The sequence below is a fragment of the Heterodontus francisci genome, chromosome 31 (assembly GCF_036365525.1).
Source record: "Heterodontus francisci isolate sHetFra1 chromosome 31, sHetFra1.hap1, whole genome shotgun sequence".
NCBI lineage: Eukaryota > Metazoa > Chordata > Chondrichthyes > Heterodontiformes > Heterodontidae > Heterodontus > Heterodontus francisci.
This window is the reverse complement of record NC_090401.1, coordinates 41,325,888-41,397,976: the sequence shown is the minus strand read 5'-3', so window position 1 is coordinate 41,397,976 and position 72,089 is coordinate 41,325,888. Positions and strand designations below refer to the sequence as shown.

The 72,089-nt window shown below is 44.1% G+C and overlaps 1 protein-coding gene across 1 annotated transcript; it reads right to left on the bottom strand.

Annotated features, from left to right (window-relative positions):
* Positions 1 to 22,928: 22,928 nt before the first annotated feature.
* LOC137346978 (amine sulfotransferase-like) lies at positions 22,929 to 48,495 on the bottom strand. The gene is made up of 6 exons (XM_068010952.1): positions 48,327 to 48,495; positions 38,854 to 39,053; positions 31,213 to 31,339; positions 27,160 to 27,254; positions 24,142 to 24,319; positions 22,929 to 23,056 (listed from the first exon to the last, which is right to left on the bottom strand). The coding sequence occupies exons 1-6, from the start codon at positions 48,481 to 48,483 to the stop codon at positions 22,929 to 22,931; spliced, it is 885 nt and encodes a 294-aa protein (XP_067867053.1). The 5' UTR covers positions 48,484 to 48,495.
* Positions 48,496 to 72,089: the final 23,594 nt, after the last annotated feature.

Genomic DNA, 72,089 nt, shown 5'->3' with positions numbered 1-72,089 from the left:
CCAGGCCAGGCGAAGGCAGGATTGCCACCAACTTTTCAGTCAGTGGACAGCTCCCGTCCGACAAAAGTAAAATTCCGGCCATGGGTGTTGGATATTTGGGATGCTAATGTTGTTGAAGTATGTCATGACTCTAACATTCCCACAGGAAGTGTATGGCGAACAGTGCATTATCATAACAACAACATGCATTTATATAGCGCCTTTCTTTTGGGCCTCCTTATCTCGAGAGACAATGGATACGCGCCTGGAGGTGGTCAGTGGTTTGTGAAGCAGCGCCTGGAGTGGCTATAAAGGCCAATTCTGGAGTGACAGGCTCTTCCACAGGTGCTGCAGAGAAATTTGTTTGTTGGGGCTGTTGCACAGTTGGCTCTCCCCTTGCGCCTCTGTCTTTTTTCCTGCCAACTACTAAGTCTCTTCGACTCGCCACAATTTAGCCCTGTCTTTATGGCTGCCCGCCAGCTCTGGCGAATGCTGGCAACTGACTCCCACGACTTGTGATCAATGTCACACGATTTCATGTCGCGTTTGCAGACGTCTTTATAACGGAGACATGGACGGCCGGTGGGTCTGATACCAGTGGCGAGCTCGCTGTACAATGTGTCTTTGGGGATCCTGCCATCTTCCATGCGGCTCACATGGCCAAGCCATCTCAAGCGCCGCTGACTCAGTAGTGTGTATAAGCTGGGGGTGTTGGCCGCTTCAAGGACTTCTGTGTTGGAGATATAGTCCTGCCACCTGATGCCAAGTATTCTCCGAAGGCAGCGAAGATGGAATGAATTGAGACGTGGCTCTTGGCTGGCATACGTTGTCCAGGCCTCGCTGCCATAGAGCAGGACACAGGCCTGATACACTCGGACTTTTGTGTTCCGTGTCAGTGCGCCATTTTCCCACACTCTCTTGGCCAGTCTGGACATAGCAGTGGAAGCCTTACCCATGCGCTTGTTGATTTCTGCATCTAGAGACAGGTTACTGGTGATAGTTGAGCCTAGGTAGGTGAACTCTTGAACCACTTCCAGAGCGTGGTCGCCAATATTGATGGATGGAGCATTTCTGACATCCTGCCCCATGATGTTCGTTTTCTTGAGGCTGATGGTTAGGCCAAATTCATTGCAGGCAGACGCAAACCTGTCGATGAGACTCTGCAGGCATTCTTCAGTGTGAGAAGTTAAAGCAGCATCGTCAGCAAAGAGGAGTTCTCTGATGAGGACTTTCCGTACTTTGGACGTTGCTCTTAGACGGGCAAGGTTGAACAACCTGCCCCCTGATCTTGTGTGGAGGAAAATTCCTTCTTCAGAGGATTTGAACGCATGTGAAAGCAGCAGGGAGAAGAAAATCCCAAAAAGTGTGGGTGCGAGAACACAGCCCTGTTTCACACCACTCAGGATAGGAAAGGGCTCTGATGAGGAGCCACCATGTTGAATTGTGCCTTTCATATTGTCATGGAATGAGGTGATGATACTTAGTAGCTTTGGTGGACATCCGATCTTTTCTAGTAGTCTGAAGAGACCACGTCTGCTGACGAGGTCAAAGGCTTTGGTGAGATCAATGAAAGCAATGTAGAGGGGCATCTGTTGTTCACGACATTTCTCCTGTATCTGACGAAGGGAGAACAGCATGTCAATAGTCGATCTCTCTGCACGAAAGCCACACTGTGCCTCAGGGTAGACGCGCTCGGCCAGCTTCTGGAGCCTGTTCAGAGCGACTCGAGCAAAGACTTTCCCCACTATGCTGAGCAGGGAGATTCCACGGTAGTTGTTGCAGTCACCGCGGTCACCTTTGTTTTTATAGAGGGTGATGATGTTGGCATCGCGCATGTCCTGGGGTACTGCTCCCTCGTCCCAGCACAGGCATAGCAGTTCATGTAGTGCTGAGAGTATAGCAGGCTTGGCACTCTTGATTATTTCAGGGGTAATGCTGTCCTTCCCAGGGGCTTTTCCGCTGGCTAGGGAATCAATGGCATCACTGAGTTCCGATTTGGTTGGCTGTATGTCCAGCTCATCCATGACTGGTAGAGGCTGGGCTGCATTGAGGGCAGTCTCAGTGACAGCATTCTCCCTGGAGTACAGTTCTAGGTAGTGCTCAACCCAGCGGTCCATCTGTTTGCGTTGGTCAGTGATTATGTCCCCCGATTTAGATTTGAGGGGGGTGATCTTCTTGATGGTTGGCCCAAGAGCTCTCTTCATGCCATCATACATTCCTCTGATGTTTCCGGTGTCTGAGGCCAGCTGAATATGACTGCATAGGTGTTGCCAGTAGTCGTTTGCGCAACGCCTAGCTGTTCTTTGTGCAGTACTTCTGGCTGCTTTAAGTGCTGCGGATGTTAAATCGCTGGGGGCTTTCTTGTAGTTCAAAAGTGCAATGTGCTTAGCGGCTATGACAGGTTCCAGCTCTTCATTAGCGCCTATACTGTAGTAAAACACCCCAAGGAGCTTCACAGGAGCGTTATCAGGCAAAATCTGACACCGAGCCAGATAAGGCGATATTGGGCCGATTATCAAGTTTTAAGGAGCCTCGTAAAAGAGGAGAGAGAGGCAGAGAGGCTGAAAGGGTGGGAATTCCAGAGCTTAGGGCCTATGCAGCTGAAGGCACAGCCACCATTGGTGGAGCGAGCAAAAGCAGGGATGCATAACAGACCAGAATTGGAAGAGCACAGAGATTCTGGAGGGTTGGAGGGCTGGCAAAGGTTACAGAGATAGGTACTGGTGAGGCTATGGAGGGATTTGAAACAAGGATGAAAATGTTAAAGTTGAGCATTGCTGGACTTGAAGCCAATTTAGATCAGCAAGCACAGCGGTGATGGATGAACGGGACTTGTACAAGTTAGGATATGGGCTGCAGAGTTTTGGATAAGCTCAAATTTATGAAAAATGTGAAATGGGAGGCTGGCCAGTGCTGTGTTTGAATAGTTGAGTCTAGAGTTAACGAAGGCATGGATTATAGTTTCAACAGTAGATGAGCTGAGGCAGAGGTGGAGTCAGGTGTTTGAGGTGGAAGCAGATATTTCTTTGGTGATGCAGCAGATATGCGGTCAGAAGCTCACCTTGGGGTCAAATGTGACAGCAGGGTTACAAACAGTCTGGTTCAGCCTCAAACAGTGACCAGGGAGAGGGATGGAGTTGGTGGCTAGAGAATAAAGTTTGTGGCAGGGACTGAAGACAATGGCTTTGATCTTCCCAATGTTTAGTTGAAGGAATTTTCTGCTCAACCAGAACTGGACATCAGACAAGCAGTGTGACAAATCAGATTTCGTGAAGGGGTTGACATGCAGTGGTGGGTGGGGGGGGGGGGGGGGGGGGGAGGGGAAGATGAAATCTGTATGTTTACAGCCAAAAGAGCACCAGGAAAGGATAGAATACTATCTAAACTAGTAAAGTATGGAAATCTCCACCAGCTGCCATAACTCCACGACGTCCTCCTCCTCTCCTGGAGAGAAGGTTCAGTCCCACAGGATATGCATGATACAAATGTCACGTTATACAAGAAGAAAGGTGATTGAGGGGATTGCAACAACTAAACAACCACTGGGGCATCACACCGCTCAGCGTCACTGGGAAGGCTTGTGTCAGAGTCATTCTAATGACACTCCATCAACCAGCCAACAGAATATACCAGGAGGCACAATGTGGCTTCTGGGCAGGCAGATCCACGGTAGACATGATCTTCTTCCTATGTCACCTTCAAGTGAAGTGCAGAGAGCAGCAAACACCACTCTACCTTGCTTTTGTGAATCTCTCAAAAGTATTTGACACTGTGAGCAGGACGGGCCTCTACCAGATACTGGAGAAAATCGGCTGCCCTCTCAAGCTTCGCAGTGTCAAAGGTCCTTCCATGAATATATGCACGGCTCCATTCAGTTTGGCAGCTCCACTTCTGACAGTTTTGAGATCAAGAATGGGGTGAAAGAGGGATGCGTATTAGCCCCTACTCTGTTTTCTATATTTTTCTCTGCCCTCCTGATCTATGCTTTCCCTGCCGACATGGAAGGAGTGTATCTCCACACGCAATCAGATGGGAAATTCCTCAACCTATCAAGACTGAAAGCTAAGACAAAAGGTGCAGCATGTCCTGATCAGAGAAGTTCTGTATGCTGATGCACTAGTTGCCCAGACAGAAGACCAACTTCAAAGGCTCATGGATTGTCTGTCCCAAGTCTGTGCCATGTTCTCCCTCACCATCAGTGTCAAGAAAACAGTAGTTACGGGACAGGGTGTTGTGTCTCTGATTGTGATCAGACTCAACAATACACCACTGGAAGCAGTCAGCAAATTCTGCTACTTTGAATCTACAATGACAGATAACCTGTCTCTTGATAAAGAGCTCAGCACAAAGACAGACACCAACTTTGGCCAACTAACAAAATGGGCATGGAAAAGCAACAAACTGACTCACGGGACCAAGATGCTTATCTACAAGGCCTGCATCCTCAGCACATTGCTGTATGGCAGTGAAGCCCGGACAACTTACACCAACCAAGAAAAACGTCTCAATAACTTTCACCTTTGGTGTTGACGACTAATCCTCAGCATTACATGGAAAGACATACTCATCAATGAAGCAGTCCTTTCTAGGGCAACAATGCCAAGCATACTCACGCTAATCAAGCAAAGAAGGCTTCGCTGGCTTGGGCATGTGCACAGAATGGAAGAGGGCCGCATCCCCAAGGATATGCTATATGGAGAGGTCGCCCATGCCAAGAGACCCGCAGGGTGCCCAAAGCTCCAATTCAAGGTTGCTGTCAAAAGAGACATGAAAACCCTCAACATCAATCATAACCAATGGGAAACTCTAGCTGATGGTTGATGTAAATGGCGACACCAGCTGTGGACAGGAATTTGCCACGATGACGACATGTGGTTTCAGAAGCTCCAAAGCAGATGTCAGTCATGGAAACAAGGTGTCAGCAGAGATCATCCCTCACCACTGGCAAGGGACACCTTCATGCGTGGCACTTGTGGCACGCTTTGTCTTTCCAGAATTGGCATGTTCATCCATAAAAGAAGTGCAGCAGATGATCTCACCTGACCTGGGGTTCCCATCATCTCTTGCAGATGGAAGGATGTCAATTAGCCCAATGCAGAACAAATTCTTTTCCAAAGTCCTGTTGTGTACAGGGATGCAGTCTTTACAGGGCTACATTGGGATCATTTTTGTTTTGCTACTGCCCCACGTGCACTTAAAAATGGGGTGGCAGCAGGACTAAAATTGTTTGGGACACAGAACCACTGATTTAGCGCCGGTTTAAATTTTTGTGCGGACCTCAATTTAGACAGCCAGGATCCCGCTAGACAGTGGCAGGGGCCTAATGATGAATATATGCTAATCGAATTCAGATGATGCAGTCAGGGTGGCCAACATTATTGACTGCTAGTTTGTGATCTCACCCACAAACTATAGGTGATACAAATCATGAGGCAGCTGCCAGTTAAAGGTATGTTCAGCTGCGCTCAAGGTGAAATGCTAGAAAGCTTTAGCATACAGTTTGCTTGTTTCATATTATGGCATTTCGCCAACTTTGATCGCATAGTGCATGTAGTGGCTATAGGAGGTTCTGAACACTTTTAAGGGGCTTCTGGCATAGCAGTTTTTCTTCATGGGGATTCTTCTGGTGATTCCAGTCTGGCAAGAGGAGCTGCAGAAGCAAGAAGGAGAAAACAGAGCTACAGCTGGAGGGTGAACAAATAGAAGGAAAAGCACATATAAGAATCCTTTTCCTCCCAACAGAGTTTATAGGCCCAGAACAGTTTTTTGAGCAACAGCACATAAAGAGGTTTCCCTTCTCTCACAGACTTGTAGTCATGTCATGTAACAAGACTTGCATCTAACAGCTGCAGTTAACATCTGACACTGCACGTTGCAGTCAAGATCATAACAGCCCTGAACGTTTTTATCTCCAGTTCCTTCCAGGTTGCTCTCGGTTATATCAGTAACAAAAGAGAGGCTGCAGTTCATGTCTTTGTATTATGCAGGTGACTGATGCCATGTTTCCTTGCTCAGTCTTTTCCTCATGTGCACAGGAATCGGCAACACTTACCTTCGGGAGCGGAGAGCAGTCGGACCTGTGTGGGAAAGCATTGAAAATTTTCCATTGGCTTCTTCTTTCTGACCAGACCGGCTTTAAAAAAAATTGCAATGTTAGTTTCACAGCTGAATTGGAATTTCGAAACTCATATCTTTATCTAAAGCTCACTAACACTCCCTTCCATATTCACAGCTGACAGATGCTAAGAGTGGGAATGGCAGCTACTGAACTTCAAACAGCTTCGGTTTATCCGATGGGTTCCTTTTTTTTAAAGCCTGCCAGAAAACCCCGAAGCAGTCTGAAGTTCAGAGGCCGCTGTTCCCACTCTCAGCAACGGTCGGTGGGGGGAGGGGGCCTGAAAAAGAGAGGGGGGCAGAGAGCAGAGGCACAGAGAGAGTGGGGAACATAGAGAGGGAAAGGGGTTACAAAGAGAGAGGGTGGTCAGAGAGAGAGGGTGGACAATATGGGGGGAATGACACAGAGAAGAGGGAACAACACGGGGTTTGGGGGCGCAGAGAGGGAGGGTGAAAGAGAGAGAGAGAGAGGAGGAAGAGCAATCAAGATCACTCCTGACAGTTGTGTGCATCACCATAATGTGCGGGCAGACATTGACTACATGTGCAAGCAAAACAAAATGTCAAGTATCCCACTTAAATCAGTGTCCAACATAGTGACAAGAAAGTAAGTCAATAAATTAGTCTTCTCATTTAAAGCTTCTTCACAAAAATACACATTTGTTGTTGTTTTGATTAATAGTAAGATAAATTTTTAATGCCTTTATCTTTCCAAAATGCTCTCACCGGCCCCCGGTGTAAGACAAAAATTGTAATGTGGCCCCACCATGTGAAAAGGTTAGACATCCCTGCTCCAAGCCTTTCACCTTGTGTTTTGAAATAACCTAGCAGCTAGTTTATTTTAAAACACAGGTTTAAAGGCTTGTGCTACGTAAACTCATTTTAAAATGGCAAAAGTCACTTAGGGAATGTTTCAATTTCTAGGTGATGGTACGTATTACTCTCACCTAGGATACAAGCTCAGTGACATATCGAAAGTTGCTGGATTTTTACTTCTATATAAATGTCACAATTCTGCTGCTTTCCATTTGGAATCACATTGTTCCATAACTTGTATTGAGGGGAAAACGGGCAAGAAAATCCAAGTAATCTCGAAGTCAGCACTGTGCATTCCTCATGAATACTAGAGTACGGATTAATGGGGCTGAGTGACATTGGCAAAAACAGGATGCTGTTGACTTGTATACAGTAGTTAGTAAATACAATGTAACAGATAGCTTTAATAAACCTTCATCTATGATGAACTGTCCATGATTCCTTAACAAAATCCATGCTACATTTGCGGTTTTAAAAACTGTCAGGGAAGACATAGTAAAAATTTATTGTGTTTCAATGACCATGCTAGAAACTGTCATTATCTGATTTTTTTGCTGCAAATTGGATTAAAGGACAAGTTTTATAAGTATGTCAAAGATCAGTAACTGCAGTGTGTATCATTTACTATCCAGTTTGAGGACAGATTGCCTGAATGGCCGATCTCTTCCTCTCATGTCCTGTAACTTTAACCCTCCTCGCTCATACATTTTTCTCTCTTGTTTTTTTAATAATCGGTCAACCACAGCCTCCTGATCACTAGCTTTTGTGTTCTTTTCCTCAATTTCTTTTCTTAACCTTATCTTCTCACATTCATCATTTTTCTGGTATGCCACAAGCCAAACAACTTTTAGGAAACCAGGGCGCCAGGTAGTACCTTGTATCCATTGTTTTGTTTCACACACCAGGCTATTTCCGCTTAGGATCATTCGAATCCAACTCTCATTTAAAGGTAACTCTGCTGATAGTTACTATTTCATCTATGTTTGCCCCTTTAAATTTGAGTATGTCATTTTATTCTTCTTAATGCAGAGCTCAACAGGGACGCCAATGGAGTGATTGAGAACAACAACTCAAACTTTTAGGTCATTTTGAACCACGCAATACAAGAGAACAAATTGATGACTCACTCAAAAGTTTGTTATGCCTAATAGTTGCAGTTTATTTGTACCCACGATTATAGATTTAAAATGGGCATAGATTTGAAATAATTACAGGAAAATTCAATTGGTTACAGAAAATGAATACAGCTTTGAAAGGCTGAGAAAAGTAAATAATAAAAAGAAGCTGCTTTGTTACTTTACTCCCAGCAAATGAATGCTTCAACAATGTTACTCTACCCCAGCAAGTCAACGTTTCAACAATATCTAGCAATAGAATGCTTAATTATGTTACCAGCTGGTCGGACAATCAACTAAGGTGGCCATTGCTGTTAATTGTAAGTTCTCTTCTTGGTGATCAGCCAAGTTCCTTCTCCTTGAGATCTCAATTTTGTTTTTCAAAAATATACTTTATTCATTAAATGTGTAAAAATACATTACATAACAATTCAAATTGACATTACATAAAGTGCAATGCAAATCAGTTTCTTTCAGTATAGTACATGAGGTGCCTCACTACACTTGCCATTTCAGGTTATATTTACAATGTACATTTACATTTCATACAGCCTGGGGGGGGGGGGGTTTTACACAGTTTCCAGCCCCTCTGTTAACTATGGAGGAGGGCCTTACACAGTGGCCTTTCCCCATTGAGCCTTTGCGGCTGCTGCCCCAAGTTTTAGTGTGTTTTTCAGAGAGACCCAGGAAGATCTAATAGACAGATCCTCTTGGGAGGATCTTAATATACAAATAATTGACATTGCGGTTTGAGAGGAGTCATTACGAGGTTCGAAGAGGGCAAAAATACTCACATTAAGGGGAAGAGATGATCTGACGATGCACACCCTCACATCACAATGAACCCAACCCAAGTGTGTGACCTCGCATATAAAACCTCTCGTGTCGCGCTACGATGTCTGATGCAACTTCACGTATGACAAAAAAATTTTAAATTTTCATATCACAAATTTTATTACAACTTTCTCATTAACAAATCAAATAAATAATTGGAAAGTACCCCAGTGAACCAGATGTGCTGCTTCGGTGATTTCTTCATACATTTGCGAGTGCTCTGGTGTGTGGACGATCCCTCGCCACCAGACTCACCAGAGGCAGGTGGCTGATCGGGCTGTCGCCCTGCTCTTGATGACTGTGGCGGTTGTCCTCTGCCTGCTCGTGGCCGTGCAGGCCCCAGTATATCAGGGTGCTCATGAGAAATATCAGGAACACCCTCTGACGCCCTGGGAGTTTGCAGTTCACATGTCACTGGCAGAGGGAACAAGGAGCTGCAGGATGCATCGGGGCGCCCTGACAGGAGCTCCCATATGCGATCTCCTGCTGCCCCTTTGCCTTCCTGAGGTTCAGCTGGTCCTCCAAGGTGACCTCGGAGGGATGAGCAGCCTGAACCTGTCGCCTGCTGTCTGATGCTCTGGTCCAGGGAGGCCACACTTGCTCTAAGATGACGGATAGCCTACATTACTGGCCCCTCCACTGCAGCCACCAATCTTTCAATGGAGGATGCCTGATGGACAAATGCCTGAGAGTTTCCAGCACTCATACCCTGGATGGATGTTTCCAGAGTATGAGTCATAGCTCGCAGTGTCTCTGGCAATTCCGCCAGATGTCCACTCACCGCATTCTGCACCTGCAACATCTCCCGCCGAATGGATGTTCTCAGAGGCTCGTCATCAGCTTGTAGCTCTGCACTGACCTGGCTTCCCACTCTCCTCCGATTGATGGAGGCATCGGCCAGTACTGCCTCTGGTGGCTGGCCCGGCAACTGTGCTGTGCTTACACCTGTATGTGAACGCGTCTCCGCGGAGACACTAATCCCAATCGTGGTGGAAGTTTCTGTGCTGGTGCTTGGTGAGTGCGAGGATGTGACGGTGGCCCCTCTGAGGCACCCTCCTCATCCTCAGAGGTGGACAGTTGAGCCACTGTGACGCCTCCTGGACACTGCTGTGTTTCACCTGCAGGGAAAATTATATTGATCAGTTTGATCAGCACTCCAGACTTAAGGACATGTTCTTTACTACACTTTGGTCACATTTGTGTGATTCAACTTTTAAGAGCACACTTCAGTGCATGAGACAATCACTACACCACCCCCCTTCCCCCCTCCCCCCCATAAACCCATACACCACATACTGGGTCCCTCACTCTCATGGCCAGGTCCGTCGGCCTCGCCATCTGCCACGGTGTGTCCTCCGTCCTCCCCTGCTAGCATCAAGACATTCTCCTCCATTCTGGTAAGGTATGCCTGATTGGCTAAGCCACCACCGATCCGGGACCTCTCTTGGGCATTATGTGCCCTCTTTTCCTATTTAAGCAAAGACACTTGGTTTAGATATATTGGTTGGTATCTCATGCACTCCCCCATAGGGTTTGTTGTTGCATTTCACTGCTATGCCGATGCAGCGCCAAATTTGAACACCTGTGGATCACCGTGCATCTCAGACTTGCCCATCATGTGACCCAATAGAAAGTAGCAGGCAAGGACTGATCATTGATGGCTTCCACCTTGCAGTGTGAGGACACATAGACCCTTTCCTGACATATTAACGATGAGATTAATGAGAAATGCCCTTTACCCGGGCAGAGCGAAAAAGGTCATTGACCCGCTGTCGTCACTGGAACCATGTCCTTCTTATAACGCCATGGCTGCTGACCTCCTCCGCGACCTCCAGCCAGACCCTCTTGGTCACCTGTGAGGGCCTTCTTCTGCCATCTGCATTGATGAGGACCTCCCGCCTCACTTCTACCGCCTGGAGGAGGACCTGCAGTGATTCCTCCGAGAATCTGGGAGCCTTGCGGAAACCTCTCCCCTCCATTACTGTTGATTGGTTCTGCAGCTTTTTATCTCTTTCTGTCCTGTCCTGCTCCTGGGCATTGCCAGTGCTCCTTCAATCCTTGCATGCACAGAGCTTTGTATAACCTCTAAACTTCCCACAGTAACATGCAAAAGTCTTCATCTGATGTAAGGTCATAAACAACTGGTCCAGTTCATTCCTGCAAGCCTTTTTAAAGGGCTTCGAGCAGCCTTTTCTGGTTGTGGCCCCGCCCCCAAAGTGGCTCAGCTTCCTGCCCACGCATGCCCTTTTGAGTTTCAAATACGCCGTGGGGCTGCTAATTGGCTGCCCTGCCTGTGATTCTGGTAGGCAGGAGGCGTGGAGCAAGATCGGAGTGCTCATCCGCTTCCGCCTCATTTGCCCTGGAGCTGCCGAGAGCGACAACATTCCGGCCTACATGTCCAATTGCCTTTTGAAAGTTTCTATGGAACCTGTTTCCACCACTCTTTCAGGTAGGACCAGATCTTAATAACCCTCTGTGTGAAAAAACTCTCCTCATTTCTCCTCTTCGTCTTTTGCCAATTATTTTAAAACTGTGACCTTTGGTTACTGTTCCACTTGCCCGCGGTAACTGTTTCTCCCTGAGAGTTCAATCAAAATTTTTCATAATGTCCAATACCATTATTAGGTCTGCAGTTAACCTTCTCTGCTCCGAGCAGAATAATCCCATTTTCAGTGATTTGTGAACAGGCACCCCCAGGTTTCTCTTCTTTTGCACCCGCTCTTAATAGTACCATTTGTAGATTATATTGCATCTCCATGTTGTTCCTCCCAAAGTGCAACACCTCTCCCTTACCCACGTTAAACATCTGCCATGTTTCTGCCCATTTCACCAGTATATCTGTGTCATCTTGAGGTCTGCTACTATCCTGTTCACTATTTACTATGTTACCAAATTTTAAGTCATCCACAAACTTCCAAATTGTATTGCCTATATCCAGGTCCAAATCATTTATATATATATATATATATATATATATATATATAACAAGAAAAGAAATGGTCCTAATACAGACCCATGGGGGACTCCATTGCATACTTCAATCCAGTCAGAATAACATTCATTCACCATTACTCCCTGTCTCCTATCCCATAGCCAATTCTGTACCAAAGTTATCACCATCCTTTAATACAATAGAATCATAAAATTATAGAACAGCACAGCACAAAAGGAGGCGATGCAGCCTATGAAGTCTGAGCTGGCTCTTTCGAAGAAGAATACACTTAGTCCCGCTACCCGCTCATTTCACATATATCCTTCCAATTTATTTCCCCTTCAATGGAGGATGCCCTTTTGAAGGTGATGATTGCATGTGTATCCACCACCCTTTTGGGCATTGTATTCTAAATTATAAACATTACATAAAAAGGTTTTTCCTCATGTCCCCTTTGGTTCTTTTGCCAATCACTTGAAATCTGTGCCCTCTAGTTATCAGGTATTGGAAATTGTTTACAAACACACAAAAATACAAATTTGGAGCAGGGGTAGACCACTTAGCCCCTCAAGTCTGCTCCGCCATTCAATAAGATCATGGCTGATCTGATGTAACCACAACTCCACATTTCCGCCTACCCTCGATAACCTCACCCTCTTGCTTATCAAGAATCTATCTACCTCTGCCTTTTAAGGACGAGAGTTCCAAAGACTCATGACCCTCAGAGAAAATATTTTTCCACATCTCTGTCTTAAATCGGTGACCCCTTATTTTTAAACAGTGACCCCTAGTTCTAGATTCTCCAACAAGAGAAACATCCTTTCGACATCCACCCTGTCAAGACCCCTCAGGATCTTATATGTTCAATCAAGTTGCCTCTTACTGTTCTAAACTCCAGCAGATACAAGCCGAGCCTGTCCAACCTTTCCTCAGAAGAAAACTCGCCCATTCCAAGTATTAGTCCAATAAACCTTCTCTGAACAGCTTCCAATGCATTTACATTCTTCCTTAAATAAGGAAACCAATACAGTACACGGTACTCCAGATGTGGACGCACCAGTGCCCTGTATAGCTAAAGCATAACCTCCCTACTTTTGTATTCAATTCCCCCTGCAATAAATGATAACATTCTATTAGCTTTCCTAATTACTTGCTGAACCTGCATACTAACCTTTTGTGATTCATGCACTAGGACACCCAGATTCCTCTTCATCTCAGACCTCTGCAATCGCTCACCATTTAGATAATACGTTTCTTTTTTATTCTTCCTACCAAAATGGACAATTTCACATTTTGCCACATTATACTCCATTTGCCAGGTCTTTGCCCACTCACTTAACCTATCTATATCCCTTTGTAGCCTCCTTATGTCCTCTTCACAACTTAGTTTCCTACCTTTCTTTGTGTCATCAGCAAATTTAGCAAGCATACCTTCAGTGCCTTCATCCAAGTCATTTATAGAATTGCAAAAAGATGAAGCTTCAGCACTGATCCCTGTGGCACACCACTCGTTACATCTTGCCAACCAGAAAATGACCCATTTATGCCTACTCTCTGTTTCCTGTTCGCTAGCCAATCTTCTGTCCATGCCAATATGTTACCCCTTACACCAGAAGTTTTTATTTTCTGCAGTAACCTTCGATGTGGCACCTTATCAAATGCCTCCTGGAAATCAAGTACAGTACATTCACTGACACGGAACACAAAAGTCCGAGTGTATCAGGCCTGTGTCCTCAGTACCTTGCTCTACGGCAGCGAGGCCTGGACAACGTATGCCAGCCAAGAGCGACGTCTCAATTCATTCCATCTTCGCTGCCTTCGGAGAATACTTGGCATCAGGTGGCAGGACTATATCTCCAACACAGAAGTCCTTGAAGCGGCCAACATCCCCAGCTTATACACACTACTGAGTCAGCGGCGCTTGAGATGGCTTGGCCATGTGAGCCGCATGGAAGATGGCAGGATCCCCAAAGACACATTGTACAGTGAGCTCGCCACTGGTATCAGACCCACCGGCCGTCCATGTCTCCGTTATAAAGACGTCTGCAAACGCGACATGAAATCGTGTGACATTGATCACAAGTCGTGGGAGTCAGTTGCCAGCATTCGCCAGAGCTGGCGGGCAGCCATAAAGACAGGGCTAAATTGTGGCGAGTCGAAGAGACTTAGTAGTTGGCAGGAAAAAAGACAGAGGCGCAAGGGGAGAGCCAACTGTGCAACAGCCCCAACAAACAAATTTCTCTGCAGCACCTGTGGAAGAGCCTGTCACTCCAGAATTGGCCTTTATAGCCACTCCAGGCGCTGCTTCACAAACCACTGACCACCTCCAGGCGCGTATCCATTGTCTCTCGAGATAAGGAGGCCCAAAAGAAGAAACATTCACTAGTTCCCCTTTATCCGCAGCACATGTTTCTTCTTGAAAGAACTCCAATAAATTAACAGACTCGGCATCTAACATGTCTAGTCAATGCATATAGCTAGTGGGTTGGTATTGGGCAATGTGTTACCCAGTTTCTGTGGTCTCCTGGAACTTGCCAGATTGCCATCAGAGCTTAGAGAGTAATTTCCCAGAGCAGTTTTCTATATTGAACCAAGTTACTTTTTTTCTTTTTTTTTGCACTTCCCAGGAGATTGCATAGCTGGTGGACAAGTGGCAAAGGAGGATCATGGTGTGCTGAAGTACACAATATTAATATAGGGCAGGCTGAAATGGAAAGTTAGCTGCTGTTTACCTGTCTTTTTTATGTATGTTTGTATGTAAAGCAGCAAAGTAAACAGGATGCTCAATTTGTCTGGAAACAAAGGAATGGTTTCTCTTTATTTACTTTATCTAACCCCGTCAGGATTTTAAACACCTCTGTCAAATCTCCTTTTAGCCTTTTCTGTTCCAAGGAGAAGAACCCCAGCTTCTCTGGTCAATCTATGTAACAGTAATCCCTAATTTCGGGACCCATTCTAATAAATCTCCTCTGTAGCCTCTTTAAAGCTTTCACGTCCTTTTAAAAGTATGATGCCTGGAATTGGACACATTACTCTAACTGGGTCTGAAATAATGTTTTATATAGGCTGAGCATAACTTCCTTGCTTTTGTACTCTGTGCCTCTATTTATAATCCCTAAGATCCCAGTAGCTTTATTTCCTGCTTTGTTAACCTGCCCTGCCACCTTCAAAGATTTGTGCACAAACACCCCAAGTCTTTTTTGCACCCTCTTTAGATTTGTATCATTTAGCTTTTATTGTCTCTCCTCATTCTGCCTACCAAAATATATCACCTCACATTTTAATGCAGTGAATTTCATCTGCCATCTATGCGTCCATTCTACCAGACTTTCTATGTTCTCTTGTGACGTCTTGTGTCTATTTTCCTACCTGCCTACTATCCTTCCGGGTTTTGTGTCATCTGCAAATTTCAAAGTTGTGCCATGTACCTCCAAGTCCAAGTTATTAATAGATATAAAAACAGCAGTGGTCCTAGTAGTAAATCCTGGGGGACACCACTGTATCTCTCCCTCCAGTCCAAAAAAAACTATTCACCACAACTCTGTTTTCTGTCCCTTAGCCAATTTGGATCCATGCTGTTACTGCCCCTATTGTCTGCAGGCTTCAATTTTGCTAACAAGCCTAATATGTGTACTTTATCAAATGCCTTTTGCAAGTACATATGCACAACATCAACTGCACTGCTTGATGAGTATTCATTAAACCAATTGTCAGCATTTTGTCATGAGCAGACTTTAGATTGTACATATTTCCCAGAGTGAAACTCGTTGGATAATGCACAAGAGATTAAGTCATAAGTGGGATGTGATGAATTTCATAAGTGGAGGTATTTTCCTCATTGCATTGCTGGACATGACATCCAATTTTGAATATTTATATTTTCATGAGGAAAGTAAATATTTTAATTCATATTTTATGTGTTTTGTAGACCAAGAAATGGGTTAAAACTGGTTTCTGATGAAAGTTTGACACTTCGTAAAATATGATTATCACCTGTCGTTTACACCACAACCCGTCAGACAGAAGGAGATTTTTGTTTCTCATTTGGATTTTATTGTTAGGTGTCAAAACCTAAGAAGGAACATGTACATATAAATCAATACACATGATGACTGATTGGAAATGATTAAAAGTGAATATACTATTTATTCATAAAATACAGAATATTTCTGCAACACTTGACAATAATGAACTGATTCTTTGTGACGTTCTATGTAATATGAAGAGTTGTAATATTGGATATTCACCTGTGTATTATATAAGAAAGGGAGATTTGTTTGTGGTTAGCATGGCAGAGCAATCTCTCAGCGCACCTCACCAGTGTCTGAGGGTTACTCTCGCCTGTCATCATGTCAAAGAGGTTATAATGAAAAGCTGTTTGATGAATTATATATTGGTCTTGGAAAATAGTGTGCTATTTTTAACTCTGATGGTGGTAAGTATGTATATGTTTGTATATGTGATAAAACATTTAAATCATATTGACTCCGATTTGCAGTCAGTAGCAAAAGAACAGCACTTGCCATTCATTACATTTGCAATTGGTTACAGACTTTCTGTGGGATTTTTCAGTGTGACTTGCGGTTATTATTTGTGTTTATCAATGATGTAGACTTAAATGCGTACATATCAATGATTGAGACTTAGATGAGTATACATCAATGAGTACGTATGAATGATTTAGATGCTTACATATCAAAGATTTAGACTTAGATGCGTACATATTAATGACTTAGATGAGTATATATCAATGAGTATATATCAATGATTTAGACTTAGATGCGTACATATTAATGATTTAGATGAGTATATATCAATGAGTGATTATCAATGATTTAGACATAGATGCGTACATATTAATGACTTAGATGAGTATATATCAATGATTTAGACTTGGATGCGTACATATTAATGACTTAGATGAGTATGTATCAATGATTTAGACATACATGCGTACATATCAATGATTTAGACTTAGATGCGTACATATCAATGATTTAGATGAGTATATATCAATGAGTGATTATCAATGATTTAGACATAGATGCGTACATATTAATGACTTAGATGAGTATATATCAATGATTTAGACTTAGATGTGTACATATCAATGATTTAGATGAGTATATATCAATGATTTAGATGAGTATATATCAATGATTTAGACTTAGATGCGTACATATTAATGACTTAAATGAGTATATATCAATGATTGATTATCAATGATTTAGACTGAGATGCGTACATATTAATGACTTAGATGAGTATATATCAATGAGTGATTATCAATGATTTAGACATGGATGTGTACATATCAATGATTCAGATGAGTATATATCAATGAGTGATTATCAATGATTTAGACATAGATGCATACATGTCAATGATTTAGACTTGCATGTAGGGGGCATGATTAAGAAGTTTGCATATCATACAAAAATTGGCCGTGCAGTTGATAGTGAGGAGGAAAACTCTAGATTGCAGGAGGATATGAATGGGGGGACAGGTCAGATGGGCAGAAAAGTGGCAAATGGAAGATAATGGATTTGGAGAAGGCAAAGAAATACACAAATAAATAGCAGGCCACTGAGAAGTGTAAAGGAACAGAGGGACCCTGGTGTACATTTCCACAGATCCCTGAATGTAGCAGAACAGGTAGATAAGTGGTCAGAAGGCAAATAAGATACTTTCCTTTATTAGTCAAGGCATAAAATGTAAGAGCAAGAAGGTTTTGCTAGAACTGTATAAAATCACTGGTTGGGCCACAGCTAGAGTACTGCATACAGTTCTGGTCACCACATTACAGGTGATTGCACTAGAGAGACTACAGAGGAAATTTACAAGGATGTTGCTAGGACTAGAAAATTTTAGCTATGAGGAAAGATTGGCTCGGATGGGGTTGTTTTCTTTGGAACAGAGGAGGCTGAGGAGATATTTAATTGATGTGTATAAAATTATGAAAGGCTGAGATAGAGTGGATAGGAAGGAGCTTTGCTATTAGCAGAAGGATTAGAGGGGAGCTGAGGAGAAAATCCTCAGAGGGTGGTAGAGGCAGAAAAACCCAATTGTATTGAAAAATTCTTGCATAGGTCCCTGAAGTGCCATAACACACAAGGCTGTGGACCAAGAGCTGGAAAGTGGAATCAGGCTGGATGGCTCTTTTTTGGCTGTCACATACACAAAGGACTGAATGGCCTCCTTATGTGCCATATGTATCTATAATTCCATGATTAGAGCATCAAAACACCCAGTACAAGGGAATCTGTGACCTGTGTGAACAGGACAAGCAACAATATATCTCCTCAATCAATCAGATTGATGAATCCTTATTGAGACGTGCAGAATCAAAACCAGGAAGTGTAAGTTGGAATATTTAATTCAATGCCAAATCATGTACAGAAAGTTAAATAAAGTGAGGAAAAGAAAGATGGGATTAAGTGAGACAGATTAAAGAGACTCAACGAAAACATAAAAAAACTCTATTTTCCTTAAATCTCCAACAATAATTACAATCTAATGGATTGAGACTCCACAATTTTAATGGTTCTTGGAAGTTGGGGTGTGAAATTCATCTTAAGCAACAGCACAAAATGGGCAACAGCGAATCGCATGGAATCTTTGACTCCATAAATAAAATTGTGCAGCGTGGAAAACGGGCTGCTAAATCAGAACCTCGTGTTTTGCACAATAAGACCATAAGAAAGATGAGTAGAAGTAGGCCATTCTGTCCTTCGAGCCTGCTCCACCATTCAATAAGATCATGGATGATCATCAATCTCAACTCCACCTTCTTCCACTATCACCATATCCCTTGATTTCCTTAGCATGCAAAAATCTATTAACCTCTGTCTTGAATATAATCACATCTGAGCATTCACAGCCTCTGGGGTAGAGAATTCCAAACTGAAGCTTAGCAGAAATGGACAGAAAGGTAATGATGTTGAAAGTGTCAGCTTGTGTGAAATAACAGTAACAACACCAAAATCTATGTTGTCAATGTCATAGCAATATTGAAGTCAATATTCATCTCACTAGAAAGGAGTTACCAATAAGTTTAATAGTTTCTGGAGCCTATTTGTTGGACATAAACTTTGTTATTGCAATGAAGGAATCCTCAAACAATGTGCTTAAAGTGAGCAAAATGGAAATATGTAATTCAGAACAGCAAAATCCTGTGCTGAGCTATTTGAATTCCAGCCCATTTGGAAGTCAACACCCCTACACTCAAAAGGAAAATATCAGCCAGGGTTCCCGGGTCTGGGGGGGAATTTTATGCTGTCCCCCAGATTGGTTTTGAAGGCAGGGAGAGCATATAATCGGGCGGGATGGTGGTGGGAGGGGAGCTGGTGAACCCCATCACCTTCTTGCTTCCACCCGAATTAAGTCCGGTGCAGAAAGGCCTGTGAATGGCCTTCCAGCCTCACTGCCAATTGAAGCCCTTAAGTTAGCAATATTACCCAATATAGGGTTTCATCTGGCCACTGGCAGAATTAGGCCATTAGTGGGTGGGCCTGTCACTGCATGGGGAGCACGACAAGCAAACCTGGGGTCGGTGGGGGGTGGGGCGTCCTTGTTAAAAGGCACCTTTAGTGCCTGAACGAGGGACTCGGCATTGGGATTGGGGGGCCCACTGAGAGCCATCCTGCTGCCCTTTCTGCTGACCCCACTGATCATCCCAACTCCGTGACTCTCACTCCATGAAACCCCTTCCACTGAGACTTACGTGTGGCCTGGGTCCAGCACCTCCGGTGAGTCCATTACCGGCAACAGCCACCACATCCGCCATGGTGCTGCTCAGTTAAAGAGCTGCCGGCGTCTGATTCGCCAGCAGCTCTCAGCAGGCAGGACTTCTGCCATCGGGATCCTTGATCCTGGGGAAGGCCCACCGCAGTCCATTTAAGTGCCTAATTGGCACTTGATCCGGTGGGCCTTCCCAGAGGAAGCAACGCGAGGCTCTGGCTGGCGCTTTTGCCGGTAGTCGAGTCCCCCATTGCCCAGATAAAATCCTGGCCCTGATCATTGTCCAGTAATATCCACTTGAAATCTGCCTGTTTCGACCTGAGGTGGGGGTCAAAAATAGTCATTTGGGCCAGATACAAGTAATACAAATGAAATTGTCTTGTGCAAAAGGATCAATTGTTAATTTTAAATCTGAAATAAATAGATTTTCGTTAACCAAAGGGATTAAGGGATATGGGGCAAAGGCAGGGAAATGGAATTAGGTCACAGATCAGCCACAATCTGACTGAATTGTGGAATAAGCTTGAGGAGCAAAATGGCTTCCTCCTGTGCCTGTTCCCATGATGGCTGAAGCTCAATGGATTGTATCCCAATTTGAGTCTACGTTTTCTGATGAGGAAGGGAGAATTTAGTAGGAGAAAACTAGAAATAATGCTTTCTTAAATTTCATGGTAAATTTTACAAAATTAATTAATGAAAACCTTTACAACAACAACAACTTGCATTTGTATCGCACCTTTAACATAATAAACTGTCCCAATGCGCTTCACAGGAGCAAACGACGACAATGATCCTAAAAAAAAAGTAGATATTAGGACAGGTGACCAAAACATTTGGTCAAAGAGATAGGTTTTAAGCAGTGTCTTAAAGTAGGAGAGAGGAGGAGAAGCGATGAGATTTGAAGAGGGAATTACAGAGCTTAGGGCCTAGATAGCCACCAATGGAAAGGTGAAGAAAGTGGAGGAACACAAAGTTCTTGGAGGGCTGTAGGGCTGGAGGGGGTTATAGAGATTTAAAGAGGCATGAGACCATGGAGGGATTTGACAGGAATGAGAATTTGATTTTGATTAGTGGACTGGAAGCCAATATAAGCGATGGAGCACAGGCGTGATGGGTAAACCAGACAGAGTGAATTGAGATACAGGCGGCAAAATTTTGAACAAGAGGTTTATGGAGGCTGGAAGATGGAAGGCTCACCAGGAGAGGATTGGAATAGTTGAATCTGGAAGTTAAAAAAAAAAAGCATAGATGAGAGTTTCAGCAGCAGATGGGCTGAGGCAGGAATAGCAATTTGGCAGTTTTTGTGATGGAGTGAGAATGGGATTGGAAGCTCAGCTCTGGGTCAAATAGAATGCCAAGGTTACAAACAGTGTGGTCAGCCTGAGACAGTGGTCAGGGGAGTGAATGGAATGGAACTGGTGGCCAGAGAACAGAGTTTGTGCTGTGGACCAAAGGCAGTGACTTGAACTTCCAATGTTTACTTGGAAGATATTTTGGAGTGGATGTCAAACAAGCAGTCTGACAAGACATGGGAGCTGAGAGAGGGGGTGATGAGTTGGAGCCTTCACCTTACACGTGGAAAATGACATTGTGCTCTCGGAGGATGTCACCGAGGGACAGCAAGTGAAAATAGGAGGGGGGGGCCAAAGATAGATCCAGAGATAACGGTTTGGGGTGGAAAGAGAGGCTGTTGCAAGAGATTCTCTGGCTATAACTGTCTAGGTAAAAGTGGAACCAAGTAGGCTGTCACTCTCAGCTGGACAGGAGTGGAGTTGGAGGAAGATGGTGTGGTCAAAGACTGCATACAGGTCCAGAGGATGGGGAGGGATCGTGCACAGAGGATGTAATTTGTGACTTTGATTAGGGTGGTTTCAGTGCTGTGGCAGGGGCGCAAAACAGATTGAACTGATCAAACATGTAATTGTGGGAAAGGTAGGCACGAATTTGGAAGGCAACAACATAACGAAGGATTTTGGAGAGCAGTGTGAGGTTGGAGATAGAGCAGTAGTTTGCAAGGATGGGGGGCGGTCAAGGATGGTCTTTTTGAGGAGGGGCTGATGATGGTTATTTTGAAAGGGAGGGGAGAAGTGAATGAGGAGAGGGAACCATAAACAAGAATCTGGACATGGGCTGCTTCAGTATCTGAGGTTGCGAATGGTGCTGAAAATTGTGCAATCATCTCCACTTCTGACCTTTTGATGGCGGGTAGGTCATTGATGAAGCAGCTGAAGATGGTTGGGCTTAGGACACTACCCTGCAGAACTGCTGCAGTGGAGTCCTGGGACTGAGTTAATTGACCTCCAACAACCACAACCATCTTCCTTTGTGCTGGGTATGACTCCAACCAGTAGAGAGTTTTTCCCTGAATCCCATTGACTCCAGTTTTGCTAGGGCTCTTTGATGCCATACTCAGTCAAACGCTGCCTTGATGTCAAGGGCAGTCACTCTCACCTCACCTCTGGAGTTCAGCTCTTTTGTCAATGTTTGGACCAGGGTTGTAATGAGGTTAGGAACTGAGTGGCCCTGGCAGAATCCAAACTGAGTGTCAGTGAGCAGGTTATTGCTGAGCATGTGCCGCTTGATAGCATTGTCAACGACCCCTTCCATCACTTTACTGATGATTGAAATGAGACTGATAGGGCGGTAATTGGCCGGGCTGGATTTGCCCTGCCTTTTGTGGACAGGACATACCTGGGCAAATTTCCACATTGCCGGGTAGATGTTAGCGTTGTAGCTGTACTGGAACAGCTTGGCTAGCGGTGCGGCCAGTTCTGGAGCACAAGTCTTCAGTACTACAGCCGGGATGTTGTCAGGGCCCGTAACCTTGGCAGTATGCAGGAATGGTGGCAGGAGAGCTTTTATGGTCAAGGAGTAGTGAAGAGTTGGGGTAGGGATTTGTGGGAGGAAAGTACTCGTGAAAGGTGAAAGGAAAGTAGGCATGACTGGGTGAAAGGAAAGCGATGAGATGGGAGAGAAGTTCCCAAGAGAGATAAAAAGAAAGAAAAGGCTGATTGAAGTAATGGGCTCAGGTCTGGTGCAGCAACCAAAATGCTTATGCAAATGGACACAGGGAAACCCAGCTTACATAAACATGACACTAATGAGGATAAGTATATCCTGGTAGCAAACAGTAAATAGGCAGGAGACCAGAAGAAAGAGACAAAAATTAAAGTCAGAGGTGCCATGGTGGGATGAAGTTCACTTTTAAGTAGGATTAAGTCAGCTTGGAGCATCAACAAAATGATGGCCAGGTTTGGAGACAGTTGTGGAGGGCAAGCTCAGGGAGCTATTTGAAGGGTACAGTAACAGTGCAAACACTGCTAGAGGTATTTCTGTAGAAAATGGAGAGAATTGGTGGTGCGGAGAATCAAGTAGGAGGCAATTCTTAACTATTAAAATCACTGCTTATTGGTAACAATATCGGATTCAAACTTCAAAGGGAAATCTGCCATCCTCTCCTGGTAGATGGAATCAAACCACTCACTCTGAGCCACCAGGAAGTGATTCTTCCAGTCTCCAGCCACTCCTAAAAAATAAATAATTCCAGATTTAAACATTAAATAAATAACGTAATAGACATATCACAATTATTTAGAATTAGTAACAGGGGAGACGGTGGCGTTGTGTTAATGTCACTGGACTAGTAATCCAGAAACCCATGCTAATTCCCTGAGGACATGCATTCAAATCCCAACAGGGCAGCTGGTGGAATTAAATTCAATTAATGAATAAAAATCTGGAATTGAAAGCTAGACTTAGCAATGGTGTCATGAAACAATCATCAGTTGTCCTAAAAACCCATCTGGTTCACTAATGATCTTTAGGGAAGGAAATCTGTCGTCCAACACGTGACCCACAGCAACGGGGTTGACTCTTAACTGCCCTCTGAAATGGCCTAGCAAGCCTCTTGGTTGTCAAGGGCAATTAGGGATGAGCAATAAATGCTGGCCTTGCCAGTGATGCCCACATCCCAAGAAAGAATAATAAATCCTAATATTAGGCATGGACAATCCTGAACCAGGACCAGAAACATCGGGTGATTCTGTGATCCAACAGTCCTAAGTGGGGCACGTCAGAAGTGCATCTTGGGAAAGCACAGACCATTAAAATGAATGGATCCAAAACCATGGACCATGTTCCAGTGGTTTCCTGAGATGCCCTCCTTATGAGCAACCCCATTGTAGGGAGCATTGGATTGTGAAATCACCCCTAGAGAGTGCAGATAAAAATCCACTTTACAACCATTCCTGCATCACTTGCAGCATCCGACAGTAACACTAACATATTTTTTTTCCATTTAAGCAATGAGCTTTGATGTTGTAAGTAAATCCAATAGTATTTCTTAATGTTAAGCAAAATCTATCCCAATGGAAACTAATTTCAGATGCTCACTGGTAGCTACAAGCATTTTGAAAATCTGACCCAACCATCCCTGAAGACCATTAATGGTGAGACTGTTAATCACAACCAAATTATTTCTACATGCTTCATATTGATTTTATGCTTCTTGTCAGTAAAAATAAAGATTGGAAAAGAAACCAATCTTTTAAACAAACATAAAGCTCCTTTGGCCTTACCTAGTCATTTCCAGTGATCAGTAGCATTACTCACCTTTTCTAAAAAGAGGATCACTAACATTTTTGAACAGCCCTGTTGACATTTGGTAGTTTGTTTCAGGGTTTTCTTTCATATACTTAAAAGTGCATTGATCCAAAATTAACTCCAAGGTTTCTCCGTCCAACTCTTTATTAAGAAAAGACGCAATTTTTTCGATCACACTCCTGAGATCCTTTAACAAATTAAAATTATGCTTAAGTTACTCAATTGTAAATCCAAAATATAATTCCTATTTAATATACATTAACCTGATTAGCATCCTCCTATTATCAAAGTATACACTCATCCAGTAGTAAAGTAGCATACACATTTGAATACAGATCATCAAATTGTCTGTATTCTGCCTCACAATTATTATAAGTCAAAGCTTTTTCAACTTAAGTAGCAATCGATAGCTGTTGTGTCAACCGTGGCTCAGTTGCATTCTCACCTGAGTCAGATAGTTTTGTTTTCAAGACCCACTCCAGACATTGAATACACAGGGCTGAATTTTACGCCACCCCAGCAGGTCGGATGGTGGCGTGAGAGTGGCATAAAATTGAGTGGGAGGCTCCGGGAGGTCTTCCCGCCCAGCCCCTGCAATCGGCCAACTTCATGGCGGTCGGGCGGGGAGGGGAAAAAGACCCGCCCGTCCGAGGTCAATCGAGGTCCTTAAGTGGCCACTTAACCTGCCACTTAAGGGCCCTCACCTGTCTCCACGGGTATTTTACCCGTGGCAAGCAGGTGTGCTGGGGATGTGAAAGGCCGCCCAGCGATAGCTGCCAGCCTTTCTGAGCGCTGGGGGTGCCATGGCCGTCTGGCACAGAGTGCCCAATTGAGGGCCGCCCCCACTTTCCAACCCACCCCCGGGACTCACGATGCCTCCCTCCCCCCAAACGACTACCCTTGCCTCGCCACCACGACCGATCACCACCCCCTCCCCCCCCCGGCAAGGCAAGCCCAACTTACCTGAAGTCCTGGCTCCATGGCGTTGGCTGGGTTGCAGTCCCAGCAGTGGCCACGGCTCCCAGTGTCACTGCTGGTACTAAGAGCTGCCGGACACTGATTGGCCGGCAGCTCACTGAGGCAGAACCTCCTCCCTCAAGCGGGTGGAAGTCCCGCCTAGGGACAATTAAAGCCTGGGGACCAGTAAAATATGGGTCAGATCCCCCGGCTAGGTGGAAGCGTGTTCGCCACCGGCTTTTCCGCCGATGGTAAAATCCAGCCCACAATCTAGGTTGACACTTCAGTGCAGACTGAGGGAGTGCTGCCCAATTGGAAGTGCTGAGTTTGGATGAGCTGTCACACCGAGGCCTTGTCTCTCTCTCTCTTAAGCTGACATAATAGATCCATGGAACTATTTGAAGAAGTGTGGGATTTCTCCTGGTTCTCCACAATGCTGGCAAGAAAAACACAGATTACATTTTTCCTCCATCTCCATAGCCTCCATGCTCCTGTATATAAAATTCAATATTCTACTGGCCCTTTTTACACCAAAATGAAAGTGTCATTGCCCAGCCGATTGTCTCATCATCAGCCTCGGAGGTGAACTGATGGTCTGATGACAGAAAATTGATTGCATGTCAAAAGAATGAGAACATCCACTGCGACCGAACATGCGGAAGGGCTGAATGGTTGGAACATGTCAAGATGCTGCATGTAAGTGTTAGCTAGTGTATCAGCTACAGTGGCGCTGACCACTCCCATAAGCTGCCTGAATGTCTTACATTCAGCTGTGACCCCAGTATCTAGTTATCGCTCAGTAGTTTAAAAATAGGAGCCCCTTGGGATCTGAACTTGATTTCATATCTTCCACATTTGCCATTGTGTGTTCTCCTCCAATTTTTTCAAAGGCAGCTTGGGAAATACTTGGTACGGCGAGGCCAGATACAAATCATTAAGTTATTCATGCCAAAGCAAATGAGCCTGCAGAGTTGGAGTCAAGCAAATTCCACTTACTTAGTTCAATCTCAATTTTCAAAAACGAGAGAAAAAAATAAACCATGTGCCTTGTCCCTTTCTTTCATAAGAACATAATAGGAGCGGCAGTAGGACATGTAACCCTTTGAGTCTACACCAACTCCACTTTCTCACCCTATCCTCAAATCCCTTGATTCTCTTAGTGCCCAAAAATCTACCGATCTCAATTTTGAATATAGTTAACACTGCACATCCATGAGGTTGAGAATTCCAAAGATTCTCAAACCATCTGAGTGAAGAGAGTTCTTTATCTCAGTCCTAAATGGCCAAAACCTTTTTTCCTTGCTCATGGGATATGGGCGTCGCTGGCTTGGCCAACATTTTGCCCCTGAGGGGCAAATCAGCCACAACTTCCCACCAGGCTGAATCAGGTCAGAAACTGGTAGGAAGAACAAAGAGGCCCTCCAGGTCAGTGCAAAATATCAACAAAGTGGGGCCAGGAGGTTAGAGTTCCTCCAGGCCCTGTAAGGAATATCATAGGCCTCTTTTTACCCCCCCCCCGCTCCCCTTCTCCTTCCTCCCAAGAGATGTCCCGATAACTCCCTCCCCACCACTTACCTGTGACTCAGAGAACAACTAAAGGCAACCCAATCTTCATATACTGGCAGCCTCTGTGCACCATCTACCCACCCGAAATGGGTGGGAAGTAAACTGGCAGCATTTAAGTGCGGGTCAGGAGCATTTGGGGGTGAAATTGGTATTTGACGAAAGTGTAAAATGAGCAATAGTGAATTGTCGGCCTGTTTTATATCCTGCCCGATTTTGTTCTTCAATTGACTTCAACACAGTACAAAATCAGGCACGGGGTAAAACAAACTTCTGGTTCAAAATCACCAGTTTTCGACAATCACCCACTTTCAACTTCACCCCCATTAAACATTATTTTAACGCTTAAAGTTTTGGTTTGAAGAACAAAATTAAACATCATTTCGGTTGATACAATACCTAGACACAAATGATTTAACAACATTCTCCCTGCTGTTAAAGTATCAGGTCCACATAATTCATGATTTATTCAAGCATCTTTAGTTATCATATATAAATATCACTTACTTTCTGCATATCTTCATACATCACAATCAAGATGTTGAGTTCATCTTTATGGTTATACCATTCTCTAATGTGGTCAAACCAAGATCCATAAAACACTTAAAAGATAAATAAATGTGGTGAGTTTACAGTGCTACAGAATGCCTTTACTGCAAAGAAACATAATTGCCACATTTTTTCCAATCCATACCCACTTCAAATATTGATGCACCTATTCCTTTAAGAAAATTGTAAGCCTACAAAAGAAAAAATGCGTCTCTATTTGTACATCGTTATTTTTCCTAAACTATTTGCACATAATTGGACAGCACCCTGCATAGATTTGATTTGCATCGTGCCCCACAGCACACCACAAAGATGCTGCAAATTTCTATGACATTTGAAATGTAGGATTCAAACTATACATCTGTGCATGGAAGGATGAATGCCACAGCACAGCACTGATGAAGAAATGCCATCATTTGATCTGACACTGACAGCCACCAGCTCAGCTATTGGCACCTTGGAGGATAGGATAGAATCTGGATCTGCACACGATGAGTCACCACAAAAGTGGGCTGCAGCCAGGCTAGGAGGCAAGGATAGTTTATGTGCCAGCTCACCAGAAGACAAATTCACAGATACGTTCTGCTACAGTGGACTCAGGTGAGGATTTCAATGAGGCGCATACAGGAGAACGTTGATGTACATGCACACTGAGATGCGTGGTGTATTGGCAGCCCTGCCAGACAGCACCTTGTCACTGTAAAGGAGTATGGAGGACTCTGGCTCCAATGTGGCACAGGGCATCATGCAGAGCTTGGAGCTCATCCTTTCCACTGTGGAAGCCAATTCTCTTGTCAGCACTTGCGGACCCAACAAGATTCAGCAACTGGTGGCTGAAGTTAACTTTCATTGAAACAGAATCACCCAGTGTTTCTGTGCTGCAGTGGAAGCTCAGTCAAGGGTCATACGATCCATGGTTGCTGCCATCATGGCTGCGGACCTCATTGTTCAAAAGGGAATGCAGACTCTGACAGTACTGCAGCAATCTGTCCTCCAACAGATTACTAGAATCGCTGAGGCTCTGTCCCAAGGGAGTGGCAGTGGCACCCTGGAGCATGAACCTACTGTCCTGTATCAGGATCACAACATTTGTACTCCGACCACTGCCCCTTTTATTCTTTCATGCGATTTGAGCATCACTGGCAAGGTCATCATTTATTGCCCATCCCTAATTGCCCTTGAGAAGGTGGAGTTGAGCCACCTTCTTGAACCGCTGCAGTCCACATTGTGTAGGTACACTCACAGTGCTGTTGGGAAGGGAGTTCCAGGATTTTGACCCAGTGAAGGAATTACGGATATAGTTATAAGTCAGGATGGTGTGTCACTTGGAGGGGAACTGGCAAGTGTTGGTGTTCCCATGTATCTGCTGCCCTTGTCCTTCTAGGCAGTACAGTCATACAAAAGTTGCTGTCAAAGGAGCCTTGGTGAGTTGCTGCAGTGTATCTTGTAGATGGTACACATTGCTGCCGCTGTGCATCAGTGGTGGAGGAGGGAGTGAATGTTAAGGTGGTGAATGGGGTGCTGATCCAAGGGGCTGCTTTGTCCTAGATGATGTTGAGCTTCTTGAGTGTTGTTGGAGCTGCACTCATCCAGGCAAGTGGAGAGTATTCCGTCACACTCCTGACTTGTGCCTTGTAGATGTGGATAGGCTTTTAGGAGTCAGGAGATGAGTCACTTGCTGCAGAATTCCAGCCTTTGACCTGCTCTTGTAGCTACATTAATTAAAAGGCTGCTCATTGGTGACCCCCAGGATGTTGATGGTGGTGGAGGGGGCCGTGACGCAGTGATGGTAACGTTATTGCCGATGCTTTTGTTGTTGCCTGCCAGCCAGCCAGCCAGTCCAGTCTGCTGCCATCCATGTGAGGTGGTGCAGTCTGACGCCGGGCCCTCAAGGCCCAGAGCTGCCCAAGGTCATTCTGAATAGCCATCTCCCCCCAGAGAAGGTCAGCAGAATTCCACCAGCCATGAACTGAATAGGAACACAAGGACAGGCAAGGGGAACCACAGATTACAAAGAAAGGTATCTTGTTTGTTTATTAAAATACTTGATAACTTCACGCCACACATATATGTGACACAGTCCTTTTTGCTGGCAAAATTCTTTGCGGTTAAAAGTCTCAAACTCCTCCCAGTTGCAATGGGTTGGATCTCCCAGCCCTTTTCAAAAATCAATGTCCTCTTCACTCACTTTTCTGAGCACTTCTGTCCTGGACGTCTGTGAATAAGGTGTTTCCTGCTGATCCTGCTGGACTTCTACTTCTCCACAAGCTTCAACTTTCAAAACATGTTCAAGTCTTCACAGCCTTTCGCTCTATCCGGCTTCTGAGAGCAGATGTTCCCTATCTCATCATGAGTTGCCACCACTGGTTGTCTTTCTTTATTACAGCCTTGTGTGAGGCTGCAACCACTGAGTTCCCTTCTTACAGCCTGTCTGCCTTCAGAAAGTCTGTTTAAATTTATCTGGACACAATAGTCAATAGCTTATAGTACTGTTCCAATATGAGGCATCCAGAAGTCTGGTTCCAGTGAGCCACTTGGGCCTTCTGTTTTTCCCAGGTGTTAACACTGCCTGGTACGTTTGCATCTTCCTAATTACTGACTCCTTGTTTTACAACCTGAAAGACTGGGAGGGCGAAATGCATTGTTCTTCAGGTGTTAGCCCTGCAGTCACTGTTTTTCAAATGAAAGTCTTTGATCTGTGTTCTCTGTTGTCCTGGTAACCAAGACTTCTGTCTTGTCCTTTCGCAGAGTGGATGGTGAGGTCACCTGACTTTCCAGAGTCCATCTGGAAATTTTAAAAATCAGATTTGTAAAAACATAATTATGTTACAATATCCAGCATTCATAACAGATATGTAGTTTGATAAAGATGTTATGGAAATGTTTTTATTGGTGGCTTTTATTACAGGATTTTGACCAAGAGGACACTGTGATGGGATGTTGCAGATGAATGGAAAGATAGGATATAGTGGAGTGATGATGGTGAAGGGATGCGATTCTAAGGGAACAGGAGTCTGAAAGTAGGTGCTCACGGGCATCCCATCCAGAACGAAGGGGCCCAGATGCCTTCTCCCTGCCACATTTTCTGCTTCCTCCTCCTCCTCCCTTCATGCAGAGCTTTCCCTCTCTGCAGCCTCTGCTCCATCTCCATGTCATGTTGCGGACTCAGAGACACTGCATCCACAGCCTCCCCCCACCTGTTGCAGCCTTTGTAAGGACAGATCACCAAATCCTCCAACCTCCCTGTGAGGATACAGCATCACTCTCTGGCAAATCCAGCAACTCACCACAACACCTCCAGAAACACTCCACAGTACTTCCACAAACTTTGCATTAGCAAGTGTTAGTCAAAATCACCTCACCTGCATGTTGATGACTGGCCCTTTAAATAGCACTAGTTGAGGGCCCTTCATGTGGCTGAACACATGTTGGGCTGTGAGTCGATAGCATATGTGTTCAGTGGACCTGTGTGTCCAAGTTTCAAAATCGTGTGTCAATTCAGCCAGAACAACTGTTTGAGGTCACGATCTGACCAGTTGGGAGGCTTCTGGCGCATGTGGGCATGCCCTTTCCAGCATGCAGTGCTGTGCAGGCCACATCGAAAGTGGCCTGTTGTACTGCATGCACCATTTTGAGGGTCTCTGGCATCTGAAGCTGAATTTCTAGCTCAAAGATTCTTAAATGACCTGACAATTTTTTTTTTAGAGATACAGCACTGAAACAGGCCCTTCGGCCCACCGAGTCTGTGCCGACCATCAACCACCCATTTATACTAATCCTACACTAATCCCATATTCCTACCACATCCCCACCTGTCCCTATATTCCCCTACCACCTACCTCTACTAGGGGCAATTTATAATGGCCAATTTACCTATCAACCTGCAAGTCTTTTGGCTTGTGGGAGGAAACCGGAGCACCCGGAGAAAACCCACGCAGACATTTTGTGAACAAAATATTAGCATAATTAATATTTTTGGCAAGAACTGAGTAAAACTTAAAAAAAAATTACCATTTCCTTCAACAAATTGCTTCAGGAAGTCCTGAAAATCCTTTGGCACCTTCAAGAAATGAGTGCATTGGTGAAAGTAATATGATGACACAATCACATCCTTGGGATTTCTGACAACATAAATGATCTGGGTTGGGAAATAAAAACAAAAACAGAAAATTAAGTTACCAACTGGTGCGGATTTAGGTCATAACCTATCCAAACCATTTAGTTCATGTGTTTTTCTCAACATTTTTCCTGAACTCGTTTCATTTCGACTATTTTGATTCTGTATTTCTCTCCTTTTTTTAACTAAACTGATTTGTCTATCATTTAACAATGTATGCCCAACTACCTCCTATCTTATGGAAAGGTCTCCTTGCACAGGGGATTACAGTCAGACCTTTGAAAGTAAGAAAGAACACTAAACCTGTTCCCAAGGTCACAAGGTATTTATGGATGAGCAAGGTGTTACAGACAGGTAGAAGGAGGTGTGGATGATTCCCACTGTTCACCTCCCATCTGACCACAATCGTGTTTTGTTAAAAATTATGAGTTAGTCCCTAAGTGTTTTTTTTTACAGTCAAATAAACAGACAAATGACAGGTTTTCTCTTAGGTTAAAAAAATAACTTTTTTACACAGTTCCCAAAATAATTGCAACCTCACCCATGCACACATTCACTTACACATGCGTACATAAGAATAGATAGAGAGAAAAATGACAAGTGGTTTAAATTTCAAAGTGTGGTCGTGTTCATGGTTTATGGTAAACCTGTTGACATTTTTCAGGAAGACAGTCTCTTTTAAAGGTGCAGGCCTAGGTGTTTGTAGTCTTGAATTTGTTGAGGTGTTATAGATTTTCTGGTGGTTAAAACTTTGGACTGGAGGTGGTGGTCATTTTAACTTCCCTGCTGCAGCAAGTTAAAGTGTAGAATGAGCAGCAGGGCTTCTTGCTTGGCTGGATCTCTTCCACAGCACCTGGCTAGACTGCTTTCTGAAGGTGTTGGTTTGATCTCCCCTCTCTCACCACAGGGGTACCTTTTTAAGGTAAAAGTTCATAACATTAGCGTTTCTGTTCGGAGACACATGGCTTGCTGCCCTGGTGTGACCACACAATGGGCCAGAATGTGGAGACCATGGCTATCATTTGATATCTGAATGAGGAACTTTCTGTTTACATGGTGCAATTTCACACCTAATCAATTTTGGTTTGTGCTGTGAGTCAATCGGTCTCCTGAATCCTTTGCTAGTTCATTCATGTTGATAAAAGTCATTCATGCAATTGTGCTCTTCTTAATTTCAAAGGGGTTTTCCCCAGAGTTATTTCAGATGAGATTAATGAATTTCATTCTTGTAGACAGGTTTGTTGATTTCCAGTGCAGGAGGGGTCATATGACCACTACTCCATTTTGACTGTGGTACAAGTGATCATGGTCTTGTGGTTTTCTTTTCATTCATGGTTCTTCCATTTCATTGTTTAATTCATCACAGCTCCTTCTGTGCATGAGAAAGGGCATTTTAATTCATCCAGCCAGAAAGACCCTACAGCACCCAAATGATTCCCATGCCTGTTTTCTGGTGATTTTCTATATTTGCATAAAAGACATTCCTTGTTATCTGTCCTAAAGTTACCTCTTACTATTTTGAACTTGTGACCCATTGTCCTGTTAATTTTAAGCAGCATTCAAGATTCATCATCTCCATTTCTGTGACCATGTTATTTTCCATTGTAAGATAAAGACTTAGAAACCTCCATTCCAGGCTGAAAAAGGCAAATATCTCCAGTCTTTCTTAGTAACTTAGACCTCTGCCAAAAGGGATCTGCCTCGTGGCTCTTTGCTGTCTATTTACATACATTGTCCAATTATATTATGATTTCTGAGATGTCTCCTTCCATTCCACTTTTTAAAAGTTTGTTCATGGGAGGTGAGCTTCACCGGCAAAGCCAGCATTAGTTGCCCATCCCTAATTGCCCTTGAGATGTTGCTGGTGAGCCACCTTCCTGAACTGGTGCAGTTCATATGGTGTAGGAACACCCACAGTGCTGTTAGGAATGGCGTTCCAGGATTTTGACACAACTAATTTGGTATTGTCAGCAAATTTGATTGATTTTCATTGAGTTTTTAAATCCAAATCACTGGAGGAAATTTTAACATCCCAAGACAGGCAAGTGGCTGTACAGGAAGCAGGTTAAAAGGCCAGGAACTGGTGGCATGTCGGGAAGCAGGCAGGAACCTTTTGACTTTTGCCTTTAACCCAAGCATGTTTGGTAGGACAGGCGGGTATGACATTTAAACATGTTAAAACATGTTGTCTTTAACTCTGTGTGCATTGTTATGCCTGAGCTGGGAGAAGTGCACTGTTTATTTTAGATCCACTTCTGCACGGGTCACAACATTTAAAAATTTTTTCCCACTTAGCAATACAGTCAATCATAGACTCTATTTTTATCCCAGAATAAAACACACCAACCAGGTTTCTTTAACAAACAACAAAATTATCAGTTTATTATAAAACAAGTTGTAACCAGTAATGAAGCAAAGCATAAACACACAGATTGAAATATTAAAGTTCCCTTTTTACCTTAGCCCCTCAAACTCACTCTCATACACGCACAAACACACACACACACACATACACACACTCACCGGTGAACCAGAAAAATAAAGGGATTTTTGTTTTTAGAGCTCTATTACATACAAAAAAACTCTTGGACTGAATACTTGCTCATTCTTGAAGAAACAGCAGATGAGATATGCTGTGTTCCAAAACTGGCAAACAGTCTGACCTCCGAGTACGTGTAGACGGGTCACTGGGATCTTTTAGAACAGTTCTTTTCGGACGGCAGTGAGAATTAATTTAGCAGGCTTTTCTTCAAAGACAGTAGATGAAATGAGTTGACAAAGTGGACTTCTCAGAGTCTTTTACAGAGGTGCTAGAAAGCTGAGCTGCGTTGTGGTCTTCTCTTCTTCCTTGGGAATTCTCTTCTCTCCTTGGAAGTTCTCTTCTCTGAAAGTTCTCTTCCTTTATATACAGTTCAACCCCGACTCAAAACAATTCAAAAGTGAAACTGAAAAGAGGTCAACCTTTCGACCTCCATCAATCTTGACCTGTCACTTTGTAAACAATTTCTCCAGGTGTCCAAAGTTCTCTTTTTTATTGAGCTGGAAGTCAGGTGGTTTCACAGAAAGACTTGTTTTCCTCAAAAGACCTCTCAGTGCCCTTTTTAAAAACATTTCCAGGGATTGTTTTTCAAAGTCAAGTGGCCTTTACATGACCCCCTTTGAAAAGGCCAAGGTTTAACATTTCTTCAATCTTTCAAGAATGAATCCTCAAAAATATATTAAACAAAATACAGAGGCGTTTTTGTAAGAGCACCGGTTTCCCGGGCTTCCTGGAACTCCCCAGGTAGAACAAGGCGAGATGAAAATGGGGATTGAAGGGGCTGAGCAATTAACAGTCAAGAAAGGCTTTAAATACTGAGATATGACAGCTGCTGACTTGCCTAAATGAAAGACGTTTGCTCACCAGACTGGTTCTGGGAGTGTACATTCACTGTTTTAGGAGTGATTTGCAATACTTTGGAGGTAATTTCTGCTGTTATGGAGTTTTTTGCCTTTGATCTGCACTTCCCAGCTGTCAGCCTTCACAGCACCACAACAGCCGCTTATGCAGCTGTACCTTGGACCTCTGAGGACAGACAGGGTAGATGCAGATACCATGTTTCCCCTGGTTGGGGAGTCTAGAACCATGGGGCATAATTTCAAAATAAGGGGGAAACCACTTAGGGACAGAGACAAGGAGAAATTTCTTTCCTCAGAGGGTTGGGAATCTTTGGAATTCTCTGCCCCAGAGGGCTGTGGAAGCTCAGTCATTGAGTATGTTTAAAGTAGAGATTGACAGATTTCTAAATACCAATGACATAAAGGGATATAGGGATAGTGTGGGAAAAAAGAATTGAAGTGGATGATCAGCTGTGATCATATTGAATGGCGAGGCAGGCTCGATGAGCTGAATGGCCTACTCCTGCTCCTATACCCTGAAAGTTGACATGATGCCTTCAACCTGCAACAGTCAAGTCTCTAGCAGATGTTCACACCTTCAAGAAGAGGTAGTGGATGGCTCCTTGGAGAAAAGGTCTACCTTCTAAGGATATGGCTGCTGACACCCGCAAGGAGCCCTACCACTGATGCCCAGAAAAGGTACAACCGAAACCATATGAACACCAGAGTTGTAACTGAGCAAGCAATTGGACTGCTGAAGATGCGATTCAGGTGCCTGGATGGATCTGGGGGCACCCTTCAGTATGCATCAGCAAGGATTTCCTGAATGGTTGTGGTTTGCTGTGCCTTGTATAACATAGTGCAGCAGTGAGGACTGAAGTTTCAGGAGGAGGAAGGTTATGAGGACTCTGCATGTTCGGAGGAGGAGACAGAGGAGCCTGGTCTGGTGAGGGCACCAGTAGACACTCACTTAGCTCCAGGAAGGCCTGAAACAGACTGATTCAGGCACACCAGTTAATCTGAGGCAGTGCAGCCATCAACACACCAATTCTGAACCCACTGTGCCCCACCCCAGTCCTCAGCCCAAAGCGGTCCCACAGTCAATAACTCATCCCTCTCACAGGCACCCATTGCTTGTCTTTTACTCTTGTCACACTAATTTAACAATGTAGGTCACTTAGCAAGCAGCAGGCAAAATAAGGAGGACTTGAAATAAAATGGAAATAATGGAGCTTTGAAGTGAAGTTCATGGTTTATAAATGTTAAACAAAAATGTGACAATGGAACAGTGTTAAACACCCAAATGAATACCCTTGTGAAACTACAAATGCTTTTTTTTTCCTTTGCCAATCTCTCCGATGTGATACAACCTCTGTGGCTGCAGCACAGCTGGATCCAGGCTGCTCGTATCCCTGCTCTGACTGCTCAGATGCTCTCGGCCAATGTCCTCTGGGTTTTGGATCCCGTTAAGGGCCTCATCAATATCTGACCCACCTGCAGGAAAGGAGGCAGCATACAGGGCTCTGACTGAGAGGGAGGCCAAGGTGGACAGGAATGGAAGCACTTTGAGCAGGGTCAACAAATCCATATCCACTTTCTCCATCTTCCCTCTCAAGGACCACCTGCAATTCCTTGCTGGCCAAGGGCTGGAGAGCACTTTGTTGCACTTCAGTGAAGCTCTGAATGGCCAAGGCATTGCTTTCCTCCACCCTGCTTCAGGTGGCAGTCTGGGTGTGCAGACCATTGGTTCGGGCCAGCTTGCACTCGGTTGCCTGTTATCTCTCATGCTCCATGCAGGTGGCAACCCTTGGTTATAAAGATCAATACGAATGGCTGAGACACCATGGCACTCATGCTGGAGGCCGACTCCTTCAATGTCTCTCCAATCGTGCACAGTGCCTCCAGAAAGGCTGACGGAATCTCTCACATTTTCTGCTTCTGCTTCAGAATCGTCTTCTTCATCAACAACCCCAAGGCTCAGCATCTGTGTCCAGTTGAGCAGAGCTTGGAGGGTCCTGCGCCCACTGACAGGGACTTTCCACTGCTGTACCTGTTTCCAATACCTGCCCCTGCACACTTGTGATGTGTGCTTCACCACGTGAAGACACGACTATCTTGGTGGTCCCACTGAGGTATGTGTATCTGAGCTGATGGAGGGAGCGCATGAGTCCTGTGAGAGTGCATCTTCAGAGTGAGTGACCTCCATTGAGGAGTCTTCCTCCTCCTCTGGTACCGCCTCCTGAGGGTAACCTGTAGGACCTGTGGGAGATGAAGGACATGAATTAGACCTGGCAAGTTGAGAGGCTTCTGAGTCATCATTGTGCAGATCATCATATTTCAGTAGCTGCTGACATCAAGTCTACATCATTGAATGTTGTCTGCCATGTAGCTGTTATATTTAATTCTGTCACCAGGTAGATTGGAGACCCCCATCTCTCCATCATCAATGTCCAAGCAATCCAAGACCCCGCTTATCTTTAGCGCTGTCTCCTCCTCCGCAGCTCTCAAGGTGGAGATGACTGGAGGGCCACCTCCAATTCTCTGCTTCTCACTGGTGGAAGAATCTCTTTGCGGGTCCTTACACCCTGCTGCATGACGTCCAGGGACACATCTGAAAATTGCGGTGCTGTCTTCTCATGTTCACACTCCATCTCTCAAGTTGCCTGCTCTGTTTTGACCCTTCTACAGTGCCTCAATTCTGACCCTTGGAGGGTCCTTTTTAATAGTGGAGCTGAAACAGACTGATGTGCCACCACACCCGCACACTCTAATTGAGTTGGAGACTCGGAAGTCAGATGCAAATGCTGTGACTGAGTTAAAAAGCCACTGACAAACGCACTGCTGAAACGTCCGGGTTCCCAACTCATTACTGGCCGCCCCCCCACCCCACGAGCAAGTCTGACATTTAAACTTCAGCACGTTCACTGTCATCATTTTTCAGTTTCTCCCTGGAAATTTTGGATCCTGGCGTCACATCAGCTGGTTGGTTGCCCTCTGCATGTTTCCTTATCCTTGCAGAATGACATTTGGGCCATGCAGGAAATGGCAAATGGCTAGTCACGCAGAGAATTGGAGGGCATCGTACCCCTGGAAACAGGGTTAGGTATCGGTGCTACTGCAACAAATTTCTAGCCCTACCACATTTAAGGTCCTGTTCGTTAATCTTTTTCCTAGCTCCTGAAACTCTATATGTGGAACCACAATCCTTTTCCTACCAATGGACCACGATTTCTAGTTCCTCCTCTTCCCATCGCAGAATGTCCTGCACCTGTTCAATGACATCCTTTACCTTGGCACCAGGGAGGCGACACACCATTTGGAACTCACATCTGCAATTGCAGAAATGCCTGTCTGTCCCCCTGCCTAATGAATCCCCTATAACAACTACATTTATGTATTTTCTTGTGCTCCCTGTGCAGTCGAGTCTCCCACTAGGCCATGGATTTGCCTCTGACTGCACTCCCCTGAGGTGTCATCACCCTCACTGATAATCAACACAATGTTTGTGAATGCCCCACTCCCATGGGATGCTAGTACTGCCTACCTGTTCCTCCTATTCTGTCTGGTGGTCTCCCAGTCCCCCTCTCTGTAGCTGTGGGGTGATCTCATCCTGAAATGTGTTACCCACAAAACTCTTAGCTTCTCATATGCACTCTGGTGATGCCAGCCGCTCCTCAAGCACTGGGACTCTGAGCTCAAGCTGGAGCAGCTGGTTGCACTTCCTGCAGGAAGAGACCACCAGACAGTCTAGGAGGATCCCCTGGGATCGCCTGGGAGTGAGGCACTCGGAAATATCCTGGCTTTGAGTGGTCTCAGCAGCAGTCCTACAAAGGGGACCTGCTGACCACCCAACGCTGGTCCTAAAACTATTTCAGTGTTATATGCAGAGTCAGATGGAGCCTGGGTTCACCCCCCACTGCCCCACCCCCCTTCCACATTTCTGGAAGAAAATATATCGCATTGATGAAAGAAATGTCACTGTCCGAACACCATGATCAGTTTCTTTTCTGTACATTTGAATCAGGTAATAAGAATAAAAGTAATTATTTCTGAAGAATATATTGGTCAATATAGCTACAGATAACAATATGCAATATCAACAAAGCAAACAGCTCTTATTATGTTCCAATTCTATAGCAAGTTTGTTTAAAACACACCTTGATCATTTTGTTTTTCACATCATTTGGAACCATGTGGTAGTTTAAGTGTGTTGTCAGCATCATATATTTAGTGATATCTGGCTTAAATCTAGTATACTCCATCCATGGGGCTCTTTGACAGAGAACTTGTTCTTTTAATGAAGCAATGTGGTCACAGTTCATAATCAGACTTGCAATCTGCTGCATCCAATTAGTTCCTGAATCAGAGAACATAAAATAATTACTGGTAAAAGCAACTTGGAAAATGGTGCCTTACTTTCTCTTTCTCTTCTTCAAATCAATGATGTAATTTCTTATCAACTTTACTCGTAAAATTTCTGTCAGTTTCATTATTGGTAGTAATTAGAGATACAGCACTGAAACAGGCCCTTCGGCCCACCGAGTCTGTGCCGAACATCAACCACCCATTTATACTAACCCTGCACTAATCCCATATTCCTACCAAACATCCCCACCTGTCCCTATATTTCCCTCCCACCTACCGACATTAGTGACAATTTATAATGGCCAATTTACCTATCAACCTGCAAGTCTTTTGGCTTGTGGGAGGAAACCGGAGCACCCGGAGAAAACCCACGCAGACACAGGGAGAACTTGCAAACTCCACACAGGCAGTACCTGGAATCGAACCCGGGTCCCTGAAGCTGTGAGGCTGCGGTGCTAACCACTGCGCCGCCCATTAATATCATCACAAAAGCAGTAACTCAGTGTTCACTAGGGGAAAGTGTTCCATGCTTTGTGCCAGTGAGGCTCTCAATGCAGGAAGATCAGAATACTTGCAGGAAAGTCATTGCTCTGAAAGTGCCAGGAGAACACTGCCCACTATTATGTGATTGAAATGCAGTGACTGTTAAAAACGTTTGCACAACATGGCATATTCCGGCCTCATTAAAGGCTTCAAAGTCATACACATTTTTTTCAAGTATTGCTGCTGAAATGCAAGGTCATCAATGAAGGTGAGTTTAACCTGGGTGAATTTGATAACTCACTTCTGAAGAAGAATCACTGACCTGAAAGGTTAACTCTGCTTCTCTCTTCACAGATGCTGCCAGACCTGCTGAGTATTTCCAGCATTGCTTGTTTTTATTTCAGATTTCCAGCATCTGCGGTATTTTGCTTTTATTGATAACTCACTTCCTGGGGATAAAGTGGTTTAGGGGCAGGAAATGCATGGCCCCACTTCCCGAGCATTAGGATTAAGGCTTTTATTTATGAACCCACCAAGGTATCTGGGTTAGGGCAAGAGCACAGCCCTTGCATGGGAGAGGAAGACAGGCTCAATACGACGGTTGCATCTTGGGCATCAGAGCGTTATAAAGCTTCAGCAAAACTTCCCTTCTTTTGTATTCAATGTTTACGAAGCCCGAGATCCCATATGCTTTGCTGACCACTCTCTCAATATTTCCTCCGTTAGTCTTCCTGCGCCCAACTTCCACCCTGGACCATCATTGAGGCAGAATACCGTCTTTTACAGATCGCCCTCTGATCAAAACTTCCACAGCTTTTCCTTATCCTGAAGCTGTCTGAGGGTAAGAGGAATTCACAGGGAATGCTGATTATAACAATTTAGGTAAGAGGCTGCTTAAATATGCAAATCAGGATGCATTGTCGGTTGTAGATCCCTGATTGCAATTATCAAAAAGAAATGTATTTCTATCTGGCATTGCATGACCTAATCAATGGTCCTTAGAATGGGCAATGAAGGCTGCTAACAAAATGTAATTTTTTTCCGGTGGGACCGCAAGGAGTAGGGCTGCTCCTCCTGGACCAATGGAAAAATTCTGGCCCAGTGCCAGCCCATTCCAGGCCCTCCCTGGTATGGCTTTTCTCCCCACATCTGACTTACCAGCCAGCCCAGGGTGGGAGCCGGCCAATTCCCAGCCTCTCACAACAGCTGAAATACAGCAAGGTGGATATTTGGTGTTGCAACTCGCTGGCAGCAATTAAATGAAGCCGGAACCAATAGTGGGTTGGACCTCACAACACCGATATCAAGTGAAAAACATGATCTCTTCATTCCAGTGAGTCAAAATGTGGTCCTGAGAGGTTGCCAGGTTTACTTTTTGCATAAGTTGGCAGCTGTTGAAAGTGTGATAGCACCCTCGCTTCTGAATCTGTGGACCTTGGGTTCAAAACCCACTCTACAGACTGGAGGCTGACACTTTAGTGCAGTACTGAGGGAGTGCTACACTGTCAGAGTTGCTGCCTCTGGGATCAGACATCAAACCATGCCCACATCTGCCTGCTCAGGTGGATATAAACGATCCCATAACAATTTTCACAGAAGTGCGTAAGAGTTCTCCAAGTCTACAGGCCAACATTTATCCTTTAACCAACATCACCAAAAACAGATTATCTGGTCATTCATCTTTTTGATGTGTGCAAATTGGCTGCCACATCTCCTAAATAATAAGTAGTGACTGCACTTCAAAGGCATTTCAGTGGCCATGAAGCATTTTGCTATGTCCTGAGGGTCTGAAAGTCACCGTGAAAATGTAAATCCTTCACTTTTTACTTTACTAAGTATCAAACTGAGAAACTAAGTCTGCAGTCACCACAGTTAACAGAATTGTTGCAGCACAGAAAGAGGCCATTTGGCCCATGATGACTGTGCTGGCTGCACTGCTGTTGCATGATTAATTTGATGATGCATACAGTCAATAATTCTGCTGCTTAATAGAGTCATTATAATTGTATTCATGCGAAAGACATTGAAAGAAAAGCAGTTTTAGTACTGCGCGTTTTAGTTTCTTACATTGCTTGAATCTGTTGTTAATCATGGGCTACATGTCGGTCATAGTAACGTATTTCGATACTGAAGGGTGGTATGATGTCCCGGATTATGTAAATCCTGCAGCTCTTGTTTTAAACCTCTTTGCATGTTGAATATCTTGAGATTCAACTATGCTACAAAAATACATTTTCACAAATAGATTCTTCTTATGATATATCATAAAAAATGAATTCTGTTGCCCATATGGCTTGATTGGTATGTGCTCTGCCGAGTTTGGAATGGAGTTGTACAAACCTGCAACAAAACCAGATTTGATCCATCGTCTCTGCTAAGTCAGCTGGAGTAATAAGCCATTTATAAAAAAACTCTTCAAGATCCCTGGCCAAACCATAAAAAAACCCATAACTGTTCCTCATTCTTAATCTGGATTCAGCGTGAAAGAGATTGTATGCGTATTAGGAAAGAACATTATTAGGCTTAGATGTGTTTTTTTATTTGTTCATGGGATGTGGGCATTGCTGGCAATGCCAGCATTTATTGCCCCTCCATAATGGCCCTTGGGTGGTGGTGAGCCATCTTCTTGAACCACTGCAATTCTTCTGGTATAGGTACACCCACAGTGATGTTAGGGAGGGAGATCCAGGATTTTGACCCGGCGACAGTGAAGGGTCAGCGATATAGTTCCAAGTCAAGATGGTGTGTGACTTGGAAGGGAACTTGCAGGTGTTGGTGTTCCCATGCATCTGTTGCTCTTGTCCTTCTAGGTGATAGAGGTCATGGGTTTGGACGGTGCAGTTGAAGGAGGCTTGGAGAGCTGCTGCAGTGCATCTTGTAGATGGTATAAACTACTGCTGCCACTGTTTACCAGTGGTTGAGGGAGTAAATTTTAAGGTGGTGGATCGGTTTCCAATCAAATGGGCTGTTTTGTCCTGGATGGTGGCAAACTTCTTGAGTGTCGTTGTCCATCACACTCCTGACCTGTGCCTTGTAGATGTTGGACAGGCTTTGGGGAATCAGGAGGTGAGTTACTCGTCAGAGCATACTCTGCATCTGACCTGTTCTTGAGGTCACAGTGTTTATGTGGCTGGGGTTTGGTTAATTTTCTGCTCCATGGTAACGTGACGTGTTTCTTGTGATGATCTGTGAATCACAATTAGCAGTGATCCTTTTGTGTTGGTCACAACAGATGGTTGCATGTCACAGGGGTTTGTTTGCTTTCCAGCTTGACCGTTACTTTATTTCCTGGCCTTAGCGGTGTAGCTCTAAATTTTGTGTTTCGCTCTGCATTTCGATCCTTCTGTTCTCGATCCTGTACACCTTGATCATTAGCTCCGCAGGGTAGCTCAGGTAGACTTGCGCGCATAGGATTTGCAAAGATGAGTGTAGCTGGAGGTTCTCCAGTCGTTGAGTGAGGTGTCGCTCTGCAATTATGAAGAAAGTGATATAGTTCTTGCTTCCATGACCTGTTCTCAGCTGTAGTTGTACAGATCACTTTTGTCAAGGTTTCCACAGATCTCACGACATTTCCATTTGCACTTGACCAATGGGGTGTGATTTTCCGATGAGTGGGCGTTGATTGGGGGTCGTCACGGTCACATGGTGAAATGTAGGTGCTTCCCGCTGTTCAATTCCCACCTGACCGCAGCAATTGTGTTTTGTTATTAGGGTTTAACCCTTGGTGTTTTATTTTTCAAATTAACAGACAGAGACAGGTTTTCTTACAGGTTTAATAACTGAAAATCAGTTTTTATTGATCAATGCGCCTTATCCTGAAACTGTCGTAACTGCATCCACTCACGCATTTGCTTGCACGCACACGCACACACACACACACACACACACACGAAGAGACAGATAGAGTGGGAAAAAGGGGGAAATAATTTTTAGTGGGGGGGAGGTCATGACAAATCTCTTGGAAATCGAGTTCTTGTTGGTGATCACACAATGGCCCAGGACATGGTTACTTCACCCCTTGTTTGTTTCAGAAGAAGACATTCAATTACGGAATGTTTTAGGATGGGTGCAATTGACACCTCTTAATTTTGAAAGTTTTTCCTTTGCCCCTGTCAGACAGTTTGAATCCACGAAGGCCAATCATTTTTTCCTTCAGTGGCCATTTTCAATCATTGCTTACTTTTTAAAATAAAGGTTAATTTTTAAAAGACAAAGTCAGTTTTTATAACTTTTCAGATTTAGTCCATAATTTGTATAATTGCACTGCTTGGGCTGGATTTTGAGAGCTGCCGCGATCTCCTGCGCGGTGGCTCATTCAAATAGCTAGGTTCCCCCCACCCCCCAATCACAAAGGGGCGGGCTGTCTGACGTTGGCAATGGCATCAGCTGCCTATGCGCAGGCGCTGGTGCCATTTTTATAGGGCAGTCAGCCTTGCCAGCAATTTGAATGTTTAAAGAAGTATCCCCCCAAAATTTACCAAAGAAAATTGTAATTCCCCTTTCCCACCCACCAATAACAATTACATTAAGTATTTGCCCTCCCCCCTCCAAAACACTTACCTTTGAAATCTGACCTTCCCACCGCTCTTACCACCACCCCCCCCCAAAACTGTACAAAGTTAAAAGTTTACCCTTTCCCACCATCCCCTACACTTACTATGTTTATTTAACCCTGTTCCCCTTCTCCCGCACTAGAAATCTTAACTTCCACTCCCCTCCCCACCAGTGTCACGCTGGCTTTCCCTAGACGGGGAAATGAAGGTGCAGGAGTACCGGCTGCCGCACTGAGGTTTGTGGCGGGCCCAGAAGATTGGAGGTGCGTGTATTTAAATTTATTAATGTTATTGATTTACATATTGAAATTCAGGTCCCATCACCCATTGGCGGGCGGGGTTGCCACGAAACCTCGCGGCCATCAGGAGGATTGGGCCGGGTCCTCCTGGTGTCGAGCTCCATGGTGGGCCTCTGCTGGCACCATCTTCTGGCCCCCCCCCCCCCAGCCACGGAGCCCGACGTTGGCGGGCCCGGTAAAATCCTGGTCCTTGTGTGCGTGACAGTGTCCATTGTCAGTTCTTATTGTTTGAGGGATTCCAAACAAGACAAACAACTGGTCAAACTTTGGGATAAATGTTTTTGTTGAAGGTAACAAAACTCATTCCATGACGAGAAATATGCCTTCGTCATCAGTGACAACAAGCAGGTGTTCAACTTTGGGCAAATCTGTGAAGTCAATACTGACTTCATTCTATGGTCCTGGAGATAGTTTGGACATTTTGAGAGGATCATGAAAATTTTACATTGTGGTTGCTTGACATGGTAAACACTGATTGATTTTATGCTCTACCATGCATTCGATTCCTGGAAACCATACCTTTTCCTTAAGGATAAAAGCAAAATACTGTGGATGCTGGAAATCTGAAATAAAAACAAGAAATGCTGGAAATACTCAGCAGGTCTGGCAGCATCTGTGGAGAGAGAAGCAGAGTTAACGTTTCAGTGACCCTTCTTCAGAACTGGCAAATATTAGAAATGTGAAAGGTTATAAGCAAGTAAAGCAGGAGTAGGGCAAGAGATGACAAAGGAGAAGGTGTAGATAGGACAAGGTCACAGAATAGCTGACCAGAAGGTCATGGAGCAAAGGCAAATAATATGTTAATGCTTTGTTGAAAGACAAAGCATTGGTATAGATAGGGTGTTAACGGACTGAAAATTGAACAGTCGCAAGTACAAACTTGAAAAAAAAGTGGGTAAGGAAACTGAACAAACGAAGATGGAATAAAATAAAATAAACACACAAAAAAAATTAAAATGGAAAAATAAAAGATAACTAAAATAACTTTTCCCTAAGGAGTTGTTTGGTTTTGACAATTCCCTTGCATCCTTCATGTGCTATATCGACAACACATTTCCTCAATGAGTGTGGAATGACAATACAGTTGTTGTGTAATACAAGATCAGATCTGGTTGTTACGGTGAGCTCAGTTTGAACATTGTGAAGTCCTTGTAGTGTGTGAGCGATCTCACTTGGAGACACTTTCTCGATCATGTCTTTCCAATTTTGTGATTCTATAGCTTCATAAATAGTTAAAGCCTCATCTTGTTTTGTTGCTTCCTTGATGTCAGAAATGAAGCAACTACAGTATTTGACAAGTCCTAGCAGACTCTGGACTTTTTGCATGTTTGTAGGATCTGCAGCATTTGGCTATGGCTTCCACCTTCCGTGGATTTGGTGATAACCCTTTCACCAATGAACAAAGGACCGAAGAATTCAAATCTGCTTTCACTAAACAAACACTTGTCTTTGCTCAAGGTGAGGTTACATTCTTGAGATGTGTCTCAAGTTCCTTTAGAGTGTGGCCATAGATGAGAATGTCATCGCTGATGTTCAGCGTGCTTTCAAGTCCTTGAACTGTAGATTGAATCATGTGTGGAAATAGCTCAGCTGCTGAGCTGACTCCAAAGTTGAGCCTCTTGTATTGGAAAAGTCCAATGTGAGCAGAGAATACAGTAAGATTTCTCGATTCTTCTGCAAGCTCGATTTGATGGTAGTCTGCATTGAGGTCAAGTTTAACAAAGTGTTTAGTATCATTCACTTTCTCTCTGATATTATCGATTGTCGGTGTCAAGTGTCTTTTTCGTTATATGGCTTGGTTTGTTGATCGCATTTCAACACAGAATCTAATCTGGTTCTTGCTCTTGGCTTTCTTGATGACTTGTATGGGTGAAACCCAAGGGGTAGGCTCATCCCCAATTTTCTCAATAATGTCAAGGTCAAGTAGGAGTTGAAGTTCCTTCTCTGTCTGTTTCCTGACATGAAATAGTATTCGTCGCTGTTGATGCGCAACTGGGGACACATTAGCGTCGACATGCAGCTTACATGTAACACCTTTCAGTTTGCCGATACCAGTGAAGTGAGCAGCATATTGTTTGAAAATGTTTTTGTTGTTATGCATAGGAATCATTTGCAGACCTGTTGCTGTGTGAAAACTGATAAGCGTATCACATTCTCCAGATATGACATAGAATAGAGCATTTGTTCTAGTGTCTTTGAATGAGACACGGTGTTTCAAAAGTTCTGAGAATTTTCAGCTGTTTGTCACTGTTGTAAGGGAAAATTTTCATACTCTCTGGTTTGCAGAGAGTGGGGCAATCCTGAAGTTGGTTGAATGTTTTGTTTCCCGTGACATTGATGGTTGCTCCTGTATCTATGAGTGCTCTAGGTTCGAGCAGCCAATGGTCACAGTCACACCGGGCTGTTTGCTGTGTTTGAGAGAGATCTCAAAAATATGTTTGGGATCATCTGCCTCTACGTTTGCTACATTCTCTCGCCTTTTTGCTGAGGTATGCATACATGACACCCTCCTGTTGGTATTGGTCTTAATAGTTGATTGTGCTGATGAGTGACAAACACGAGCAAAGTGGTTGTGTTTTCCACAGGCTTTACACTGTTTACCAGTAGCAGGACACTCTGTCCAGTGTGGGTAAGCACTGCCACAGTGGAAACATTCTTTGGATAAGTCGTAACTCTGTTTGTGAGACGGTTGTTGTTGCTTTGCAGGTGGTTTCCTGGCACGTGAGCGATTAATACCGTTCACAGGAGTTGAACCTGGAGTGTGTGGTAGTTACTGTTAGCAGCCTCAACTTCAGTAGGACTCAGAGCAATAGTGATTTTACTAACTCCAGCAGCTCTCACAGCTTTCTGTCTTTCTTGAGTGCTGTTCGTCGCAGTTGACTGGAGAGATAGCCTTTGATTATTTATGTTTCGATTTTCTGTTCGACATGTTCAACATCACCGAAGTCACATCTGGTTGCTAATTGCCTCAATGCGTGCAGTATTGATCAATTGTCTTGTTTGCTGCTTGCTTAGTGCGTGGGAAGACAATGGTTTCACATATGGTGCTTCTCTTGTGTGTAATGTAGGGTGTCAGCACATTATTTGCTGAGTCGTAGTCATTTTGCTCAGGTGTAAGTGTCTCAAAGATACCTTCTAATTCTTCACCTCCATAAAGCCTTGTGTCATCTGTGATTGCAAAACCTGCCATCGTGCCTTTGAAACATCGCAGCCACTTTTGCCAATGTGGGGTTACCTATGATAGCTGTGAATGCACATCAAAAGGTGATAGGTTGGGCACAGACATCACCATATTGATTAACAATGCAATGGTAGTGCGTGATCAGGGATCCAGGATCGTATTGCTTTCAGAGGAAACTTCTCTGCAGGGATCCAAGTTTTTTTTGATTGGTTAGTTATTTTGGAGAGATCAGTGTGTGTGTATACACTATACAAGCTTACTGTGAGTCACTCTAACACAGTCTCTAACTTAAAATACCATCTGGAAAGTAGACAAAAACTTTCCAAAATTTTCATACCTGAAAGCAATGTTTCCGTTTTTTTTCCACAATCCTTTGCTTTTTACCTGGTTGCCATTCTAATGACTCTCAGGATTGGAGTAAGGTTTAGCCGAGTTTAGTATAAGATGTGTGAGGCAAAGACTGAGACAGCAGCAGCAGGCTATTCAACATAAAGGCTTCTTCTTTATTTCTGTTTGACCTTCACTTTCCCTTTGTGAGCATCTGTGTTCTACAGCAGCCTCTAGTGTACACTATGCACAATGCAATTGCAATAACAAAACACTCCAATGCTGCAGATACAACCCCAAAGCAAAAGGCAGTGGTTCACAAAGAGAGGGGAGAAAATTAAAATGGGAAAATGTATATTAAAATGTTCTTTAAAAAAACTACAAACTCTGGACACAACATTACACCATTGAGATATTCTTACCAGATTTGGGGTAAGTGACAATGAGTGGAATATCTGGATCCATTTTAAAATCTTTCAGCCATTCAAGGTGTTCAATTGAATGTATCCCTGAAACAAATGGGATGCCATTGTGTTGAAAATACTCAAACGTTTGCTTGTTTTCTTCATTGTTGTCCATTATGGATTTGTTATCTGAAAAGAAAAGATTTATTTCTGGATATTTGTAGCCAGCAATTGTAAATCAATCCACAATGCTGCAAAATATGACTGGTCCGATTTACCAGGCCTTTGCTCCAACAAACTGAGACTCCCTCAGTGCAAAGGTCAGGAAAAAGGGGTGGGGATCCAGACTTCTGCCCCTTCAACATTACCTAGAGATTACCATAGTTTATCTGAGGACCTGTTGGAGTTGTTTAAATGAGCCAAAATGGGGCATTCCCAACCTCCTGATTAATTTCCCACTGGGAATAGTTGCTAAGCTCCCCAGTGCACAAGGACACAGGAAAAATGGTGCTGTGGTGTGCTGCAGAATCCCAGCTGATCAGAGGTCTTTGAGGGTTCTGAGGGCAGGCACAACAATAAAATATAGTCCTCATGTCTTATTTTTTAACTGTCCCCCACTCCTCCCCAGCAGTCGAAACTTCAATCAGCAGCCAGAAGGATTTGATTGCTGAGACCGGATGAGAAGCTGCAAACCCAAGGGAATTTACAGTCAGGATTTTCCAACTGGCTTCAGCTCTGACTAGAAGTAAGATGAGAGCGACTTCTGCCCACCTGATGTAATGACTGCTAACCCTGTAATCATTTCCAGAGTCAACATCATTGCAATTTTTTGGGTGTGCACAAATCATCAAAATGCCTCTGTATTGGAGCTCGCTCCCTGGGGATTGGAACCCAGACACTGCTGCAAGATTGAAAGCACTGCAGCAGCTTAAAGGGGCAGGAATCATATTTGGTAAAGCAAAGAAAATTCAGAGAATAAGGATTGTCTAGCAGAAGACACATCAATTTATCTTCCACACAAGCACTTGTCCTAGTCCTGTGTGCCCATTCAGTTCCCATATCACTTTATTCTCCTTCCCTTCGATCACTTATCTCGCCAATTCTTAAATGTTGACCTGGTCTGTGTTTGAATCATTATTTCTGCTATTTCCTTCCACAGATGAACTATCCTCTGTTTAAAAAAAAAATTCTCCTGTCTCTGCCTGACTGGTCACGGTGAACCTGAACCCATTCATCTCTCCCACAGTCTTCGTCACTTTTCTCCAGTCTTTGTACTGCAGAGCCTCCTGCAGTACCAATCGGCAGTGGCCACAGCTCCCAGTGGTGCTGCTGGTACCGCAGAGCTGCTGGCCTTCCAATTGGCCGGCAGCTGTAGAAGTGGGAGCATGTCCCTTAAAGGGACAACATCCCCGATGGTGGGCAGTTAGTTGGCTGCCCGCATTAAATCACAATGGGGGTCCAGTGGAGGGCCAAGGCAGCTTCTCTACTGGCCCTCTGCCAGGACACCCATCGCCGGGATAAATTCCAGGCCTATGTTGGCGGGAAGGTCATTGATGAAGCAGTTAAAGTTGATGGTTGGGCCACGGACATTACCCTGACAAACTCCAGCAGTGATGTTCTGGGGCTGAGATGATTGGCCTCCAATGACCACAACTATCTTCCTCTGTGACAGGTATGACTCCAGCTAGTGGAGAGTTTTCCCCCTGATTTCCACTGACTTCAATTTTACCAGGGCTCCTTGATGCCACATTTAGTTAAATGATGCCTTAACTTCAGGGCAGTCACTCTCACATCACCACATCACATGTCATTCTGGACCAGTCTGTGGGACAGCTCACTAAACTTTGGCACATTCCCATAGTGACAAGGACTTTGCTGGCCTTTGCCGTCTTCAAATACAGCCAAAGCCAAGTGTTCTGTCGGTCTGATTTTATTTTGATTCTTATTATACTTGTATGTAGCGGATTGATACAACTTGAGTGGCTTTTTCGGCCATTTCAGAGGGCAGCTAAGAATCAACCACATTGTCGTGGGTCTGGACTCACACAGAGAACAGTTTGGGTAAGAAAGGCAGATTTCCTTCCTTAAAGAACACCAGTGAACCAGTTGTTATTTTGTGACAATCCAATAGCTTCATAATAAACATTACTGAAACTAGCTTTTTATTCGAGATTTATTTATTTGGTTCTTTTTAAATTGATTTCAAATCCCCAAACGGCACTGGTGGGATTTGGGGACCTTGAGGGGAGAAATTTGTTTCAATGATGCCACTTCTAGCGGTGCTTATACACCCACCCTTATGTCAATTCCCTGGGGGCAAACAGCTCCCTGGGCCAATACCTTCACATGCACACGGTGTTCTTCATTGATATCAGGTGAAGTCCTGTTCGGGGAATGTATTTTTATGCAATGTTTTTAGTCAGCTATTTGCTTGTAACAGTTTATCAAATGCAAAATGTGCTTGTTACAGATGTAAACTGGGACTTGGTAATTCTGTGTGCAGAGTTTGAGAAAGGGTGGTAAAAGCATGGAATGTGGAGGACATCGAAACGAAGAGAGAAGTCCGACTGAAGACAACATCGCAGGGACTCATGTTACACTTTTTAAAAATAAAGAGTTTAACTGGACAAGGACCCACACGGCATGCGCACACACTCAGACGAGTCAGGACATGCCATGAAGGTGGTAGCCCCAGACTATTACAACATCAGACACTCTTGCCTACAACAACTCTCATAGACAATGGCCTCTCAGAATATGTGTGAGTGGATGTCTTCCTGTGTTTGCAAGAAGCAGATATCACATCCAGTGCTGGTATGCACCTAAGACACCCCCCCTGCTGAGAGCAGGATATGACCACATGCAGGTGGTCTTGCATAGCTAGGGTGCAATTGATAAGGCACTGAAACCAAATTGGATGACCCAATTCGAGACATTACATAATATGTCAAGGGAGCAGGGTCAGAAAGGAGTATGAAGCCACAGCCCACAAGGACATTATTACTGCAGTCAGGAAGAGTGACCTGGTCAGTCACTGAAGACGTGAAGAGAATTTGTTCGGCGGACTGTCTACCCAGGGACGAACTCTTGCACACAGGGTTACCAATTACCAGCCAGTGGGTATATCTGTAGACTGGGTAGGAGGTAAATAAAGCAGCTTGTGAGAACAAATACTTTATGTGTCCTTGTTATGTGCTGATATCAAGAATAAGACAAGATTCCACATTTCCACATTTGGGGGAAGGTATCTGGGGTAAACGGGTGACTGGCTTACAGTCTACCCTGGAGAATCGACATGGTCTGCGTGGGACCATTACATGAACAAATTTCTTCCCCCCCCCCCACCCCCCGCCCCGTGAGTTCAAATCCCACCATGGTCTCACATTTTCACCCACAGTCTCCAGATTATTAGTCCAGGCCTGTGGATGACCTGTCTAGTAATATAACCACTACAATTCTTTTCATGAATTTAAAATCGAGAGAAATGTACAACGGTGGCTACTCCGATATCACTGGTTTTACACTATTGTCCAAAGTCAAAGCTACCCCCAAACTACAGCAGACAACACATCCAGGAATATGTTTTAAAAAAAAACACTCACAGTCTAAAACAACCAACAAACTAATTACCTACCTGCAGCTGAGAAGACCTTTAATTAACACTGAGGCAGGGTTCCCCCAATTGCTCACACCCAGGATTTGTGGTCATGTTTTAGAATGGGGGAATCCAGCGCTCAGCAATTTGAAAATACCGTAAGGTTCATTAAACAGCCACACACCCCCATTTACAAATATTTATTAGCTGCCTGCGATTTTGGGCAGACACATCAGATAACTAAGGCACACCTAACTCAAAATGACATTCAACACTTCCAATGCCATCAGGTGCAAGATATTTCCAGGCAAAATTCAGACATCTAACACCTATTTTACCAGCTCTAAATCAACAATCATGAGTTGAAAATCCTTCCAGGATTACTTCTTAAAATGATATAAAAACAGTACCTGAAACACTGTCTCTGTCCTCTCTTGCTGATTGCTTCAGTCAAATTTCTGAGGACTGCGAAATATGTTGTTTTTCCACATGTAAATGAAAGATCATGTGACTTGTTTAATAATGTGCTTTCTTCCAAACAAAATGTTTAAAGGAAAACAATTGGCCCCGTACATTTTCTTCAATCTGATTTCTGCATTCTTTTCATTTTATCCTTTCAATACCAAATGTCAGCTGTTCTGAGTTTCACCTATGAAATGTGATATTGAGAACAAATGGACGTGGGGCTGCAAGACTAATTTTCCAAATTTCTAACCTGAATAGAATTTATGGAACAGCATTGACAATATGGGCTGTTCTGAATGTACACAAATTAACAGACTTAACTAGTAGGAACAAGCTGTTATAATTTGAGAGTAGCTGGATTATTAATAGTCCAGAGTTTAACATTAGGAAGTTGTTTGCTCTAACAAATGTTGCTGGTACAGTTTAGTAGGAAGAGCAAAAAAAGCCTGCAATTGTTCACATCATCAACATTTTAAGTGGAGAAACTATCTGGCAAGTTGTTTATTAAAATAGTGGAGTACTGTGAACATAGATGGTAATCTTTCATTATATGTAAAGCACTCAGTGACAGCGTTGAGAAAGAAAGCATATCAATATATAAAATCACAGAGAAGTCTTCCATTTTTCCAGGCATTCTCTAAAAATAATCAAATGCCCGTATTTAACCTTTGATTTTATTTTGTAGTTCATTGTGTTGTTTTAGGTTTTGATGTGTTAACACTGGAGGAGATTTTTGGATGTGGCATGTATTAGGTGGGCAGTGGGAAGGGTGGAAGCTTGAACAACTTGATTGAGTTGGAGGGAGTGGGAAGGGGACCTGTGACTTTTTGGTAGCCAGATCTAATTTAAATGCAGTTGGGCAGCTAATACTGTTCTGTTTTTGCTTTAAATGTTACAGTGTTGCTTTAAGGGGCGTATCCTAAATGTTTGTCCAGCACCCAGACAGGATATGATGGGTGGACACATGTGACCAGCAGGCACTCACTGCAAGCAGCCAGCAATGTAACTAAGCTAGAACCTTCCCAGTATTGCTGTGAAAGAGTATCTTCAATAAAAGACCCAGCTTATTGATTCACTTATTGTGTCCATGTGACTCATGTATAACATGATGGCAACTTGTGGATATTTAAGAAACTTCAAGTTTTGTTAGTAAAGGAAGAGATCAATGCTGTAGTGAGAAATGATACAGGCACTGGAGACCAAGACATAGAATCAGTCTGGGTAGGAATAAGAAATAGCAAGGGAAAGAAGTATCTGGTGGAAGTAATCCATAGGTCCCCAAACAGTAGTTCTGCAGTGGGGCACAGTATAAACCAGGAAATACTGGGGTTTGTAAGAAAGGTATGGCAATAATCATGGGTGATTTTAATATGCATATAGACTGGATTAATCAAATTGGTAAGGATAGCCTCAAGGAAGAGTTCATTGAATGTATTAGAGATTATTTTTTGGAGCAATATGTTGTGTAACCAATCAGGGCGCAGGCTATTCTAGATTTGGTATTGTGTAATGAGGTGGGATTAATTAATGATCTCATAGTTAAGCATCCTCCAGAGAAAAGTGATCATAGCATGCTAGAATTTCAAATTCAGTTTGAGGGCGAGAAACTGGAGTCCCACACTAGCGTTCTGGAGTTCAACAAAGGTAATTGCACAGACATGAGGACAGATTTGGCCCTAGTGGACTGGGCAGGAAGACTGAAAGGTAGGACAGTTGATGAGCAGTGGCAGATGTTTAAGGAGACATTCAATTCCTCCCAACTGAAATATTTTCCAGAGAGGAAGAAAGATTGTAAGAGGGGGAAAAGTCATCCATGGCTAAGCAAGGAAGTTAAGGATAACATAAAGTCAAAAACTGGCATACCATATTGCAAAGGCCACATGGGGTTGGGGCAATTTATTAGCTTGGATAGAGGATTGGCTAACCAACATAAAACAGAGAGTTGGGATAAATGGGTCTTTTTCTGGTTGGCAAGATGTAACTAGTGGGGTGCCACAGGGTTTGGTTCTCGTACCCCAACTATTTACAATCTATATTAGTGACTTGGATGCAGGGATAGAAGGTACTATAGCCAAATTTGCAGATGACACTAAAATAGTTGCGATAGTAAGTTGCAATAAAGAAATAAGAAATTTGCAAATGGATATGGATAGGTTAGGTGAATGGGCCAAAATTTGGCAGATGGAGTTTAATGTGAATAAGTGTGAGGTTATCCATTTTGGCCAGAATAGAAAGGCAAATTATTATCTAAATGGAGAGAAACTTCAGAGTGCTTCGGTGCAGAGGGATCTGGGTGTCCTTGTGCATGAATCGCAGAAAACTGGTATGTTGGTACAGCAGGTGATAAGGAAGGCAGATGGAATTTTGGCATGTATTGCCAAAGGAATAGAGTATAAAAGTAGGGAAGTGATGCTGCAAATGTACAAGGCATTAGTGAGACCGGACCTGGAGTATTGCGTACAGTTTTGGTCCCTTTACTTGAGGAGGGATGTAGTTGCATTGCAGGCAGTTCATAGGAGGTTCACCAGATTGATTCCAGAGATGAGGGGTTTGTCTTATGAAGAGAGATTGAGCAGTTTAGACCTTTACTCTCTAGAGTTTAGAAGAATGAGAGGAGATCTAATTGAGGTATTTAAGATGATTAAGGGGATTGACAAAGTAGAAGTCGAGAAGATGTCTCCTTTTGTGGGGCAATCTAGAATGAGAGGTCATAGTTTTAGGATAAGGGGTAGCAGATTTAAAACAGTTGAGGAGAAATTACTTCTCTCAAAGGGTCATGAGTCTGTGGAATTCACTACCCCAGAGTGCGGTGGATGCTGGGACATTGAGTAAATTTAAGGAGGAGATAGACAGATTTTTAATTGGTAATAGGTTGAAGGGTTATGGAGAATGGGCAGGAAGCCTAGATGAGATCAACCATGATCGTATTGAATGGCGGAGCAGGCTTGAGGGGCTGAATTGCCAACTGCTGCTCCTAGTTCTTATGTTCTTAAGTTTCTACAAAGTCTGGAAAGCTAAGCCCATTTGCCTGCAACAGAAGCGCAAGAGAAAAGGTTTTCAAGCTCACCAGTTTCATCTGCGATCCTTGCAGCAGTGCGGATGTCTGTGTAAGTGATTCTGTGACTTTGTTAGCATCCAGCATGCGGCAACTCCACATCATCGACATTTACAGCATTACTGTATGGGAATGTGAATCTGAATTAAGCTACAACCACTGTTTGCAGCAGAAGCAATCTGGTAAAAGTTCACTCCAAGATGTGCTTGCTGGGCGGGAGAACCTTTTTCACTGACGGGACGCTGGATCGCGTTCGGGGGGTTGGGGGGGTGGTGGGGGGTGGGATTTGCCATTGATCCATCGCGATGCGGCCAGGCAGTATCTTCCATGCAGATAAACCTCCAAGCAGTGAGAAGACCAGGAGACCTTCACAACTATTTTAAGGTCTCAGGCAGCCACAAAGTGGAGCCAGCACAGACCAGGGTAAAAGAAGCACAAGTTCCAATGTGTCCGAAAGAATTTCGGCAACAGGTTAAAGATTTAGAAGATCATTGGCAACATTATGTGCCTCGAACTATTGGCAGGTGGGAAGACCCATGACGGAAGCCTGCTGTAAGCGAGCTACAGAATGAACTGATGGCAGTGTGCCTTCGAGGAGCTGAAACGCAGACCGAACTGATGGAAGTTAAATAACGGAAGATGGAACTTGAAACACGATTCATTGATTGTGTCCATGTGACTCACGGAGAACAATACCAATTTTCAAAAAAATATATTTTATTCATAATATTTGTAAAAGTACATTACTTAACAGTTCAAATATGACAATACATAATGGGCAGTACAGATCAGTTTCTTTCAGTACAGTACATGAGATGCCTCACTACATTTGCCATTGCAGATTATATTTACAATGTCAATTTCATGTCAAACAGCCTCCTGTCCCTCGGTATACTATGGTAGGAGAGCCTTCAAGAGTGGCCTTTCCTCATTGAGCCTTTGCGGTAGCTGCCCAAGCTTTAGTGCTTCCCTCAGCACGTCGCCCTGGACACTGGAATGTGCCAGTCTGCAACAATTGGTTGCTCGTTTGTGGACAGCTCTTTGCACTGGAAGACCAACAAGTTTCGGGCAGACCAAAGTGCATCTTTCACTGAGTTGATGGTCGTCCAGCAACAGTTGATGTTTATCTTGGTGTGTGTCCCTGGAAACAGCCCGTGGAGCAGAGTCCTGCATTAGGGAGCTGCTCAGGATGAAGCTTGACAAAATCCACTGCATCTCTTTCCAGACCTGCTTTTGCAAAGGCATATTCCAGAAGGAGGTGGGTGACAGTCTTTTCCCCATCACAGCCACTCGAGGGCAACGTGCAGAGGTGGTGACAGTCCAGACACGCAGGAAAGATCAGCCATAGAGGGCCCTTCTCACCACAAGCCAAGATATGTCTTGGTGCTTGTTTGAAAGTTCTGGCAATATAGCATTCTGCCAAATGAGTTTAATATTTGCTCGGGGAACCATCTGACAGGATCCACCATTTGATTTTCTTACAGGGCCCCGAGGAGATTACATGCAGACTACAGCCTGCCGGACTGAACATTGAGTTCAATAATTTCAGAGCGTGACAGCCCCCCATTTTACTTTAATTTTTAGTTATTTTTTCTTCCTCTTTTTTTTAACATTCTTTTTTACATTTTTTACAATCTTTTTTTTGCATTTATTTCATTTCATCTTTGTTTGTTCAGTTTGCTTACCCACTGTTTTTTTTTAGGTTTGCACTTGCTGCTGTTCAATATTCAGTGTATTTACACCTAATCTGTACTAATGCTTTGTCTTTCAACACACCATTAACATATTGTTTGCCTTTGCTCCGTGACCTTTTGGTCAGCTATGTGGCCTGGTCCAATCTAGATCTCCTTTGTTATCTCTTGCCCCACCCCCACCTCACTTGCTTATAACCTGTGACTTTTCTAATATTTGTCAGTTCCGATGAAGGGTCACTGACCCGAAACATTAACTCTGCTTCTCTTTCCACAGATGCTGCCAGACCTGCTGAGTGATTCCAGCATTTCTTGTTTTTATTTCAGATTTCCAGCATCCGCAGTATTTTGCTTTTATTTTAGTGTTTAATTCACTGCCACTTCTCTTCCAGGAATGCCTACCTTAAAGAAGTTCTGCTCTTCTCTCCGACGGGATTTTCGTTTGTCTCTTTTACCTTGTTCACCTTCATTGCTTTCTATTTCCCTCCTGGTGTTTGATAAGGTATCTACCAAAACTCATTTTCACAGCCACATCTCCTTCCTCAGTGACTGTCTCCGGCTCCGACTTATTCCACGTGGATTCCAACTGCAGTTTCACCCATCATGTTTTGAAACCACCCAGGATCACAGGTATCTCCGAGAAATACAACGTTCCTCGGACTGCTACTCTCGCCGTATCCTGAGATCCACGCTCAGTGCTATGCACCGCCACATGCACACACTGGACGTCTCTCTCCAGCAGCACCGCCTCATCTTATCTCAAAGCTGTTCTACTCCGCAGTTTCATTTCATCTTACGTTTCATCCGACGCATTAACAAAAAACGTTTTTTCTTCCTTTCAAGTGTTAAGGAACGCAAGCTCCAGCAGCTGATGGGGACTAATGCCCCTCCAGATCCTCCCTCTGCTTCACTTCCCTCTGACCCCACCCCTTCTGATCTGACCCCTTGCCGTGTATTCACTATACCCTCTGACCTCCCCCTCTCTGATGCTGAGCGTTCTGTACTCAGCAAAGGTCTCAGTTTTATCCCCTTACGTCCCCACCTCAATGAATTTTGCGCTCGGCATGAGGTTGAGCTCTTCTTCCGTCGCCTCCGCCTCCGGGCTCACTTCTTTGACCAGGAGTCCTTCCCCCGACCAGCAGACCCATTCACCCGTCTCCAGCATTCTCCCTCTACCTGGACCCCTCCCTCTAGCCTCTTACCCGCTCTTGATCTCTTCATTGAAAACTGTCGGCGAGACATTGGTCGTCTCAATTTCTCTGCCCCCCTCACTCACTCTAACCTGTCCCCCTCTGAACTTGAGGCACTCCGTTCTCTCAGGTCTAACCCTGACATGGTCATCAAACCTGCAGACAAGGGTGGTGCTGTTGTCGTATGGCGTACCGACCTCTACCTTGCAGAAGCTCAACGCCAACTCACGGACACTTCTTCCTACCTCCCTCTGGACCATGACCCCACCACCGAACATCAAGCCACTGTCCAAAGGACTGTCACTGACCTCATCTCCTCTGGAGATCTTCCCTCTACAGCTTCCAACCTCATAGTCCCACAACCCCGGACAGCCCGCTTCTACCTCCTTCCCAAAATCCACAAACGGGACTGTCCCGGCAGACCCATTGTGTCAGCCTGCTCCTGCCCCACTGAACTTATTTCTTCCTATCGAGACTCTATCTTTTCTCCGCTGGTCCAGTCTCTTCCCACCTACATCCGTGACTCTTCTGACGCCCTACGTCATTTTGACAATTTCCAGTTTCCTGGTCCCAACCGCCTCCTCTTCACTATGGACGTCCAATCGCTCTACACCTCCATCCCCCACCAGGATGGTTTGAGGGCTCCCCGCTTCTTCCTGGAACAGAGGCCCAACCAGTCCCCATCCACCACCACCCTCCTCCGCCTGGCTGAACTTGTTCTCACATTGAACAACTTGTCCTTCAACACCATGCACTTCCTTCAAGTAAAAGGTGTCGCTATGGGTACCCGCATGGGTCCTAGTTATGCCTGTCTTTTTGTGGGATATGTTGAGCATTCTTTGTTCCAGTACTACTCAGGCCCCCTCCCCCAACTCTTTTTCCGGTACGTTGATGACTGTATCGGTGCCGTTTCCTGCTCCCGCCCCGAACTGGAAAACTTTATCAACTTTGCTTCCAATTTCCACCCTTCTCTCACCTTTACATGGTCCATCTCTGACACTTCCCTTCCCTTCCTCGACTTCTCTGTCTCCATCTCTGGGGATAGGTTGTTTACTAATATCCATTATAAGTCCACCGACTCCCACAGCTATCTCGACCACACTTCTTCACACCCTACCTCCTGTAAGGACTCCATTCCATTCTCCCAGTTTCTCCGTCTCCGACGCATCTGCTCTGATGATGCTACCTTCCATGACGGTGCTTCTGATATGACCTCCTTTTTCCTCAACCGAGGATTTCCCCCCACTGTGGTTGACAGGGCCCTCAACCGTGTCCGACCCATTCCCCACACCTCTACCCTCACCCCTTCCCCTCCCTCCCAGAACTGTGACAGGGTTCCCCTTGTCCTCACTTTTCACCCCACCAGCCTCCATATCCAAAGGATCATCCTCCGCCATTTCCGCCACCTCCATGGTGATGCCACAACCAGTCGCATCTTCCCCTCCCTTCCCCTGTCAGCATTCCGAAGGGATCGTTCCCTACGCGACACCCTGGTCCACTCCTCCATTACCCCCACCACCTCGTCCCCGTCCCAGGACACCTTCCCCTGCAATCGCAGGAGGTGTAATACCTGCCCATTTACCTCCTCTCTCCTCACTATCCCAGGCCCCAAACACTCCTTTCAGGTGAAGCAGCGATTTACTTGTACTTTTTTCAATGTAGTATACTGTATTCGCTGCTCACAGTGTGGTCTCCTCTACATTGGGGAGACTAAGCGCAGTCTGGGGGACCGCTTTGCGGAACATCTCCGCTCAGTCCGCAAGCAGGACCCTGAGCTTCCGGTTGCTTGCCATTTCAACACTCCCCCCTACTCTCATGCTAACATCTCTGTCCTGGGATTGCTGCAGTGTTCCAGTGAACATCAACGCAAGCTCGAGGAACAGCATCTCATTTACCGATTAGGCACACTACAGCCTGCCGGACTGAACATTGAGTTCAATAATTTCAGAGCATGACAGCCCCCCATTTTACTTTCATTTTTAGTTATTTTTTCTTCCTCTTTTTTTTTTAACATTCTTTTTTACATTTTTTACAATCTTTTTTTTGCATTTATTTCATTTCATCTTAGTTTGTTCAGTTTGCTTACCCACTGTTTTTTTTTAGGTTTGCACTTGCTGCTGTTCAATATTCAGTGTATTTGTACCTAATCTGTACTAATGCTTTGTCTTTCAACACACCATTAACATATTGTTTGCCTTTGCTCCGTGACCTTTTGGTCAGCTATGTGGCCTGGTCCAATCTAGATCTCCTTTGTTATCTCTTGCCCCACCCCCACCTCACTTGCTTATAACCTGTGACTTTTCTAATATTTATTAGTTCCGATGAAGGGTCACTGACTCGAAACGTTAACTCTGCTTCTCTTTCCACAGATGCTGCCAGACCTGCTGAGTGATTCCAGCATTTCTTGTTTTTATTACATGCAGACCACTGCCTGATGGACTTATGGTCAAAGGTGTTTTTCTGCACAGACATTTCCATGAGGGACAGGTGGTATAGCACGGTCCAACTGAATGGAGCATTCTGCAGCAACGTGGTCAGACCCATCCTTCGCAACACTGGGGACGGATAGAACCTCAACACATAGTGGCAACTGCTGTTTGTTTACTGAGGATCTACGCACAACTTGAAGAAGCCGCACACAAAGATGGCCATCAGGATGAGGTGATGTTGTGTACCTTTTCTTCCTCCTTCAGAGGTTTGAACATCACGTCCCTGTGGACATTCTCCATTTTCGATCTCCAGATAAAGCGGAAGATGGCTCAGGTGACTGCTACAGCACTAATACTGATCTTCTTTCCTATAGACAGCTCTCCAGTTGGGAAGGCAGGGATTCCACACATTGGCCATTTCTGAAAGGCAACCTGGTGCAGCTTAAAGAGAAAGTGCACTTTCATTACAGTGTATAATGGATAGCAATGTTCAGGAGCAGAAGGCAACATAATTTCAACCATGGCGTCAGATTTCCTAATGCAGTGGAGATGCTCAAAGACACAGTCAACAACAGGAAGGAAGCCCTGTTCCCCTTCAGTGGGTGACAGGTGCCCAGACAAATGTCTTGGCAATAATGGAGAAAGATGACAGAAGATGTAAGTCCTCCGAGAATTGCTCCCAGGACCTGCCTGTTGGGCATGAAAAGATTTAATGACCTCACCAGAACTGCCAGGGTAAGAAGCTCCTTCCTTTCTCACTTATGCTCTGCACAGCCCTGTACCATCCTCCTTCAGCCCCAGCATTAACCTTTCTTTGCTTCACAAGCCTCTTCTCAAATCAAAACAGAACACTTCATTGCATCTCCTTCTGCTTGAACTAACTCTCAAAACCTGCTGGTGCCTTCACAACCACTCCCCCTTCTTCCTCTTACCCTGCACTCTACGCTAAACAGCCTCACTGATTTTGAAGCCCTTCGACAGGGTACAGACTAATCTGCATATACTGATACTACAGGACAAGCTGGCACACAATTGAAAGGAGAATACAAGAACAGAAGAGTGTCCTGTCTCTGATCCCAAAGCCAATGGAAAGATCTTCCATCAATCTGATTGGCAGAGAGAGAACATACAGCAGGGGAGATGGTCAAACTGGAGGTCATGATCAGCAGAGTGTTTGGGCATCAGTTCTTACTTTTCTCTTTTTACTTAACACACTCACTCTCACATTCATACATTCAACCTAGTGGTGAATGGCACTGCCACTCATTGCTACTGCTTACCCTTGTCACTGCATGTTAACCCTCTTTCCTTTATCTAGATCAATCACATGTCTCAGGACTTGGAGGAGCATAGCATGGAGGAATCTTCCCAAAGATGTACCATTGCTCTTCCCACCCTTCTATGCAGCAGTACAAAAATCAGGACCAGAAACAGCTCACTGATGTTCAATCTGCATCCTAGCTCCGCTGAAGAAGACAGTGATGTTAGCTTTAGGGGGCCCAGCCTTTAAAAGAAAGATGCTTTCTATGCAGCAGTAATTGGTCAATATTTGGTCTATCTACCAGGAACCTTCCATTAAATGTCGGAGATTGTGGAGTCAGCACCGTTGACATATAGCATTCTGGTCCATGGCATCGATGCTCTTAAGTCAGCCATGGAGTGTGTGGTCTCCTCAACAGATGTTGAAACTGGACCCTTCCAGTCCCAATCTATGACAAGAGTAATAACATTTTTCAGGGATGCTCATTTGTGACATGTAGGATTGGGGCTCCAGCATCTCCTCCATCTTGAACCAGCTGGGAAGTGGAATGGAAAGTGACTTCAATCGGATCACAGTCCTATGATCTACTCCCTGCAGATCAGTGGGAGAGCTGAGACACATCCCATTAGCAAAGGCAGTCTTTCGGTGGAAAGGGAGCACAGTTCTATCTCTCAGGATGACATAACATCTGGACTCCTCCTACCCCCTTCAACCAATGCCTTGGTACCAGAAAACCAGTCAAGACTAGGTGCTAGGTATTTATAAAATTATAATCCTTTTGGATATTTCGGGTACAAGCAAAATAATTGAACAACCAGAATGAACACATATATCCCAAATTCCAATTCACATGATTAAACATTCAAGAAATTTAAAACTAGCAAGCTTTAGATGTTTGAGCCTTATCATCCAGAAATAAAAACTCCCACATCCTTTATCATAATAACCAGAATTTCACTGTGGCCAGTAATGAAACTCAAGTTTTCATAACTTATAAGGTTAGTTAACCACAATACTCCCAATTTACTTCAAACCAACACTTATTAATTAAACATAGAACATATGAGCACATACTTTCATAAGAAAAGATGAATTGTATCGTTTTCCTGTTCTTTCAGGCAACTTTCCAAATGACTGTAATAAAACTAAAGAAAAAGTTAGTGTTCAAAGTTAAATAAAACTTTCAACATAAACGCGTTAGGGAACTGGAGCTGGAGCTGGATGAACTTCGGATCATTCAGGGGGCTGAGGGGGTGATAGAGAGCAGCTATAGGGAAGTAGTGACACTGAAGTTACAGGATAAAGGTAGCTGGGTGACCGTCAGGGGAGGGAAAGGGAATATGCGCACAGTGCAGGGATCCCCTGTGGCCGTTCCCCTCAATAATACGTATACCGTTTTGGATACGGTTGTGGGGGACGACCTACCAGAGGAAAGCCACAGTGGCCAGGTCTCTGGCACTGAGCCTGGCTCAGTGGCTCAGAAGGGAAGGGGGGAGAATAGGAGAGCGATAGTGATAGGAGATTCAATGGTTAGAGGAACAGACAGGAGATTCTGTGGTCGCGAACGAGACTCCCGGATGGTATGTTGCCTCCCGGGTGCCAGGGTCAGGGATGTCTCGGATCGTGTCTATAGGATTCCTAAGGGGGAGGGGGAGCAGCCAGAGGTCGTGGTACATATCGGTACCAATGACATAGCTAGGAAAAGGGATGAGGACCTGAAAAGCGAATATAGGGAGTTAGGTTGGAAGCTGAACGGCAGGACGAGCAGAGTAGTAATCTCAGGATTGTTACCGGTGCCACGTGCTAGTGAGGCTAGAAACAGGGAGCGAGTGCAGCTGAACACGTGGCTACAGAACTGGTGTAGGAGGGAAGGATTCAGATATGTGGATCATTGGGATACCTTCTGGGGAAGGTGGGACCTGGACAAGAAGGACGGGTTGCATCTGAACTGGAGGGGCACCAATATCCTGGGCGGGAGGTTTGCTAGAGCTCTTCGGGAGGGTTTAAACTAGTTTGGCAGGGGGATGGGAACCAGAGCCATGGATCAGTGGATGGGGTAGCTGTTGAACAGGCAGATACAGAGTGCAGAGAGTCTGTGAGGAAGGTTAGACAGTTGACAGGGCAAAGTTGTAGCCAGTATGATGGGTTGAAGTGTGTCTATTTTAACGCAAGAAGTGTCAGGAATAAGGGTGATGAACTTAGAGCATGGATCAGTACTTGGAGCTACGATGTTGTGGCCATTACGGAGACGTGGATATCACAAGGGCAGGAATGGATGTTGGATGTTCCGGGGTTTAGATGTTTCAAAAGGAATAGGGAGGGAGGTAAAAGAGGTGGGGGAGTGGCATTGTTAATCAGGGATAGTATCACAGCTGCAGAAAGGGAGGTCTTCGAGGAGGGTTTGTCTACTGAGTCATTATGGGTGGAAGTCAGAAACAGGAAAGGAGCAGTCACTTTGTTGGGAGTTTTCTATAGACCCCCCAATAGCAGCAGAGACATGGAGGAACAGATTGGGAGGCAGATTTTGGAAAGGTGCAGAAGTCAGGGTTGTTGTCATGGGTGACTTCAACTTCCCTAATATTGATTGGAACCTCCTTAGTGCAAATAGTTTGGATGGAGCAGTTTTTGTCAGGTGTGTCCAGGAAGGTTTTCTGACTCAATATGTAGATAGGCTGACTAGAGGGGAGACTATGTTGGACATGGTGCTTGGCAACGAACCAGGCCAGGTGGCAGATCTCTCGGTGGGAGAACATTTCGGTGATAGTGATCACAACTCCCTGACCATTACTATAGTCATGGAGAGGGACAGGAGCAGACGGGATGGGAAATATTTAATTGGGGGAGGGGGAATTACAATGCTATTAGGCAGGAACTGGGGAGCATAAATTGGGAACAGATGTTCTCAGGGAAATGCACGACAGAAATGTGGAGGTTGTTTAGGGAGCACTTGCTGCGACTGCTGGATAGGTTTGTCCCGATGAGGCAGGGAAGGGATGGTAGGGTGAAGGAACCTTGGATGACAAGAGATGTGGAACAGCTAGTCAAGAGGAAGAAGGAAGCTTACTTAAGGTTGAGGAAGCAAGGATCAGACAGGGCTCTGGAGGGTTACAAGGTAGCCAGGAAGGAACTGAAGAATGGACTTAGGAGAGCTAGAATTGGACATGAAAAAGTCTTGGCGGGTAGGATTAAGGAAAATCCCAAGGCGTTCTACACTTATGTGAGGAACAAGAGGATGGCCAGAGTGAGGGTAGGGCCGATCAGGGATAGTGGAGGGAACTTGTGCCTAGAGTCGGAGGAGGTAGGGGAGGTCCTAAATGAATACTTTGCTTCAGTATTCACTAGTGAGAGGAACCTGGTCGTTTGTGAGGACAGCGTGGAACAGGCTGATATGCTTAAACAGGTTGAGGTTAAGAGGGAGGATGTGCTGGACATTTTGAATGATATGAGGACAGATAAGTCCCCGGGGCCAGACGGGATATACCCAAGGATATTAAGGGAAGCGAGGGAAGAGATTTCCGCGCCTTTGGCGATGATCTTTGCGTCTTCACTGTCCACTGGAGTAGTACCAGATAATTGGAGGGTGGCAAATGTTGTTCCCTTGTTCAAGAAAGGGAATAGGGAGAGGATTCTGAGAGACAGGATTTATGATTACTTGGAAAAGCATAGTTTGATTAGAGACAGTCAGCATGGCTTTGTGAGGGGCAGGTCATGCCTCACAAGCCTCACTGAATTCTTTGAAGATGTGACAAAACACATTGATGAAGGAAGAGCAGTGGATGTGGTGTATATGGATTTTAGCAAGGCGTTTGATAAGGTTCCCCATGGTAGGCTCATTCAGAAAGTAAGGAGGCATGGGATACAGGGAAAGTTGGCTGTCTGGATACAAAATTGGCTGGCCCATAGAAGTCAGAGGGTGGTAGTAGATGGAAAGTATTCAGCATGGAGCTCGGTGACCAGTGGTGTTCCACAAGGATCTGTTCTGGGACCTCTGCTCTTTGTGATTTTTATAAATGACTTGGATGAGGAAGTGGAAGGCTGGGTTAGCAAGTTTGCCGATGACACGAAGGTTGCTGGAGTTGTGGATAGTGTGGAAGGCTGTTGTAGGTTGCAACGGGACATTGACAGGATGCAGAGCTGGGCTGAGAAGTGGCAGATGGAGTTCAACCTGGAAAAGTGTGAAGTGATTCATTTTGGAAGGTCAAATTTGAATGCAGAATACAGGCTTAAAGACAGGATTCTTGGTAGGGTGGAGGAACAGAGGGATCTTGGGGTCCATGTCCATAGATCGCTCAAAGTTGCCACCCAAGTTGATAGGGTTGTTAAGAAGGCGTATGGTGTGTTGGCTTTCATTAACAGGGGGATTGAGTTTAAGAGCCGCGAGGTTATGCTGCAGCTCTATAAGGCCCTGGTTCGACCACACTTGGAATATTGTGTTCAGTTCTGGTCGCCTCATTATAGGAAGGATGCGGAAGCTTTGGAGAGGGTGCAGAGGAGATTTACCAGGATGCTGCCTGGACTGGAGGGCATGTCCGACGAAGAAAGATTGAGGGAGCTTGGGCTTTTCTCATTGGAGCGAAGAAGGATGAGAGGTGACTTGATAGAGGGGTACAAGATGATGAGAAGCACAGATAGAGTGGATAGTCAGAGACTTTTTCCCAGGGTGGAAAGGGCTATCACCAGGGGGCATAATTTTAGGGTGATTGGAGGAAGGTTTCGGGGAGATGTCAGAGGTAGGTTCTTTACACAGAGAGTGGTGGGTGCGTGGAATGTGCTGCCAGCGGTGGTAGTAGAAGCAGATACATTAGGGACATTTAAGCGACTCTTGGATAGGTACATGGATGATAGTAGAATGAAGGGTAGGTAGTTACTTAGATCTTGAGTAGGTTAAAGGTTCGACACAACATCGTGGGCCGAAGGACCTGTACTGTGCTGTACTTTTCTATGTTCTATGTTCTAAACCAAAAAGAGTTAACCTCTCTTATACCTATTTTCAATTCATGATGTTTGCTACTTATCCTCATTTGGAAAAAGCTGCAACTAAGACATGTGTTTAATTTAAACTGCAAAAAAACAAACACAGTTTTTTAAACTTTAGTCCAATTAAAGCAAAGTGTTTTGGACAGTTCAAATTGAATTTCTGCCAGGCATTTTCAAGGCTTCAAAGTTGAAGCTTATCTTTAAAAAAACAAACTGTTCAGTGCCTTTTCACAGTTGCAAACTGAATTTTAAATAAAAATAAAACACATACTAGCATCTTTAATTTAAAATGTAATTCAGTTTTTATCTTTTTCCAATTCCGGGTGCACAATCCTAAATTGAAATCAACAGACTCAGCAATTACGTTGATACTTTCATAATTCCAAGCAACTTAGAAATATTGATTCCTGTCAGGGGTTATGACTTTAAAGTGCCAAAAATCTGTGTTAACTTCCTCGTCTTGTGTCCAAGGAACTCACAGTTTCAACAAATTCACAACCAAATCATGACTCAAGTTTCCCACAGAAAACACACATGTATAGATATATAGAGAGGACGAGTAATGAACTTCTGCTTCCAACATTAATGGGTGAATTACTTTTAGCTCTGCAGCGTTCACAGGCACGCAGACAATGAACAGAATTCCATTCGCAGGAAGCTTCCAACCATTCACATACAGATACTGAAAACAACATCCAGTTGCCTTTCCCTTAAAAACAGAACATGACACCTGATCCTTTTTACAACAGTTTCAACTTTTGCTGTGTGCCCTTTGAAGTTATCCCACATAAAAGGTTACTGCACAAGAAAGGAGATCATGGTGTTGGAGGTAATATATTAGCATGGATAGAGGGTTGGCTTACTAACAGAAAACAGAGAGTCGGGATAAATGGTCATTTTCAGGTTGGCAAATTGTAACCAGCAGGATGCCACAGGGATCAGTGCTGGGGCCTCAACTATTTGCAATCTATATTAATGGCTTAAATGAACGGACAGAGTATATCGTAGCCAAATTTGCTGACAATGCAAAGATAAGTGGGAAAGCAAGTTGTGGGCAGGACACAGACAGTCAGCAAAGAGATATAGATAGGTCAAGTGAATGGGCAAATATTTGCCAGAAGGAGTGTAATGTGGGAAAATGTAAGATTATCCACTTCGGTGGGAAGAATAAAAAAGCAAAATATTGTTTAAATGGAGAGAGACGACAGAATGCTGTGGTAGAGAGAGATCTGGGTGTCCTCATACAGTAATCACAAAAGTTAGCATGCTGATACAGCAAGTCATTAGGAAGGCAAATGGAATTTTGGCCTTTATTGCAAGAGGGATGGAGTATAAATGTAGGGAAGTCTTGCTACAACGGTACAGAGTATTGGTGTGACCACACCTAGAGTGCTGCATTCAGTTTTGGTCTCCTTATTTAAGGAGAGACATACTTGCATTGGAGGCAATTAGAGAAGGTTCACTGGCTTGATTCCTCAGATGAAGGGGTTGTCTTATGAGGAAAGGTTGAGCAGGTTGAGCCGATACTCACTGGAGATTAGAAGAATAAGAGGTGATCTTATTGAAACATCTAAGATTCTGAGGGGGTTTGACAGGGTAAATGCTGAGAAGATGTTTCCCCCAGGGATTGGCAACATGACTGTACCTGTACTGAGGCACTGAGAGGGTGCAGAGGAGATTTACTAGAATGGTTCTAGGGATGGAGGATTTTAGTTACAAGGTTAGGTTGGAAAAGCTAGGTTTGTTCTCCTCAGAACAAAGAAGATTGAGGGGAGATTTAATAGAAATGTACAAGATTATGACATGCTTAGATGAGTTAGACAATGAAAAGCTGTTCCCATTAACAAGTGGTGCAAGACTCGGGGACACAGATTGAAAGTTTTGGGTAAAAGATGCAGGGGGATTATGAGGAAGGACTTTTTTATGCAGTGGATGGTAATAACCTGGCACTCGCTGCCCAGAAGGGCAGTGGAAGTAGAGACAATCATAGACTTCGACAGGAAGTTGGATGGCCACCGGAGGGTACCAGCAGGTTCCAATTCTTTTTTAAATGCCTGCCGGAAAACCCCAGATTTATGTAGTAATGTTACAAAGCATTAACACACAGATTGAAATATGAACGTTCCCTTTTAAAATTAGCCACACACACACCGGTTAAAGAAAAAATACAGCAGTTTTCTCTGCAGAGATCTTTTACAAAAAAAGACAAAAAATACTTTGGCCAAACACTTGTTAATTCTTGAAGGAAAAGGAGAAGATATGGAATGACATCAGTTGTCCCTTTATTCTGGTGTCCCAAATTCGGGCATTGAAGGCTGTCACTGGGATCTTTCTGGAGCAGTTCTTTTCAAGCGGCATCGAGATCTGGCAGGCTTTCCAGTAGAAATGCGGCATCAGGGGTTTCAGCATTCACTCACTGGATTTGTAGGGTTCCTCAGAGATGTGGAGAAAAGATGAGTTGGGTGTTTCTCTCTTAACAGGCTGACCCCCAACTGACTCAAAACAGCATTCAAAATGAAACCAACTCTTGACCACCATAAATCTTGACATGTCACTTCTCCGTAATCAACTTCATCTAGTCACCAAGGCTTCTGTTGTTTATTTAGCTTAAGACATGTGACATCCAGTAAATGTTGTTTTTAAACAGAAAGCTCAAATCCTTCCAATGACCTCTTCTTTCAAAACAAAAACGAATTCCTGCATCTATGGATTGACTTCAGTCCCAAATGAATCCATCTCCACAATCTTCAACCATGAGTCATCAACAAAATATTTTAAAAATAGAAGCACTTTCATAACACTTCCATCCTTGGAGGAATGAGACACAATTTTTAAATGCGTTTCATTACAAAGAGCGGGGAAAAAACAGAAGATGAAAAAAATTCAAACACATTTCCACACTCATTCTCATTCACTCTTTACCTGAAACTAAGATAGTTATGCCCTTTGTCCTCAGATAATTCAAATCAAGGTTAAGTTCTAGACAAAGCATCAGCAATTACATTGTTTTCCCCAGCAATGTGGATAATCTTTAAGTGATAGGACTGCAATAGTAAACTCCATCAGAATAGTCTGGCATTCTGGTTTTCAAATTTTTCCACAAAGGCCAGGAGTTTATGATCAGTATATACCAGTGTCACTCTGTAGTCGTGGTGGACATAGACTTCAAAATGCTGAAGAGCTGGTAATAAGCCCAGGGTTTATTTTTCCACTGTTGAGTATCGCTTTTGATGTCGATTTAGCTTTTTGGAAAAGTATCCCACTGGCCTTTCTATGCCCAATTCATCGTCTTGTAACAGGACTGCACCGACCCCAGGTCACTCGCAACAATTGCTTCCTTGAAGGGCTTAGTGAAATTTGGGGCAGCCAACACTGGTTCATTGATCAAAATGGCTTTCAGGCTGTCAAACAATGCTTGGAACTCTTCTGACCACATGACCTTGGCTTTCTGTTATTGTAGCAAATCCATCAGTGGAGCAGCTTTAGTACTAGAATTTGGTACAAACTTGTGGTATAAATCACACATCCCCAAAAACCTCATGATTTTTCGTTTAGTCTTGGGGCAGGGAACTCCATCAATGCTTGTACTTTTGCTGTTCTTGGCAACACTTGTCCTACTATTTGCCCTATGGAGGCAAATGGTCTTATTGTAACAGGGTTTAATTTTAAACACTGTGTTTTGAGCTTCCCCTTTGTGAATCCTTGTTCACAGCTTTCCAATTAAAAGGCAAAGAAATAAGCACACCAGGTTTTTTTGGTTTAAAGAAGAAAAGTGAAGTTTATTAAACCTTAAACTTAAACTCTAATTCGGCTAATGCCTACGAATACACGCTGTGCCCCACGCTAGCATGCATACACGATATGCACATGCAAATAGAGACAGAAAAGAGAAGAAAAATAAAATGGAGCGGTTTGAGGCAATCTCTGAAAAGGTTTTTTTTTTGCTGTGCTTTGAGTTCGCTGTAGGGTCATTGATTGTAGGTAGTCTTACTTTTCGTTGGGGCCCAGTATTCTCCTTAAATCTTGTTCACGTAGGAGACCTTTCTCTCTTTGACTTTACGTGCCATCAATGGTTTCCGAGGCTGGTGAGAACGAGATGAGAACAGACAGGAGAGAGGTCTTTTCCAGTCCAGGGGCAAACAGCTTTCTGATTTCAAATTCCTTGTTGGAAGTTCAAAGTCAAAAAACTCCAACCGTCAGTTAGTCAGGTGATCCAAACCAGTCTGACCATGTCTGTTTGTGTATTCAGCCATCTTAGCAATTAACCTGGAATGCGAGCCTTTCCACCTTCCACATCTGGTAATCAAAAGTCCATTGTGGACTAAATTTGATCAGGGAATAGCTCCTTTGTCCTTTGAAGTTACCGGCTGTTGATAAGCTAATGTCTCTCTCCAGCCAAAGTTTCCAATTGTTTTTTAAAGCAAGTACTTTCTTCGCCAACAACAGTCCAAAATCAATGTTCATGTGGTGAAATTAATTTTCCTCATTCTTGGCAGGTGGTGGGGCGGGGGGGTGGGGGGGCTTGCCTGACAATGTACATTGTAACTATGACCTGTGATGGCAAGTGCAGTGAGACACCTCATGTACTGTATTGAAAGAAACTGATTTGCATTGCACTTTATGTAATGGCAAATTTAAACTGTTAGGTAATATACTGTTTCAAATTTTATGAATAAAGTATATTTTTTGAAAAAAATAGTATTATTATATGTGATACATATGGACACAATCAGCGAATCTATAAGGTAGGTTCTTTTATTGAAGATACTCTTTCACAGCAATACTGGGAAGGTTCTAGCTTAGTGTTTATATGGCTGGCTGCTTGCAATGAGGGACTGCTGATCACATGGGTCTGCACATCATATCCTGTCTGGGTTCTGGTCAGCTGTTTCCTTTAAAGCAACACTGTAGATTTAAAACAAGAATGCAACATGCCCCTTTTCTCCAAAATAAAAATGTCATGAAATGATCAGAATAATTTTCCATACAGTAAGTGAAAAAGGTGTAGCGTGTTCACAATAAGATTGTGTTTGCTGACAAAACAACCACTAGGTGGTGCTGTCCTGGCACATGCGCAAATGCAGCCTCATCCACTGAAATGTCACCGTCTGCAACATC

Excerpts from the sequence above, each read along its gene's own strand:
- LOC137346978 (XM_068010952.1), bottom strand. The coding sequence starts at position 48,483 with ATGGACAACAATGAAGAAAACAAGCAAACGTTTGAGTATTTTCAACAC. Across the intron at positions 27,255-31,212 it reads GCAATTTGTTGAAGGAAATG|TGTTTTATGGATCTTGGTTT; the intron begins GTAATTTTTTTT and ends TTATCTTTTAAG. Across the intron at positions 23,057-24,141 it reads TGATCCTCTTTTTAGAAAAG|GAGTGGCTGGAGACTGGAAG; the intron begins GTGAGTAATGCT and ends TTTATTTTTTAG.